This window comes from Orbicella faveolata, unplaced genomic scaffold, assembly GCF_042242905.1.
Source record: "Orbicella faveolata isolate gen_17 unplaced genomic scaffold, um_ofav_v1 contig_24, whole genome shotgun sequence".
Lineage (NCBI taxonomy): Eukaryota > Metazoa > Cnidaria > Anthozoa > Scleractinia > Merulinidae > Orbicella > Orbicella faveolata.
This window is the reverse complement of record NW_028301552.1, coordinates 6738174-6808716: the sequence shown is the minus strand read 5'-3', so window position 1 is coordinate 6808716 and position 70543 is coordinate 6738174. Positions and strand designations below refer to the sequence as shown.

The 70543-nt window shown below is 39.4% G+C and overlaps 8 protein-coding genes across 10 annotated transcripts in view; 3 read left to right on the top strand and 5 right to left on the bottom strand.

Annotated features, from left to right (window-relative positions):
- The window catches only part of LOC110061018 (uncharacterized), a 3612-nt gene extending 2536 nt beyond the window's left edge, over nucleotides 1-1076 (bottom strand). Inside the window, exon 1 of the mRNA XM_089291572.1 lies at nucleotides 1053-1076. Coding sequence (XP_089147698.1) covers nucleotides 1053-1076 — 24 coding nt within the window. The remainder of the gene's footprint in view (nucleotides 1-1052) is intronic.
- A 662-nt stretch (nucleotides 1077-1738) lies between these two features.
- Nucleotides 1739-5580, bottom strand: LOC110061023 (uncharacterized). The gene is made up of 3 exons (XM_020767841.2): nucleotides 5575-5580; nucleotides 5256-5358; nucleotides 1739-4500 (listed from the first exon to the last, which is right to left on the bottom strand). Exons 1-3 carry the CDS (start codon nucleotides 5578-5580, stop codon nucleotides 2903-2905), a joined length of 1707 nt encoding a protein of 568 aa, XP_020623500.2. The 3' UTR covers nucleotides 1739-2902.
- A 14233-nt stretch (nucleotides 5581-19813) lies between these two features.
- Nucleotides 19814-30800, bottom strand: LOC110061109 (uncharacterized). Of its 3 annotated transcripts, XM_020767937.2 has the most exons (4): nucleotides 30535-30800; nucleotides 25637-25698; nucleotides 24592-24739; nucleotides 19814-22146 (listed from the first exon to the last, which is right to left on the bottom strand). In XM_020767937.2, exons 2-4 carry the CDS (start codon nucleotides 25655-25657, stop codon nucleotides 20210-20212), a joined length of 2106 nt encoding a protein of 701 aa, XP_020623596.2. In that variant the 5' UTR covers nucleotides 25658-25698; nucleotides 30535-30800; the 3' UTR covers nucleotides 19814-20209. The 3 variants fall into 3 exon arrangements, with proteins under 3 accessions (XP_020623596.2, XP_020623598.2, XP_020623599.2); XM_020767939.2 differs by lacking the exon at nucleotides 30535-30800 and having other exon boundaries at nucleotides 24668-24739; nucleotides 25637-28855; XM_020767940.2 differs by lacking the exons at nucleotides 25637-25698; nucleotides 30535-30800 and having other exon boundaries at nucleotides 24668-25293.
- Nucleotides 30801-36078: 5278 nt separating this feature from the next.
- LOC110061110 (multiple inositol polyphosphate phosphatase 1-like) lies at nucleotides 36079-38098 on the top strand. The gene has a single exon (XM_020767944.2). The coding sequence runs from the start codon at nucleotides 36221-36223 to the stop codon at nucleotides 37637-37639; it is 1419 nt and encodes a 472-aa protein (XP_020623603.1). The 5' UTR covers nucleotides 36079-36220; the 3' UTR covers nucleotides 37640-38098.
- A 4894-nt stretch (nucleotides 38099-42992) lies between these two features.
- On the top strand, nucleotides 42993-44942 carry LOC110061099 (multiple inositol polyphosphate phosphatase 1-like). Its single transcript, XM_020767927.2, has one exon. The coding sequence runs from the start codon at nucleotides 43079-43081 to the stop codon at nucleotides 44522-44524; it is 1446 nt and encodes a 481-aa protein (XP_020623586.2). The 5' UTR covers nucleotides 42993-43078; the 3' UTR covers nucleotides 44525-44942.
- Nucleotides 44943-45047: 105 nt separating this feature from the next.
- Nucleotides 45048-47788, bottom strand: LOC110061100 (uncharacterized). The gene has a single exon (XM_020767928.2). It carries the CDS (start codon nucleotides 47665-47667, stop codon nucleotides 46303-46305), a length of 1365 nt encoding a protein of 454 aa, XP_020623587.2. The 5' UTR covers nucleotides 47668-47788; the 3' UTR covers nucleotides 45048-46302.
- A 699-nt stretch (nucleotides 47789-48487) lies between these two features.
- LOC110061098 (uncharacterized) lies at nucleotides 48488-59505 on the bottom strand. The gene is made up of 10 exons (XM_020767926.2): nucleotides 59387-59505; nucleotides 58552-58687; nucleotides 57937-58113; nucleotides 56486-56924; nucleotides 53989-55986; nucleotides 53145-53510; nucleotides 52203-52349; nucleotides 51747-51857; nucleotides 50276-50478; nucleotides 48488-49922 (listed from the first exon to the last, which is right to left on the bottom strand). The coding sequence occupies exons 2-10, from the start codon at nucleotides 58603-58605 to the stop codon at nucleotides 49575-49577; spliced, it is 3843 nt and encodes a 1280-aa protein (XP_020623585.2). The 5' UTR covers nucleotides 58606-58687; nucleotides 59387-59505; the 3' UTR covers nucleotides 48488-49574.
- A 525-nt stretch (nucleotides 59506-60030) lies between these two features.
- LOC110061171 (inactive rhomboid protein 1-like) lies at nucleotides 60031-69654 on the top strand. Its single transcript, XM_020768013.2, has 9 exons — nucleotides 60031-60186; nucleotides 61277-61716; nucleotides 62482-62594; nucleotides 63401-63557; nucleotides 64294-64408; nucleotides 65111-65180; nucleotides 66235-66319; nucleotides 67333-67462; nucleotides 67793-69654. Exons 1-9 carry the CDS (start codon nucleotides 60150-60152, stop codon nucleotides 68095-68097), a joined length of 1452 nt encoding a protein of 483 aa, XP_020623672.2. The 5' UTR covers nucleotides 60031-60149; the 3' UTR covers nucleotides 68098-69654.
- Nucleotides 69655-70543: the final 889 nt, after the last annotated feature.

The window sequence follows — 70543 nt, the reverse complement described above, 5'->3', positions numbered from 1 at the left end:
TTAAACATATTTGCATTCAACAGAAAGAAACCAGCAGTAAGGGATAACAACTAAAGCGAACAAATTTAGTTAACGTCAAGATTTTGACGTCATAAAAAGTAATTGAATTCTAATTTCGTTCGTTCAGGATCGTCGCATATCCCTTTTAAAAGATTTTAAAAAATCTTTTTCAAAACAATACAATACTTTGGCGAACGTTGTATATCCGCAAGTAAACTTTTCCTTTGCGAAGAAGCAGTCGAAACATTGTTGATATGATTTAATCAGAAAAATTTGCACGAGCTCACTCGATTACTGAAGATTCGCTGGGTATATTCCTTAGCAACTGCTGACGAAGATAATTGCGGACTCGGGTAAGATTCTCGGCAAATTTTGTCGCCCATTTCCCTGTCAAAAATGCCTGGAATGACCTTAATCGTCGTCCCGTACGTTACCACAAAATTAAAAATGGAATATTGTGACTTTTATAGGAATTAAAGTACAAATATACCCGACCGTGGGTAAGGTATAAAAGCTGCTTGAGTTCTATAGCCATTCTTTTAGCATCCTATCTTATTCGAATGTCTTTTGGTGATTAATTCGTACGGAAATTGTTAAAAAAGGTAAATACATCTATATTTACATCTACCATTTCATCACGTAGGATGCTAGTGCCAAACAACTGGAACCAATTGCTGGATTTTACTGCCGGATGTCAGCAAAATAAAAATCATAACCATTCAAACGCAATAAATAAAGACAAGAATCTGGGATAAGATAAGTGATTGATATAAAAACAGTCTCTCCAAGATTTAAGTCTGTGCGGATTTTCATTCACACGTTGTTGGGAGAAGTGTTTCACCCAGATTTATAGCGCTTTGTATGGAGACGCCATGTTAATGTCCATCCAGATGGGCATCAACATGGCGGCCGTAAAGTAACAAAAACATCTGTCATTGAGTTTTGCTACTGAAACGAAAAGTTATTTATTACTCATTGAAATTTATACTTCTTCTAGGGTAAGAAATTTTCAGTTAGCAAAAACTTCTGCGACAACTCATCTTTTGACCTACTCGAGAGCCTTCTCGGGCCGCCATTTTAATGTCACACAACGCGCGCAAAAGCTTGGAAATTCAAACGTGCTCTATAACAAAACGAACGACCCTGTCGGTCGAGCTAAAACGTTGTAAAACGTCAAGTTCTTTCGGGGTCTTATGGAACTAAAACCTGAGAAGGATAGGTAATTTTTGATTTTGAAAAACGACTACGTCACATGAACAAATCCAGCAACGGTTTGTGCACATCCTCGGCTTAGTTTCCTCTCAGTGATGCTAACAAGAAGGAAGCCAGCAATAAATGATCATGACTATCTTACAAATGACAATAACTGTGCTACAGTAAATCTTTTACAAAAAGGTAAACCAACTTTATTTATACACTGTTTGGCTAAAGGCTTTGGGGCCGTGCATATAGAATACAAAAAATAACCAAAAAATAATAGTATATTTAAGAATATCGACCCAGTGGCAAGAGGCAGTGAGTGACCGGTTAGCTATTTACAATGCAAAGAGTGGAGTAGTTGAAATCGAGAGCACCGAACACACAACCTCTTAATGCCAGGAGGGTAATGGCCAAATCCCTCCTTGAGGTGCGCCTTGTATTCGTTCTCTTGGACTGGGCCGGGTTGTTTGAGAGCCGGTTAACGCTGCCCCAGCATTAAAACGTTAACCGAAGTATTTATTTTTCTTATATAATAATGTTTTTCACTGCTTATTTTTTGTTTACACTTTAAGATTATTTAAGTTCAAAACTGAAGAACGAGCAGTATAAACAAAAAACCTCGCCGCAAAGTTACAAAACTCAAATCAAACTAATTCTCGCTAATCCTGAGCTAGCTTAATCGGGCTTTCAACAACCCTGCCCTGTATTTTACATTGATGAAGACAACTACTATGATTCCCTGCAGGCGCGTCTCGAAGAGGGAATTGGCAATTTTCGACAATTTGAACCCACACTACTTCTGATAACATCTTAAAAGTCCAGGACCCTAACCTCTAGACTATGCCGTCTTGTGCCTTGACAAGATGCGAAGAAAAGCGAAACAAGTGATCAGAGTCCCTGAATGAATATCTGTAAAAGCTATTCGCATTTTCTTTGTTTTTGTCTTACTAAAATACGCGATTGGCTAGAAAAAATCGCCCCACTTTGTCATCCAATCAGAAGTAAAACCAAAACCAATTGTGACTCACTCGCACACGTTTTCCCGCGCTCTGTGTTGGCCACATGTGTTATAATTGGCTCATTAAATAACAATTGCCTGCCTACGTCCTTTTTGATTGGCTAGAGTGATTACTTTGGCTTTGGGCCTACGACACCGGCTCAGTGCGTCGACTGTTATTCGTATTCACATCACTTAAAATGGAAAACCACGTTCTATTCTTTAGCGTGTCTATAAAATCTGCGCCATTTTGATTAAACTATACTTAATACAGGGAGATGGTCAAGAAACCTGGCAAAGTTCTCTGTTGTATGTTTTTGTTGGCTATTTTCGGGTTTGACACTGCACAAAACCTGGCAAAATATAAAAGGTAGTTATGTACGCTCATACAACTAGCCAATAGAAGCATTGCAATTACGCAATTCATACATAGTCAATGACCACGAAACAAAAGATGTGCAGGCTCAGGGACCTTCCAACGTAAATCTTAGGACTGTTTGCTTCTTTGATTTTCATCGGGCCATTCCCTCTATTAACTATGATCAAACATATAAAGAAGTCAAATGCAGCCATACTGTACTGTTGCTGGCGCTGTGGTCATTTTAAAACATGAGAGAGAGAAGTTACACATTCCTTTAAGGGAGTTTCGTCAGGGACAGCTCATTTTGAAAACTTGCTCAACACCGAAAACCCGTTGATTCTCCGCTAAATTATGTCAAAGTCTGTTTCATTGGGTAGCGTATTTGTGGACCATTTGCCCAAATTCTTGTCAGAGTTCTGGCTTTTCATCTCTGGTTCTTCTTCAAATTTACCAGCATTGAACTCTGAACTTTTCCCTCCGGGAGAAAACTCTATTTTTGTTTTCTTGGCCTCGTGAAGGGCTGTAAACATGCTTGATCTTCTAGATGTATGTTTCAGTCTTCTAAATTCAAGCTCTACGTATTCGCTTTGTTCTGCGTCTTCGCTATCAAGTGAATCGTCTAATTCGTTGCCATGGCAATGTAGCTCTGTCGCTCCCGGCAGATGTATAATGGAGCACATTGTCTTGGTCTCTACCCAGCATTCCCCATTGGAAGTTATCCGGGGAACTGGGTTCGTTCCATGCAAATCTCCTCCAGTGGCTTGCACTAAAGCCATTTCACGGAGGGCAGTGAACAAGCTTATCACACTGCCGTTCTCATCTCTGGAGACTCTCTTTCTACGCTTGAAGCACTTGGCAAGTCTTCCCGTCGCGAATTTGGACGAACTGTTTTCCTCTGTGGAAATTGACTCCAAACATTTCTCCCCCGTCACCTGGGCAACGGCGTTCTTAACCCGGGTTCGTTTGGCACTTACTGTGAATATTAAAACGCATGCTAAGATCTCACTGAAACGTGATAGAGTCTGTAAGGCCCACCACGACCAGGCATCAACGTATTGCACGTCTGAATAAACACTAAACACGCCAAACGCCGAGTAAACAATAATTCCACACAGGAAGTAGTTTGCCACGCCCGAAGCGTAAATGAGATAGATGTAAATTTTGTCTGCTTTCTCTTTCGGCTTTTTATGGCTGAAAAGCTGTTTATCCAATTTGTACCCCAGAATGAAGTTTAAAGTTCCAAGAACAGTACCCCACGTGGCAAAGAACACCTGACAGAATAGCAACATCGCTTTGGCTTCAACGTACTCAGAGACGACGCAATCCGTAGTTATAACAAGCGTGAAATGCAAGCATATAACGATTAAATTAACGCTTAATTTCTGGAGCTTAGGTGGCGCAATGGAGATTTTCGCGGTTTCAATCAGAGCTAATATCATCAAGCAGTCAGATGCTGTCAAGCATGGACCAGCAAGGGACCAAATGACGCGCATCGCGGCAGTATTGTGAATTATGCCCCCTTGGTGGTATGGGTCCAGGTACAAGACAAAGGCCCTTGTGAATCCGAAAAGGGCCACTAAGATATTTAGGTTTACACTCAAGTACTTTCCTTTTAGCCCGTCATAAATGTTGGCAATGACGAAATACCCAGCGTAGAAGCCTATGCAGAGACAAACGGAGGCAAAAAGATACACGTGTAGTTCCCAGGCCCATTTCCAAATGCCATATGCCTCTTCCCAACGAGGTCCAGGCTCGGGCCAGTTTTCAGGGGTGGGCTCGGTTTCTCGTATGCCGTTCCATTTGTGCTCGGGTACTGAGTAGGGTTCTGTGGCGGGGTAATGTGTACTCTTTGGTTCTCCCTCGGCTTTCGATTCACTTTCATGTTCCGATTCAGGTTCGGCCCTCGGCTTCCTCTGAGTTCGCTCTCTCAAGGAATGGGTATCTGGAAAAGAAATGAAAGTCTATTTCTCATCACAATTTGTTGTTGTGACGCGAAGCTGAACTGTTATGTCCCACGAGCGCGTCAGGTGTAATCTTACGCAATCTTCACAAGCTTTTTTCGTTGTTTTTTTTTTTTTTTTTTCCTTTTTTTCTTTTTTTCTTTTTTTTAATTTCCATGAACCTACATTCTCTGATGATACTTGCCTTTGTTTATTATAAGCCATCTAACGACATTCTAAAGTTAAATCTTGAATTCTAAGCGTGCTCGCCACGTTGAACCTGAATAAAGGGTTGTTTGACTGACTGACTAACTAACTGACTGACTAACAGACTGACAGACTGACTTATCGATTGGTTAATTGATTGATTGACTGACTGACTGACTGACTGACTGATTGATTGATTGATTGATTGATTGATTGATTGATTGGTTGGTTGGTTGATTGATTGATTGATTGATTGGTCTTGCAAAGATATAAATTAGCTAACTGTAGTCTCATTAACTGGATGTGTATTAGAAGATTTGCCCTCAGCCCTCTTTCAGCTCCCTGCGGCTTTCTGGGCATACACATTTGTCCGATCCTGGGAACTGGAGGTAACTAAGAATATTTCTAGTTGCTACAAAAAAAAAAGGCAACAACTATAATCTTCTCTCCCCTATGCGGAACTAATGCGGCAGCCAAGACACCATACACCTCGGTTTATTCGAACATATAACGGTTGGGTATGAAATATAGTAGTTAATGTGACACAAACCTCTAACCAGTGAAGTTTGAAACCCCTCCTTAAAGCGAATCGCAGATGGAAAATGTGTGACTCCAGTTGGTCTGGGTTCGACGTTCCAGCAAACAAATAAAATCTAAAGCAAGCGACAAACAAAAGCAGTGTAGAAAAAATCTAAACAAGCAAAGTCAAGATATGTTTGAAAACTGTTTTTTTCTTCTGAAAAGTACCAAATCATTTTAGACAGATCATGGTCTCTTGTTTTAGATCAAAAGAAACCTCTGAGGAATTAGTCCTCTTGTCAGGAAGGCTGCAACATTAAAACTTTCAATTCAAATTTGTTCGAACAAACTGTCATGCTCCGTCTAGCAAACCGTCAATCGATATTGGAACATTGCGCCCTTCGGCATTACAGGGTTCCGGTCAAAACAACCATGATCAAGACTGTTAATCTGATATTTATTCTTAAGACAAGTTTTCATTTCCAACGATATTACACGAAGTAACTCCATAGACCAGCTATGTTGTTGCCGGTCTTTGAATTATATTAAAACGATTCGAGTTTCGTAGTCGTTGTTAAAGTCATCAAGAAGTGAAGTCAATAAATGAAGTAAAGTCAACGCATATGAACTCAGTTAAATGATCTTTCTCTCCACGACTTCTCGTAGCTCAGTGGATAGAGCGCCCGCCGGGTTTTCGGGAGGTCATGGGTTCGATTCTTTGTCGGTCCCACGCTCGTGTCATGTTGATCAATTCACCTTTCACATAAAGTCAATAAAGTTGTGAAAAACAGGAAGAGATCAGAGTGCAGTACATTAGCATATGGAACAGAATTTCATTGTTCGCAAAGCTTATTTTATCGTTATCGAAACAAAAGACTCCGTCAAAAATTTCCGTTCAGAAACAAAGTTACACAAGACGATTTTTAGCACAACCAGCTCTGTCCTCTTAAAATCGACTCGTAGTCTGGTGTATTAATACACATCATCTTAAGTCTGAAATAAGGCAAATGATCTTGTAATGTTAGCGATTATTCAACAAATAAAGAAGCCTGAGCCGTGTATTACACTCTGATAAAACATGGGTTTTTGACCAATCAGAGCGCGCGCAGTGTCCTATCTATATTATAAAAAATAATAATTCACGGTCTGTTCAACGGAATCCTATTGCATCTAAGAGTCTGAATTAAGCAAGGGTAAAGTCTAGACTGATTTTCCGTTAGTACGCGTCTGACTTTTTAAATAAGACATATTGCATTTCTATCGGAAGCATCTGCTTTCGAAGTGACGGGAGAAGCGGGTAGCATGGAGGTTTTTCTGTCGAAGTACATTGTCTTTTCCCTCCAGGATCCGAATCGTACGTACGGACTTGCGGTGCCAATCCAACGCATATTTTCAAATATAAAAAGGATGTGTTTAAAATTGATCTCTATAAAATGATTAAATATACATGAGGGAGAAACCTAACTGTGTTAAGTACAGGAAGAGAGGAAAGATGTAAATTTTAGGCGATGTAAACATGAGGGAACATAACAGCTGAAAATCGGTAAAAACACTTTTTAGTAGTTTAATGTACACAGATAGAGTAGAAAACTCACCAGTAATGAAACTAGGGCTAATTTTCTCTTGTCTGACGCCATTTTCTGTTGAACGCGTCTGTTTTCTCGAGGATCTAAACGTAATACGAAAAAGATATTAACAAAAGTGATGTAGTTAAAAGAACAAACGAAATTTAGTTCAAAACAGCCAGGATGTGCTAATAAGCGAACTAAGATGAACTTACGCTAAGCAAGCAACCAAGTGTTTATATATATCATAACATTTCTTCTCCGTTTGAGATTAAGAACAAGCCTTTTGCAGAGCAAATACACTGTTTGAAATACTGCAACTTGACTCCAGAAATGACTTTCCAGTTTAGAAACGATTTGAACAATATACGCCCCCTAGTTTAAATCCTCTTTGAATTGTAAATTGATCTTCATAAGCGGATCGCTTTGAAGTAGAGAACAAAAGCAATATTGAAAGACATCAACCTTAAATAGAAATCTGCCATATTATTGACAAAGAAACCTACCATTCGCGGCGACAATGACTTGGAAAATTCCAGTTTTAAAATTAGAATTTTGATTTTCAATGTACATATAGTAGCTTTAGTTCTTTACCTCTTTTCAGTTCTTTAGAAACCATTCATAAAATAATGAGGAGAAAATTTTATAAAAAGTTTTCACAACGAAGGAAGCTACCTCATTTTAATTAAAGAAAGTCAATAAAGCAGTCGAACTCCAAACGAAAATGCAGTTACCAGTTTTGTGGTCTGCATAACAATATCCAGGAAGTTAAATGATCTTTAATAAATGTGACGAATTTATAAGGAAAATTTTAGTATTGAAATATCCTAGAGTTTTAGGTTTAATGTTTTTTCTTTTTTTCAACTGCGTGGAAGTAACCATTTCAACCTTAAAAATATTTGTCAATTTAGCTCGTGTCTTAATAAAAGCCATTCCGACAGTTTTTGGTGGAAATTGTTCATAACCGTTAGGCGGGATTAACCATTTCCGTTTGGATAGCCACGATTGAAAGATGATTGGAGGATATTAATGGACTCTTTCAGATGGAAATGGCTGTAGAAGTGTTTGTCTCGGCAAACTTTAACCACATCAGCTGTCAGTGGTAAAGTTTGATGGCGGTTGGGAAAAGTAAATAAACTCAAACCGCCAACCGATAACGGGGTTTCTCGATAGGACACGAAAAACCCAAACAGTTACACTAGATACCATACAGTTGGTCGACGGGACTGATTACACTGTGAACCAGGGCAAGTGCAGAAAATTTCGTTTTAGAAATAATATTTAGAACAGCTTTTCCTTTTTTGACACAAAACACGATGTAGTTCACCGTTATCTTTTATTATTTCACACTCTGACTGTAACGACTCTCATGAAGTACGCAGTAAGACAGATCGTCTCGATTATGTTTTTGCTTTTGGTGACGTCAGACAACAGCCAGAAATCTGTCTACATCAATAAACATCGAATGGGTCAACTTCAACTACGGTACCGACAGTTTCGCTAAAATCTGCTACAGTCGTTGGTTAAATTACTGCCATCGAGGCCTCACAGAATCAGACATAATTATGAAATGTAAATATTCAGACTGGGCCGATTCCAATAGCTTTGTTACCAGGTCTTAAAGTGAAGGTCGCCACGACAGAAAGGAGATCTGGCTAACCGTGTTCCCAGGATCCCACCGCGCGCCGAGAAGAGTCTAGGTACGAAAGTTCCAAGGGTATTAAGAGTGATGTAGATGTTGGTTAGGCCATTTCCAAGTTACCGCGTGCCTCTGCTTCAAAACGAGTCTTGGTGTAAAACCTTTCACATGAAAATGAGTTTGAATTACATGAAAATGAACCTGTAGGCGGAACTCATTTTCATATGAATGGCTTCGCACGAAGACTTAAATGGTCCATTGGTTTAGAGTAAGAAATAGCCCAATATCGATATGTTAAAATTCAGCCTAACAGAATAGACCTCGGCACGAGGCTCTGGGGAATGAACGCCACAAACTCTGTAGTTATTTTCCAGAGACTCGTACTGACGTCTATTGTTTTAGGCTGAATTTTGTTATATCGAAGTTGGTCTGTTGCACTTCGCCATACGCAGTTTCGCAAGGTTGAAAAACACTCAAACTCGATCGATCAAACGCTTATCAACCAAGCCGACTATAGCATGGACGCTAACTAAATTTAAAAGGTTCCTGCGGTGAGTAATTCCGGCCTTCGCTAATGAAAAATGTCCTTTCTAATACGATGTAAGAAGTAGCACCAATTTAACAAACTAACTTTAGAGCGATCCCTTGCGTAAATAAATGTTATTTATTTTATAGGGCAGATGACGTCACGGCAGCCGTGTTGGTCCTGTGGGAGTTGAACCTTTTTGTTATCTTAACACTTCCTTTTGATCCCATAAATTTGCTTGAGTGCTTGCCACGGGAGTGAAAACGCTGTATTGAAGAAGTTCATAAAAATAACTTTGTGAGGCAGAAAGAAACAAGATGGATTTTCATCGAACAACGCAACAATAACAAAGTGTAAAGAAATTATATTAATCTTTGTATGGCTAACATTCTGGAATAGGAATTACTAGTCAGTATTTGTGCGTTTCCAGTATACTACAAACGCAGGTAAATGCCTGCCAGTGAAGCAAGTCGGAGTTTTCAACATATGAGTAAATTTCCTACATCGTATTATACAACTTGGGAACATACCTCAACTACTGGCAGTTTGGTACCACGACTTGCAGAAGAACCACATGGTAACGGTACCGGAGCATTTGCGGTTTTTTCCGTGACTGCTTTTTATCGATGTGTTTTGTAACCTTTTTGCAGACAAGTTATCTTCAACGGAATTATTCGCCGATCTTGTTTAATCAGTTATCAAAAAGAAAGAAGTGTTTTAAATGGGACTTTCAGCAAATGACACACCTAAGTCTTTTGTCTAAAATAATTATCGACGGGTCTTCAATGCAGACCGAACTAACAGAAAGAGAGGCATTCATTTTCACCAGGCTAACAGACGTTTTCTGACTCATCTGAAACGCCGCAGCGTCTGGCAAAATGATGAAAGCGGCCCTGATTAGAAACTACCGTGCGAAAAACCAATTAAAATTAATGGAAATAAATTTGTTTTATTGAGCTGCGCGAGGGGATTAGCAAAAACAAAGCGAAGGAGATTTACTAACAAATGTTAACTGGAAGAAATTAAAATCCCTTGTCATCTAGTAGTAAAAGATTGAAATGGTACATATCAGAAGCATTTATATATGATTCGATGTTAAGTAAAGGGTAAACTCTGAACGTTGAAGATAATTTTAAAATTAAACAAAATCAATGTTTTCATGGCAATGCATGAAAGCAGGATTCGTGAATAGCCCTTTTCACGGTTAATTTTTCTCATTTGCATTACAACGTAATCCAACGTGGATGCTAGGCAATTTCGGGCTAAAACTACAAAATAGCCCGAAATTGCCTCACATACATGCTAGATTTTATTCTAATGCAAATGAGCAAAGGTGATATGCTTCTGGTTAAAGATCGAGGTATTATTTTTGTAGGAGATTTTCTCTGTACCGCAAATTCAGTCATTTTTAGCTCACAAATGAGTGACAAGGAAAGTGAAGCGAAACAAATTTGCTAACGGTTTAATTTCTGTTTGTAAAACCTCTCTCTTCGGTTCGAGGTCAGTCTAGGCAACGTTAATGCAAGTAAATGGTTACGAAACCTGCAAAAATCTCTCTTTTCTGTGTGTTTTCTTTTCTGGTTTTGCCTAGTTATGCACAAAACACAATGGGTCTTGAGATCTGTCCCTATAACTGGCCAACAGAAACGTTTGCCATTACGTCATTCAACCAAAATGTTAGAGTGTAAATCAAAGGAATGTGCTGCGGAAATTCGAAATTTTGGCCGGGCTTCACCGCCATTTCTCACTAAAATTATGCCTAAAAGCAAGGCTTGGAAAATCGTCAGATCTCTGACTCAGCGGGGTTGCAAAGTAGCACGTACATCCAATATTTACAGCTTGACTCACTTAAACTCCCTCTATCAGTCAACTTTTATGAACAACAAGCTTTAAGACAGAAACTCGACAAAAAGAAATAATATTCAAAAACGGTCTGCGATGTCTGTACAAAGTTTGTACTTTTGTACAAAGTGCTAAGTTTGGCCGCCGTGTTAATGGTGTACATGCAGAATTTCTGTGCAATATTCGTTTGCTCGATAACCTTTTTATGACGAGCTTTTTCTCCCTCCCCTCGCTTCTCTACTTGTTTTTTGTTATCGTTTCAACCTTCCAAGTAGATTTTCTTTCAACGCAAGCAAAAATTGACTACAAACCAACTAACGGCTTTCCCACGGTTTCTGACGTCATACGTTTTTGTTGTGGTCACACAGTTCAATAATTACTCCAATGTGAATTCAAGTTTTCAGAAGCTGAACAATCCACAATGCCTTGTGTCAAAGATGTTTGCTTCTTTATTAAAAGCACGCACCAGACACAACGTCTGTATACTACAACAAACATGCACATACAAACTCGATGAATAAAAGATGTGTGTTTTCCTTCGGAAGTTCAGCGTGAGCACGCATGTGATTTATGCTAACACATCTTGTGTTAGCACGTGAAGTCTCTCGAGACTCCAGTTGGAATATATATAAGGAGTGAATAGGTTGATATATTCATCAAGTGCGACACTACTCGACGGTGCTTGTAGTTTTCTTGTTTGTTTTGTTTATTTTTTCCACGTTTTTATTTTTTCTTTAGTGAAGGTTTTCTGCTGTGCGTTCTTTGTTTTTTCGTTTTTCGGGCCGTAGAATGCCTTCTCCAGCAGACATCTGCTTCAGATGCGGAAAGAGAGGTCATTGGAGTTCAAGTTGCGGGAGGCTCAGCGACGGTCCTGGATTCGGGAATTACAGAAACACAACCAGACTTGGCTCAGGCAGTACATCTGGAGAGCAATCCCGCAGACCAGACGAGCGACAGTCAACTATTTGAACATGATGATGCGGTCGGATGTTTCGAAGATATCATTAAGATGCAAGTGATGTTGCTTGCGCTGGCCATATTGACGGGAAAGATATTTGTGCTCATAGGATGTTTACTGAGGCTGAACGTCAGGAGAGTTCCACTTACCGTGAATTATTAGCTGTACAGTTCGTCCTTAGTTCATTCAGTTGTTTTCTGCCTAATTCAAGAGTCAAGTGTTTACCGATAACCAGGGGGCCGCAAGAATTGCGCAAGTTGGTAGTATGCACTTTAATCTTCACAAGTTAGCTTTTGATATTTTTTCGCTATGCTTTAAATTGGGAATTGTTTTGGACATTCAGTGGGTGCCCCGATCTCTCAGTGATAAGGCGGATTACCTCAGCAAGATAATTGATTATGACGATTGGGAACTTGCCCCCGAGTTTTTTCAGCAGCTAGACGGTCTTTGGGGGCCATATACTGTGGATTGTTTTGCCTCTCACTACAACAAAAAAGTTCCAAAATATTTTTCAAGATTCTGGAACCCTGCGACGTCAGGTGTGGATGCGTTTTTCCAGGACTGACGAGGCGAAAACTGTCTACTTGTACCACCGATTCCAATTTTGTCTAAAGTTCTCATTTTCATGTTTAGATCTCGTGCCAGTGGAACGTTAATTGCACCGCATTGGCCGTCTGCTCCTTTTTGGCCACTGTTGGTCAATAGGTTTTGGAGTTTTGTTGTTGATTACGCACTCTTCGAAGGTGCGCTAGCGTTGCGTTTAGGGCGCAACATTAACTCGCTGTTAGGCTCGTCAAGTTGGAATGGTTTTATCATCGCTGTCAAACTTAATTTTTCTGACAGTGTCATCACAAACCAACTGGATCGTACTTAAACGTTATACACGTTGTGTTATTGTATTACAGTTTTTCAAGCCTTTTTTGGCAGTCCTTGGAGCCGGTTGGCATCAGGTTCTAGCCGGATGGCAGCGAACTCTTGTAGCCGTTTGGCTTTATGGTCTAGCCGGATGGCAGCGGACTTTGGCCGGTTGGCTATGGATTTTTTCTTAAACTTTTCGCCGGCGCTAAATCGGCATAAGCACATCCCTTCCCTCTATTTTATATTATCTCTTAGTATTTTTGCTTCCTTAGGATTTGACTGAAGCCACTTCTTGGGGACGGACCTGTGTTGCCAAAAGGCGTTTAATGCTGAAGCAAGTTTTATCGTCTCAGGCTAATTCTTCTGTTAAAAAGTATGTCGCTCAATACAGGCTTTTCTGTCTTTATATGAAGTCCAGAGGCCTAAGATTGGTTTTGCCTTGTGATAGTTTACTTATATCTGAATACCTGTCTAATCTTCACGAAACCAAAAAATCATATGCTGTTGTTTTGTCTGCGTTTTGTGCGTTAAAATGGGTCCATGATCTCATTCCATACCGGATACAAGGTAATCCAGTTGATTCTGCAACATTCTGGAGGCTAGTAAACGTGTATTTAGCAGACCGGTCAGAAAAAAGGAGCCTATTACTCCTGATATGATACGTCGAATTTGTATTAAGTTTGCTTATGAAGGCTGTAATCTTAGTGGTTTACGTACAGCATTAATTTTTGTTTTAGGCTTTTATGGCCTCTTCAGGGTTAATGAGCTTTTGGATATACAGGCTTCGGATATTGTAGTTTTTGATGATCATCTAGAGATTAATGTTAAGCATAGCAAAACTGATCAATATAGGCAAGGCAATATTGTGTTTATTTCTAAAAGTGGTGGTCTTGCATGTCCTCATTCATATTTAGCCCGTTATTTTTCAGCAGCAAGTATTGATCTAAGTTCATCTGCTCACATTTTTAGAACCCTTAAATTTGTCAAGAAGGGCAATTTGTATACCCTAGGCCCTAGGAGACTAAGTTATACTAGGTGTAGAGAGCTAATTAAAGAATCGCTTTCAGCTATAGGGATTAACTCCATCCCTTATAGTACTCATAGCCTTAGATCAGGCGGTGCTACCTTTATAGCAGACAATCTTATAAAATCAGGTGCTTCTGATAGGTTATTAATGCTTCACGGGCGATGGAAATCAGAGAAAGCTAAGAATATGTATGTTAAAGATTCTCTGGAAAGTAGGTTACAACTAACTAAATATTTTCCTACTTAGGCTTTTTGAGTCGTAAAGATGTAGCCAGTTTTCCCTCCTCACATTGTTTGTACTTATTTGCCTAGCTTAGTGTGAAATGAATTAAAGCATCGTCGGGCAGGTGCTCTCACTCTGCCTGCCTTACAGTCTAGTGTATTTGTGTTATGCTTCAGCGTTGTGGAGAAGGAAAATGATTTTCCTTCGTACGAACGGAGTGAGGGAGACGGAAATGTAAATAACCTGGATATGTGAAATTTCAAGCAACGCCTACACATATAACTTCAATTCGCAAGATAATTGCATTGAAACCTTTTATGAGAGGACATTTAAATTATGAAAGTCTAACAATTCAATTGCAGCTGAAGAGTGTGTACAATGGCTCTCGCTGAGCTTTCCTTTTAAAAGTTTCAATGTACTTGGCAAGTGTCAATCATCATGAGCTGGGCGAGTTAGCAGTTCTTTATCAGCCCAGAATTATATAACTAAGCGATGATCTTTGATCTTTTTCTTTTTCCAATGCTGATCGTTTGAGCTATAAAATCTCAAGTGTAATTCACTCAAGATCAGATCAGGAAATGATAAGTGTATAATAAAAAAATAACCGCAAAATCCTCTCAGGTGTGAAAATGTTAGATCGTACACATACAGCTAAAAGCAGTTCTGATAAATCAGTGTTTCGCAAGGCCTCTTATCTTTACTCTTTTATCTTCCTTCGCTCGCGAACAATAAGCCATAGGACTGCCTAAATCAACTGCTTCCAACCTACTGCAACAGTTTACATCGTGCTTAAGTACATTTGAGATTGAGGTCTTTTGTCCACTGTACGAATGACTTAGCCATTAACCTGATAACCCAGTAAAGACTGCTTTGCTAAGGTTTTAAGATGACAATCTTATCTCGGCACATCTAGCAAAAGTTTTAATTTTGCGGTAAGAATTTCCGACATACAACTATCAATCAACGTACTGTAGTGGTCCATGTAATCTCCGATTGCACAGTAATAAAAATGGGCTGCTTGTTAATAATAAAAAAAGAAAACATTGATTTGACATGGCCGAGAAAATCTTGAATTCAAATTTCGTAAGTGCACAACGCGCAAATTTGACAGCGGTACCTGCCCCGAAACAAGCCCGCAGTTTTGTGTTTCCTTCGGTTGCCATTACTAATACATTTCAGTTCTTTTCTGAAACTGTGATTGTTTTCATTACCCTAGTAATTTATAGTTGTCTTATGTACTTCAGTTACACTAAATGAAAAAACTACTCCTTCACATAGTTAAAATGAACAAAACTTACCTTTGCTGTTTTTAACCCTTACTTTTCGTTTCAATCCGAGATGTATACGACAGTGATAAGTCAATGTGCTTACACAATTAAGTGAGGTCTTGTTACCGAGACATCTGAACATTTTTCTCATAACAAAGGCCGTTAAAAGCTATGTGCAATTACTTTAATTGCATGGTAGAGCGGTGAGGCTTTCATCATTAGTTTTCTGCCCCTAACAATACCCTGTTTGTTTCAGGCGCGCGTTAACAGATTGCCCTAATTTGTAGTGTAATTTCACCGAGGCTTAGAGCTGAAACAAGACTTTAAACTTTTCTCCGCTGCTAAGTTGTTTCGGTTAGAAATTTGGAACAAGCACAACGTCTTCAGTAGACAGTTTTTTAGTCGAGATACTTAAATAACACTGCTAATTACATCAATTTCATGTTTTATTTTTGTCCAGATCGCAAACAAAGGAAAGGCTTCTAGGGCTGACAATTTTTCTCTTAGTTACATTGAGCTTGATTCAGCAGGGAATTTATAGGAAAAATTATACAATTATATTGCGGCAAATTCTAGATATTCGCGCTAACTGTAATAAACTGACGAAGGTGTTCGCGAAAAAGCAAATCACATTACCGCGAACAAGCAGGAGTAGTTCTGAGTATTTTGACCTGTTAATTAATTGTCGCGCGAGGTCTGACAGATGTAATAACTGTGTAACTATGAAATATAAGAACGAGGTTGCAGTTTTAAGAGAATCGCACTTGATTGTATCTTGATCTGTTTTGTCACCACAAAGCATAGCTTTTATTTCAGTGAGAACAGAATTCAGAAGTAAAGGCCTCACTGAGAGAATCTAAAATCCTGAAAAACCGGAAAACCCGATTGGCCAGGTTAGTTGGTTAATTGATTGACAGGTCGACGACGCTGATTTCTGTTTCGTAAATGGTCGATGCCATCATTGGTAACCAAGCCTTTCAGAATGGACGATGTCATATCTACTTTAGTTTAGGTCTGGACAAGGTAGAAACTGGATCTAATTAAGCTGTTAATGGAGTAAAACGCACTCACCAAATGCTTAATTGTTCATGTTCACACTGGTTTGCTTGCAGTTAGCTTTTGTTTGATGGTTAGGGAAGCTCTATCATTAATATTTAAGAAAATCACATTTTATAATTAAATTTTGCCAGGAGCCATAATCGGGGACAGAGATCGTGAGTCTTGGGATCCGCGCGCACCCATCATATGGGGCAACTTTTCTACTTTTAGAACAAAATGCGCCATCCTGACGTCATATATCCGCGCGGATCCACGCACATGTCGAGGGTTCTCGCGTGGATGTTGTCACGTTGCGTGATCAAATGATGAGAGTTGCGAGATTTTCTTGCAGGTTTTTCACCGCGATGGCAGGGAATATGGCAGGGAATAAGAACCAGGGCTCTTATATGTAGTTTTACGCTCTGAGCTAATGAAAAAGGTGAGTTTTTCAGGGTCGAAAACATGACTTCAATTTCGCGCTGTGAATGAATAATATCTGCTCGCGTTAGTTGTACGCGTAAGCTTTTTGCGTTTGTTCCGTAAAGAAAAGTTATGTAAGAAAACTCTTTACTCTGGTATCGAGTTAATTTGTAAGTTTCCCAAACAATGCTTAATCATAACCAAACCCGGCTTTTTTTGATAGTTTCTTATTGTTTCTGTTTGTTTGGCGAGTTTGCAAAAGTTTTTGAAAGGAAAGTGTCATTTGCATAGTGCAGCGCGTGCACTTTCAAAACCGAGTCGGCGTTTTCAGTTGTCAACAAATCTTGATAAAGATTTCTTTCGTTGTCTTTTGTGCCGAGATGCTGCAACAATTTTCACCAACGCCAAAAGGCTACTAACACCATGTGTGTTTCTTTAACATAGTGAAATTTTACACTGCGAAAATAAAATAGACAAGGAGTTTTGATAACTCAACCAACGAAATCGAAATCGTTGTTCGAGTAGATTAAAGAAAGCGTCATCGTGATTTTGCTGATTATTTCTGCTGTATTCACCTATTTTAAGCTAAGCTCTTAATATTTTCTCAAACATTTTTCAACCTTAAACATATTTAAAAAATAGAGATGTTATATGAGTTTGATGTACGTTTTCACGCGAAAGTGGGGAAGTCCAATTTGTCATGTTTCACTGACTGTACAAAACACACATCGGCAGGCGCTCTTATTCATCGACAACAGACAATTTATTGGATTTTTACACAAACAAAACTGAGCAACATCTACAGACATAAACTTTATTGTCACTTATTGATAAAACATCAAGCGTTGCTTACAATTCAGGCGGATCTCAAACTTGCAATTATTTTTTTTTTTTACTTTTCGGTCGTGACTGCGAAATCCTCGCAAACGTGTGGCAAGAGGAGGGAAACTTTGAAGTCCTGAAACGCTGCTATATCCTAATATATCTAACTAGTTTTTTGCTGTGTTTTGGAAAAGCTGTTAATCTTCAACATATGTGAAACTTACAGTGGAGTAATGTAGAGCTCTTGTAAAAGAAACAGCGGAACACAACTTGGCCAGTGATATAAAGCGGCACATAACTAAATTCGACACTGTCTTACTTCACTCAAACTGCAGCAGCTTACGGCGAAAATACTGACGTCCCAGTAAAATTCCAACAGATATGAACCTATTGAGTTGTGGGCCAAAAGCACTCAAACATTTCGGGAATTTCGGAAATTTCGGACGCCATTTCCCACGCTACATCCGCAAAAATCCTCGCAGCATGTACGCGCGTGTGCCGCACGGGATGGCGCAGTTTGTTCTAAAACTAGAAAAATTGTCCCATATCATAGGGACAACCCCAATATATAGATTTAGGCCAGCCTAAAAGCGTAGCTCCTGGGCCGAGTTGTTCAAAGCCCGATTAAGCTAACCCAGAAAAAGGTAGAATTTTGATTTGACTTTTGTAACTTTGCGGTGAGGCTTTCTGTATATTGTTTGGCCTTCTGTTTTGAGTTTTAAGGACGGTGAATACAAAGGTTTTTGCGCCAGGTTAAGACCAGGCGGAAAAAGTAGATATTTGCAAGGGCTATTGGAAGAAAAATTGGGGTAGCCACGCATTTTTTCGAGATAATTAGCCTTGAATCTCAACAAAAACGCTGACATCTGCATTTTTCTAAAAAAAGAAGGAAAGGATATTTCTTGACAGATTTCCTTAGAATTCGCCTTTACACACAGGAATGCAAACACATCTATAACGATCTTAAAACTGCATGGTAAATGGTAACATAAAAACCATTTTAGGTAACTTTTTATGACAAAATCGCTGCAACAGCGTTTTTAGCATGTCTGACAGTCTTCCTCTGGTTCAGCTAAAATACAGTCTAAATACCTTTTGCTCACCACCAGAAACTAGTCACTCATTGAATAGGCTTGCCACTTCCATTTCATAACATAAAATGTAGGGGTAACCACGCGTTTTTTAAAGTTATTGATCTTTTTTTAAAACTTTTACGGTGCCCGCTACATCTTTTCCTGTTACCTCCCCAGTAAGTAAAAAAAATTGCGTATCTCGCACTTGTTTTGCGCGCGCACTACGCCATCTGCAGGTACATGTTCACGGTTGGATTTCAGTATAATTTTCGACAGATGACAGCTAGTTTTTCAGCTGGAAAACGGTAACAGTAAGTAGTTAGCGATATGCTGCTATTCTGGTGTTCCTGGTTTAAGTATAGGTTCATTAAACTTGATTTGGTCACAGTAGGAAAATTTTGCTTTCATTTAAGTCGTGTACTTGGTAGCGTAGTTGATTGCGTCAATGTCAACCCTAGCGCGCGCGCACGCTTGAACTATGTCTTGCGTGATGCGCAGAACGTGTGCGCACTAACAAAAGTAGGCACCGTCCTTGATAATCACCACATACACAAAAAAAACAGCAAAACACATTTGTATGGAAGAAAAAGTTATAATTCGGTTAACTTTTAATCCTGGGTTAGCGTTAACCGACTTCCTAACAATCCTGCCCTGTTTTCAACTTCAAAAAACACGTGACCTCGAGGAGCTGTAAACCTGAGCCCGCGATGTGGTCACGTGATACTGGTCAGCGGATACCTTGTTTTGACAGGCGTCAATTGATCATAACATGGATGTCCAATATCAAGGAAGTACACGGTAAACCAAGGCTGCATGTCTCTGTCAACCTATTATTTGGAGTATGGCCACCATGTTGGGCAACTCCGCCGCCGTCGTCGTCGTGCGTACGCGCGCACGAGCAATACCACCAGGGTTTCCTTCCATGGGTTTCCTTTTTTTTTCCTATATGAGTATGGGGCTAAGCTTGGTGCTCCGCTAATATACTAGAAATGGCGCGCGCTTACGGCCTCCGACCCCGATTATGGCTCCTGATTTTGCAGAGATTTGGCGGATCAACCTGGTAGTGTATTGGTGATAAGAGGATGTTAGGACACAGAGGTTCCGGGTTCGGTACTGGGTGGTTACTTACAAATTTTCTTTTTTCTTTAATTTAGCAGAGAAAAATTCGTTGATAGTTAAAAAAATTTCTATGTGTCGCGAAAATGGCATCGACCGTTTACGAAACGGAAAACTGCGTCGACGACGTTGGCAGCTAACGAAGCTAAATGGTAGATAAAAATACCCGCGGTTGGAAACCAATTTTAGAGAAAAAATTGTACTTGTAAACAAACTTGTACACAAAATCCTGGCGTTGTTTATTATTGAAGATTAGAAACATGTTATTAAAAATATCTTTATTTACAGTTTTTTTGTGTCTCCGCTGCGTTAAGTTTGGGGGGTTTTACTACGGCAAGGAAGTCGATTGCACCAGTGATTCCTCCCGTAAAGCGGACTCCAGTATAGGAATAATTTATATTTTACGAAACAAATGATGTTTCTCAATCCCATCTGAGAGAATTTCGTTTGCTGGGTTCGTCTAGGAGCTCTACTAAAAACACAGTAGGACATGCAATGCGAGAGATAAACTCGACAATTGAAGCGTTTGCAAGGCCATCAAATGTCAATCTGTTGTATGATTGACAGCCAGACTGCCGGTTTGAGTTGCTTGTGATTGTAACTGATTTACTTCACTGACAGGTTTCTTCTGGCAGAGAGTCAGCGGTAGATTTTTCCTCATTTTCAACAGGTTCGACTTCTTCAACAATGTCCTGTTTTGATTCGATTCTAGAATCTTTAAAGGAAAGCCAGTGAGACAGTATTTGACGTAATCTCTCTGAGCTCCGCCTCTTCATTAGAGGCCATTGAGGTCGAGGGCGGCTCGATTCGCTTTCTGCTTCATAAAATGTGGACTCTTCCCTTATATCCTCCATCATTGTTTGACGTTGGAGAACTTTCTCCGGCTTTATTTCCGGAAGGGTCGAGAATACGTTCGTACGCCGGCCCCTGCGAGGAAGGGCCTTAGGCTCCTCGCTAGGTTCTTCATCTGATTCGACGGACTCGCATTTCATAGGTTCGTCGCTCGCTTGAGTCAACACTTGAGCAAAATTAGAGATTGCGTTGTTGATGCTGGCCTCGTGCATAGCAGAGAATAAACTTTGTCTTCGTCTTCTTCCTTTGGATGCAACAGCAGGAGCTAGTTGGAGCTGTGAAATTTGATTTTCGACGGTCATTGCCTGCATGTGAGAAAACAAGCTTTGTCTTCTCCCCCTGCCCCTCTCTTGAAATGCGTCAAAGACGGGGGGGAGCGTATCATCTTCCTCGTTGGCTGTGTTCGCAGTTTTCTTTTTAAAGCTACTTCTGTTCCTTCCTGTAGTGTTCTCCGTTTCTTCGACACAAACGGCAGTTTCAGAGACTCTGTTTCTGTTCCTTAGTCTGTCAAAGAGTATTTGAAGCTTTCTGAACGCCGAACAACCGCTTGTTGGGTCAAATGTTCGTGACTGTGAATCGAATTCGGAGACTTCATCTAAAGCTCGCTTAATACGTGACCTCTTGGCACTGACAGTGAAGATTAACACACACGTGATAACCTCGCCTGAGCGAAATAGAGTTTGTAAAGTCCACCAATGCCAGGCATCCACGAACTCAATGTCTGCATAAACGCCAAACACCCCCACCATGGTGTACACCATAACACCGCAGATAAAGAAATTCGCCGCAGCAGAAGCATAAATGAGAAATATATATATTTTGTCGCCCTTGTCTTTGATCTGTTTATGACTGAAGAGTTTCTTGTCGAGTTTGTAAGCGAGGTTCGCGTATCCGGCACCCAGCACAGTTCCCCATAAGGAGAAAAATATTTGGCAGAGTAAAATCATGACTTTAGCTTCCATATACAAAGATACGACCGTATCTGCTACAATAACAAGAACAAAATGAACGCCAATTACAATTGAAATCGTTCCAAGCTTCTGGAACTTCGGCGGCGCAATGGAAACTTGTGCGGTCTCTACGAGGGCCAAAATAATAAGCGAGTCCGATGCGGTCAAGCATGGGCCACCTATGGACCATAACAGGCGCATCACAAAAAGAGCATTTATAAAGCCCCCTTGGTGATAAGGATCCAAAAACAACACGAAGGCCCTTGTGAGTCCAAACAGAAGGACCATGCCGTTTAAACAGACGCTTAAATACTTGCCGCCCAAACCGTCGTAAATGTTTAACACGACATAATAACCAGCATAAAAGCCAATGCAGAGAAATGCAGTAGCGAATAGATACACGTGAATGTGCCAGGCGGCCTTCCATTGTCCAAAGGCCCTTTTCCATTGAGGGCCCGGCTCAGGCCAAGTTTCTGGCTCCGCGTAAGGGTCTGATTCTCCTCCTGGGTCATAAGTTGGCTCTGACGTCGACTCGCCTTCTGGGCTAACCTCTCCTTCAGAACGAGGTTCAGCTTGTGCCTTGGTTATAGGCTCTGTTTCAGATCGAGGTTCACTCGCGGAGAGAGGATATGCCTCGTTTTTAGATTGAGATTTGACGGTTGCCTCGCTTTGCAGTGAGGGTTTTCTTGGAACGCTCGAGGCCACTGAGGTTGATACCAAGCTTGCAGTTGTTAAATGTGCGTCCGCTAAAAATAAGAAACATAAATTTAGTTATTACCTCTACTCTGTGTTAGAACTGACTCCTAAGTTGTATGCTTTTAATACACTTCGATTCTGACTCTCAGAAGACTAGGGCATAGTTATATAGTTCGATAATCAAAATTCCGCATGGGTGCTTTTTTTTTCCTTTTGAACCGCAAAGCAAATAAATCTTGTGTCAACAACAATTACAGAACCAAAAACAAGAAGTGACAATTGTCTAATAGTTAACAGCAGGAGCCTGTTAACAAGTAACATTCGCCAGATTCTGTCTTCTTAAGGATAATTTTGGCACGTTTAATTTTCGCAAACCTTCACAAAAATAATAAGTATTAGGGAAGTGCTGGTAAGCCACGTTGATGATTTCGTTAATTCTTATCACTTATTCTCATAACAATGTATCATTTTAAAGAGAAATAGGATTTCGAACTAGATTTAATTCGAAAAGGTGGTTGATTATCATCCCGCGAAGAAGTTCTTCATCCCCTGTTTCCAAATCAAATTGCAATAGGCCCTTTGCAGCTAAGCCATCACGTGACCTACTTTTCATAAAATTATGGGCTATAACTTAACGAATGCCAGAAATGGAAAAAGCATGTCGAAAATATCAAAATGGCCAAGTTTGAGGCCCCCATCATCAGAGAATGAGATTTTATGATGGTCTGAATTTTTGAAAGAATAAGAAGATTTGTATGGGAAAATGTTGCTGGAGAGCAAGACCTTGCTCTCCAGCAACATTTTCCATACGAATCCTCTAAATTTTCCGAAAATTCAAACTATGGTATAAACTTACTCGTTTTTTCCTGGGGCCTCAAACTTGGCCTCTTTGGTATTTTCGATGCGCTCTTTCCATTTCTGGCATTCTTTAAGTTATAGCCCATAATACAAAAAATTTTTAGGAAAAATTTGGTCACGTGACCCCAGCTGCAAAGGGCCTATTAAGAACTGTTGGTTTTTGTGAACGGAGGGAAACCGGAGAACCAGGAGAAAAACCCTCGGAGCAAAGCAGAGAACAATAACAAACTCAAACCTTACATGGCGCGGGTCCGAGATTCGATCTCGTCAAACGAATCAACAGGTTAGATGAAAAAAACACCTTTTTGTGTTTTTTAATTTATCATTTTTTTATTATTCATTCATTCATTCCTTTATTCGTTTGTTTGTTTGTTTTTTGTTTATTTATTTATTTATTTGTTTGTTTGCTTATTTATTTATTTATAGATAGTTTTCATATGACTTCCGCGTAGCCATATTGGTGTCCAAAACAATGAAACGGAGGACATATTGGCAAGCAATCCTGAGGAAGTTGAAGTTTTTTCTTATGTAAACACTTCCTTTTGATCCAATAAATTTGCACGTGTGCTGAACACGTGAGCGAAAACACTCCATAGGTCGCAAAAAAAGCTACGTTTTTGCATGACAGATTCTCCTTATGGCTCTGTATTTATTTATTCGCATATGACATTTGGCGACTCTGACTAGAGGGACGAATGACAAGTTCTACAGATATTTCAAATTTGAAGACGGTGTTTTCACTCTGAAAGCGCATCAAATGTTTTCCGTCCACACTACGCCGGAGAAGTTTGAAAACGCAACAATCACCGTTCATTTTGGATTTGCGTTTGACTGGACAACACTGTGAGGGAAATCACATGATTATTATGACGTCATCATTTTCGAAAAGTATTTATGAATAAAAATCTTAAAGACAGCATTTACACTTAAAGAATTTTTTTGGCTTATAAGAAAATGCTTAGAGCAAGCCCAAATAAGGCCAAAATTCAAGTTACGAAAGACCTTAAATATTTCAGTTTATTATTTAGAAATGGCAAATCGTAGAAAAACAACAAACAGTTATGTGGCCGTGCTACAGAAAAAAATAGCGAATGTTGAACAAGTCGGATGTATATTTATTATTTGGAACGCGTGCTTATTATTTCGTCTTCAAAATAAAGTAAATTAAAAATGGTGATTAGCTGTATCTGGCTATTAACTTGGTTTGGGAAACATTGAAAGTAGTTCTTACTTCTAAAAATACTTTAATTTCTTCAAATAATTCATTCCCTGACAAAAACAATTAGTGTTGGCTAGAAGGCGCGAACAACAAAGTTAAACAAACGCGCTAGGACCCGCGGCCCCTGAGTTTTGCACAGCGGGATTTGCCGAGTAAACGAAACTAAAGCCCTGAAATCGAAGTGAATTGATCAATCATTCGATATCACAAAGTGATTAGAAATCGAAGTTATTCAAAGTCTAAACGAATTTAACTTAAAAATAACCAAATAAGGGTGACTGGTTCATTGAAATCAGCTGCCCACAAAACAAAATATCAAACTAAACCAAATTTTACGATATCTTAACAGAAAAGTAATCGACTATTAGTAACGTAAAGTTTCTACAAAAATTGAAATTTGAAGATGTTTTGTTTTCACCTAGTATCGACGGAGTTGACGATGGCGCGGACGGAGATAATGATGTCCCGGATGAAGTGGAAGGCTGTAGGCTCACCTCGCGCCGTCGGATTTGATGTACAGCGCGCGGGTTTACAGCGTGTAAGTTTCCGTGCCATGTGAAAAATATCTACAGAAACAACAACACGGAAACATAAATGGACTGTCAAGAATATTGAAATGTTAGAAGACTGATATTAAAGTATAAACCTTGCCCAAAAAGCGATAAACCATGTCTGTGAGCCGCGAACGAGCCGAGTTTCGCTAATATCAGTTTTTCAGACGCGAGATTATTTACAATACTTTAAACCTGAGATATACGTAATTCTCTGTCGTTCATAATAATGTGCTGCAGACAGAATTTGCAAGTGTAACATCAGGGCCACAATTAATAGACTGCCAAAAGGTTTTAGCAATTAAAAATGAAACTCCGGGATATAAGTCGGCAAAAATAAAAAGCTGGTGACGATGAGTAATTGCGTCTTTTTCATTATGAACTAACCTACGGTTACCGAAAGATTGCTCATATTAAATATGCCTCAACTAGGGCTTAAATCTAAAAATACCCGATGAATTACATGGCTATAATGAGGTGGCCTATAAAGGAGAAAACAACTTAAGTGTGAAATTAGAATAACAAGATGGGAAAGCAACGCTTGAACCATGTAAATGTTTATTTTTAATTTATTCGATGAAAAACGCAGAATTAATACTGGAAATGAACATTATAAATTACGAGGAGAATTTCTTTCTAAGCAACTGTAACATCAAATTGTTTCTTTTCCGAACGGGTTTTAAATTTGCTGCAGTGTTCAAACGGAAGAATTTCAGGTTAATCGCAAAAACAGCTGTCTTCGTCAAACTGAATGCTCTTAAAGCTTTAATATAGAAAATTTACCATGTCGTAGTACAAAATGAAATAATCAGTTTTCAGTGATACTCAGATGAAGTCTGAACAAGGCAGTACATTGATAATATATATCAGTACTATTTAGACCAGGGAGAATAATATCAACCGGCTACTCACCACGTAAATCCAGATTTGCATATCGTTTAGCTAAATAAACTTCAAGCTTCTGAAAATGTTCCCTTTGGACAGAAAAACAAAGTAATGTTATTGGCAAAAATGTGATTTAACGGGAACGAATCTTGTCTTGCCCATCCGTCTTCAGACTTAACAATATTCAAATTTGTGCTTCACTTTGTGACTGTATGTTAAGTAGAGAAAAGCAAAACGTTTAATCTTGCTTTTGTTTGCAGAGGAAATAAGCAAATGCCAGAATTTTTTTCGTTTGCATAATAGATAACCTGCCAAGACTAAGGCAAGATTGTTTTTGCTTTCGGGGGCCGCCGGTGAAACAGTATTCTGCTAATCACCGGAAAGCCAACTACTGTATATACTTTTTGCTCGAAGGGATTTTTTCTATCTACGACATGGCTACTAAGAAAAACAAACTTTTTTAAAAATTACAGGCGTGAATAGCCATTTTTCTCGATCCCGTTAGTGGAAATAAACTTCTCTTCGAATCAGAGATTTGAATAGAATGCTCTTTTTTCTTACCTCTGATTCGTTTTGATATTCCCTTTCAGCAGGCGGACTGAGGTTGATTTTGGTTCTTGCAAATTAAATTTGAAAATCAGCTCTGCATTCACGAGCGTGCAATTTGCGACACTTCGCTTACGTGAAAATGTCAAGAGCTGGTTTTGGTTGGCAACCAATCAAATGTAAGCGCCTTTGCCGACTCTGTGATCAAGACAGCAATTTAGTCATCCCAAAGGAACAGACGGCTGCGTTTAGTAGAAGGATCTAAAAAAGACGCCAGCAAAATATTGACTACTCGTATTAACACAAAGCAGTTGTACAGCTTTTTGCAGGGTATAAATGAAGGGTGTCCCCAAATAACCAGCTATGCAGGATGACAGCTCGTCGAGGTATGTTTTCTTGTAATGGCAAATAGACGAATGGAGCCTCTTTTCAGCTGCCAATTATCCAGAAGACGAATAAAAGCGAAAAATTTGAACTCGAGACTGGCAGATGCATAAACTGACAGATGTATAATGAAAATTATGCATTACGAAATAAATACCGCACGAGTTGTTTGTTGTTCACAATCGTCTTTTTACACATCGAATCTCTCTATTTTCCAATTATGAAATAAAAACAATAAAAGTGTGATGATAGTGGCCAGTGCACTTAGCTTCGAAATACAATGAGCAAGCTGTTTTCAAGGTATGCCACTCGAACAGACAAAATATATATTAAAAAATAACACGGTTAAACTCCGGAGTGCGAGAAGTTATACTAGGGGCTGTAGGGCATCCGGGTTTCAACACCAGCGCGCTAAACCACTCAACCACACTGCCTCCACCAAACCAAAAGATGCTCTATCTCTCAACAGACACATTCTCTCAATAGACATTTCGAAGAGAACTTCAGAAGTCCGTTTTTGGACCATTCTAGCCGCGGAGGACTAAAGTCTGACCTCCCGGGGGACCTAGACCAATGACATCATTCGCATGTAATCACCGCATGTTTTTTGGCCCATCAGGCCAGCGCTTATTTTCATTTTTTTTTTTAGCATAAAGCGATTAGTAGTGTTTTTACTCCCCCCTGGATGGGATGCTAGTCCATCACAGGGTTACCCCCAGCATTATATTTGCCGGTACCCATTCATAATACACCTGAGTGGAGAGAGCCACTGTGAGAGTAAAGTGTTTTGCACAAGAACACAACACAATGTCCCCGGCCAGGGCTCGAGCCCAGGCCGCTCCATCTGGAGTCTAGCCAACTAGCCAGGTGGTCATCTTGCCTCTCAGACTTCCGTTTTCGAACCACGGGAAATAGAATTAAAAACATTGAACTCGAAAATTTTCATCGAACTGGCTATAATTCTTTTTAACAACGGATGACTTATAATGAACTAGCGGTAGCGTTAGTTTGTGACCAAAATACTAATTGCTATTTATCAACTAGATGACAATAACAAGAAACTGACAACTCCTCAGGGAGAGAAATGAGAAACTAACTTCTCGAGTGTAAGCCCTTCGTCAGAGCAAAGAGAAAACTAAGTTGTGCTGAATTCGTGCAAATGTGACCTCAGTCATCTCAAATAAACGAATTTACGTTTTTCTTTCACGGCAAACGAAGTCCCCGATGGACGTAAGCGAGAAATACTCATTTTACATTTTCTACCAATTCTGTTTAGCCAAAGGTTTTCCTCTGCAAAGCATGTACAGCTGCTTCGAAATTGGTTGTCCCACAAAAGCGTAAAAACGAACGTTACAATACGGAATGGCTTGTTTCCGCAAGAGAGAAGGGGAAGCATTCTGTTGTTTCCTTGCATCGCAGCAACCGTGAACCACCACTGCCAATATCTTTCGACATGACCGGGTATGCTTATACGCTTCAATTTCAGAGCGGAAAAACGTTATGAGCATGCGCAAGTATTGGCCGCGCGCCAGGATCCAAGTTTGAAAAAATGGCGGGAATTCCGACGACCATGTAAACAAAAACAAGTTGCAAACTTTATATGCTTTCCCAATTCTCCCGGTAAGCAGCACTATTTTCTCGTCACTACGGAGAAACTGCTGTATTGATTTCGTGGGGAATCGAGCTTTTTTCGCCGACAAAACTTAACCTAAAGAAGGTTCCGAACCCAGTTTTTTTTCCCGCGGTGTAAAAGAAATTTTGTCGCGAGACGCATTTTTCCACAAGCCCTCTTTACATATTGCATTCATATTAACACACCACTTAATATATAAGCAAGAGAGCCTCTCAGCGGGCAGGGGGAGACTTGTTTTCTTAACAGTGAAATACCGAAAAAAATTCATGCCTGTCCAAGTGTAAATAAATTAACTGAGCTACATCCTCGCGTATTTTATTATTGTCCGCCGTTCTTTCCTCCACTGCAGCTCGTATTACTACTTGGCATGAACCCGCAAGTAGTCAAGTAGGGCCACCAGGGATGCGCAGAAAGCTGCGCAATACGTTTTTGCACTTTGGACGCTTTTATTTGTAGAACAACCTCTCTCAAAACAGCTGGATCTGATCTTTTATGTTACTTCCATCCCACGCAGACAAAAAACGTCCACGATGCGCTTTAGTCAAATTGTGGAACTGGCTATTTCTAAAATCACTCACAATATGTACTTTTTGCGTTGGTTCTATATACGTTTACGACGAATGAAGATTCTGAGATTTTCTTCCAATAGCCATGTCCAATTATGTCTTCACTTTATATTAAAAAGAAATGCCTGAATTGTCCTTTGAATTTTGCAGATCAGTTTGTACGCTCATCGAGTTTTTTTTAACAATTTCAAGTTTTTAAAGTCTAGAAACCGTGCATGTCCTTCTCTGAGTCTTCTCTGAAGTTAAGTATCCATATTTTTTCTAAATGTTGCACTGGAACTTCCAAAAAACGAGAAATCGTCGGTATTTCGTATACGATCTCCAGCCACTGTACAGTTAGTGGCTGATAGTGTGCGACAGCTTAGCCTATAAGATTGCAGTTTTTGTAGTAATATCCTAGCAGGATTCTACTAAATCCACTTAAAGCGAACGATCGAATTCACCTCGCTGTAGCGGAATGTCTCACTCCAGATTTGTCCTACAACGCACGGGCTCTTCCTCCCCTATACCTCTTCCCTCTTGTCTAAAATCTCAAGCACTATAGCTCGTGACCAATGAGAGCGTGAGAATTCTCTTACTTATTGTAAAAAGTTACATTAACACAAGAGCAAGGGTAAAAAGCGTGGAATAACCAAAAGAACGATATATAAGGAACACCAATTTTGTTTTTGGTGTGATGTAAAGAGAACAAAATATTCAGAATTATATCTCAACTTGTGTATGCAGTTGAACAACAAATTTAGCTTAATTAAATGGCATTCAAACTAGTGGGAGGCTGACCAGTTGGCTCTTTTCACAACGTGATCGACGAGTTCGTTATTATTAGTTATTATGTTAGCAAAGAGTCTCAGAACCGTAGCTAGTAAAACGCAAACCGAGGTGCTTTTTTTCAGTCCTTTTTTTTTTTTTTCATTTTGTTCTTGATAGTCATAATAGAGACCCTAAATACCTAGGAAGAAAATTTAACCATGGACTTTGCCCCAGCCATAATTCGTTTTAGCTAAAAAAAGCAGAAGTCAATTTTTTAAATCACTTCCTCAATTGCCTACCCCATGATCGAATGGAAAACAAAGGAAAATGGTTGACAACCCTGTCACTAAGCGGTAATTTAACAGCAAACGAATGGTTTATTTTTGACTAGATACGAACGTAATCAATAAAATAGGGCAATTTTGATTGGAAAAACTCCAAATAACGAAGACATTTATTAAGAGGAAGAAATTAGTTGCAGGCACGTTCAAGATGTTCGATCAGTAATCTTATTCAATCAAAATTTACCTTGCGAGGCCGATTTACGCATTGCTTCATTGTCAAAATTTGATCTTTTAAGACAAAATTAATCCACGAATTCGATTGATGATCGAAGCCCTCATGCAGCCAGCCACAAAACTCCATATCAACGTTTTCATCTTTTCGCCACCCTACTCCTTCTGCCACGGTGTTTGTTTGCTTAGAAAGGGAATATGTACTTGTGATGTAGATTCTAAAAATCCAGCTTTTTGGACTTACACACAGTTTCAACCTACGCGGTAGGATTTCTAACTAATACATTTTTTTCTCAGTGTGATTATGAGTTTCCCATTTCTGATCGATTGTATTTTTTGAAAATGAGGTGCGAATTTTTCTAACAAGGAAAATGTTCCGAAACTCAGTTTTTGAGACCAGTTTTCTGTGATATTTGAAAAGATCTTCAAGAAACTGTACATGTGACGCGTTAATAGGGCAACACAGAAGGAATATCGACTTATGTATATTATTCACGGTGTTTTCACACATGCATGCATTTGCAGGCTTACCATTGAAGCGTCCCTGGACTCTTTGAAGGTCTGAAAACCGGGAAACTTGATCCAAAATGAATAACTCTTGGTTTATCCACAAACACAACTGTTTAAAATCAACGACTAAGCGAGAAAATACGATGGTGCATGCACGAAACTCTGAATAGAACAAATTTTCAAATGTATTCTGCCAGTTGCAGCTGCCTGCTGTCAAAGAATTACGGCAAGACTAGCTGAAACAAAAAGAATCGATATGTCGGCCTCTTTGGTTCGTAAGTTCTCATTTTTCCTCCTAATTGAATGCAAGAATCGCTGGAAATTTCCATAGCGACCTTGTCAGGACGCATTATCCGAAACGTGGTTAATGTGCCTATTAAAATTTTTCATTTCAAAGCCAGAACAATGATTCTGTAGATGTGACATGGTCTCCACCAATAGCATTCAGCAACTTAAAAATTCTGCCATGAATGCTCTCAACTCGTGAAAGGTGGAAAGATTTATCTGAATTTGCAATAACCTTCCAAGAAATTAAGAAACTGAGACTACAATCAAATCAGTTTCAGGGACCTGTAAGTGTCAAAAACCGGACAGCAGTGTTGCATGTCGCAGATGCAATTTGACCTCGTTGACTGCCACTTTTGACTAAGAACTGAGAAACGTTCGCTTTTAGAATGCGTAAAATTCACACTTGCAAGCCAAACAGACCAAAGCTTTAACGCAGATAAAGCCGGCGACTTTCACTTAATTTGAATTTTTTTTTAACAAAGTGGACGTAAAAAACAAAGCGTCCAAAATGTGAATTGGATTTAATGAAAATAACAGTATTTAAAAAACATTGAACTAATGCCGTTTTCAAGGGAAATGAGGATTAAAAAGTGAAATATAGAAGACGTTCTTTTTTGACTTTATTGGGAAACTAAAAAAAGCTCAAACTTCAGTGGCTGAACTAGATTCTCAACACTACCGATTGATCACCTGGCAAACAAAAATAGTAGCTATTATATACCGAGCCTGTTTTATTTACATTTAACTACATGTTCTATTTGTTTTACGTGCTAAAAGTATTGCCTATTGTTTACTGACTCCAAGAACTGATGCATTTTAGTTCTTAAATTTCACTATTATATTCCACCAGCTTGACTAATATTAACATACTGTAACGTCGTTTAACGTCAAAAAGGACATGAACTGGCAACCAGACATAGTCCAACTGTTAAACATGTGTATATACTGCGTAGGCCTGTCTTTACATTACGTGGGTAAATTGAGAAACACTTTTGGTTTATATCAGATCCTGTTTTACAGACGGTAATTTATGCGTATATTAACTTAGTTAAAACCAGGTTTATCCAGAAGATGTTTATGCGCGTTTCAGGGTCTTGAATTAATTGATTTTCGTCTGTAGTATTCCATGAATCCTATTCATAAAATGCTATACTTCATCTCTGGAACCACTCGATTTTTGCAACTTTAGTAGCTAGTTAAATCTAGTGTAGGCCAGTGACTCAGTCTACTGAAATGCTCCTAAATTTAGAAAGCGTTTCTTAAACGTGTTCGCACTGTCAGCTGAGATTACCTAAAACAAAAGACTATGTCTAGAATCAGTTTTTTAACTCAAAGGAGTCGCTTAATCTCGGGAAACTTAATCGTTAAATTCGTTTGTTGCTAAAAAATAGTATTAAATTAACACGCCTGCTCACGTCATAAGGTTGAATTAACGGCTTTCCCGCCAGCCCACTGCAAATTGATGAGATATGAAGCGTTGTTATTATCGGTGTACAATGAAATTACAGCAACGATAACTGAGTAAAAATTCGTCAGTTCACGATTGGACATTCTGGCGATGTATTTTTTTAATGAACTAAACTAGATTCCAATCGGCTCGTTGAATTATTTTCTCTGGATAAGAAAGTTATCTCCTTGTAATTGCTTATAAGCCTGCGCAGTCTGGTTTCCAAGATAGATAATTTATCAAAGATGCATATTTGTATATTTGTGGATCGTGAGGAGTAGATCGTAAGATAAGCAGTTAAAAAATAATAATAATAAAACTAGTAGTAATCAGAGATTATGAGAGTGCGTTCGCTCTCACTTTAATATTTATATACCGTAAATAAATGATTTCACTAGCTGACTTTCAACCTTTGTCTATTGCTAAAAGCAAGTTTTTTCAGCAGCAACCGAGGTTTTACAGTCAGATACATCTATGCATAGTGTAAAAGTGTATGCTAGTGAAGAGGTCACGATTTGTCGATACGTTGCGTGACGCCGCCAGTTTCTGTAGACTCTCAAGTTTCAAAAAATATTTAAATTACGTAAATTATTCTAAGCTAGCATTTGCAATCGCGTGCTCGTTTCGCGTGCTCGTTTATCGTAAACAAACTCCGTGCGACTAATTCGAGTATTTCCCCTGATGAATAAAGTAGTCTTATGGATCTTGCCTTCAGAGTACTTCTCCACCGATTCCAAACAATAAAATTTTGACCGGATAAAGACTGAGCTATCTGTCGTGACTGGAACTAATCAACAAATGCAGTCAAAATGTAGCTGTTCCCACGGTTATCATCCCAAAACCAAGTCACGTAAATAAACAAGGACAATTCCCTCAAATTTCGATGAATGCCATCGTCGAAACGTTAAAAATTTACCAAAATCTAACGCTGAGAGCACATAATAGCGAAGCGTGCGGCGACTGAATGGAAAGAAGTCAAAGAAAGATCCATCGGAAAGACGAGCTCACATGGCCTGCTCACATACTCACATGTTCGCCACATGTCTTATCACATGTCTTAGCATTAAACGGTAGCAGTTTACTGGCCGTGACATGCCCTGCAAAAATCAAGCGGGGTGGCCATTTTGGTGTCCTTACAGGAATATGGTTTTTTCGGCCTATAACTGTGCACAGGTAAACCAACTCTGGAAAGGCACAGGCCAAAATTAAGTTTGCGTTCCACTTCGTCGAACGCAAAAAATAAAAACTGAATAAAAATTGACAGCCGTCCAGTGCAAATTACGAAAACCTTTATTATCGCGAAATGTGTATAGGATTAAAAGTATCGAGAAGCCGTTAACAGGATTGATCATAACAAAACTGAATAAAACGTTCCCTGGAAAAAATTATTCAAAAGATGAGCTTTCAATTACGCGCACTTTATTCCTACTTCTTTACTTTTTGTAAAATTAACGGAAAACATGCACTATACTGAGTTTTCTCAAAAATAGGTTCTCAAGGAATTTGTTATTGATGCATTGAATAAGTACATTTGGCTACATGTCGAGGATACAGAAATTGACATTATTTTCCTGGTTGGGATTGCATTAACCCAGCTTAATCAAAAAACAAAAAACGACAAAATACAAAACAAAAAAATTCGAATCGCAAAAATAAACTCCGGCAAAATTTAATGCCACACGGTAAGATCACCTAATCGAGGAAAACTGGGGCGACCAAAAAGTGAGCCGAGGAGTGTACCTGAACATGAGAGAAGTTGTTGGAGTCGGGGGAAGTCGGGGAAGTCGAAGTCGGGGGAAACTGAGGCGGGGGAAATATTTTCCCTCTCTCCTTACATGTTCTTTCAAAGCGTTAGCAGGAGCTATTTAAGCTGGCCTTGAAGTACCGCGCGAGGAAGTACTAACACAAAGTTGTACAGATTCTGCTTACAATCTATTTTACTTGCAAACAGCCTTCATAGCAGGCAGCATTAAAAAACATAAAAATAAATCGCGAATTCTGATCACGTCTCGGCCACTCCACCCGAAGGGATTCCTTAAAATTAAAAAAAATAAATCATTTTTCTTTTTCTGCTTGTCATTAAACATTGTATAGAAGATCGTTTTTAAATCCTATTAAGTCATTAATTTTACATTTGACCTTTTTCAATTCAAGACACTTCAATTCGTGTTAGCCCGAGGGGCGAACAGGGCATGGAGTCACGTCCTTCAGAAAAGTTCATCTGTTCGTGTGCCTCCGAGGCAAACACGAAAAACAACTTATTTCAGTATAATAGAGGGAAACTCAAAACAAAAAAATTTAACACAAAGGCGTACCCATCCTTGATTAGCTTCCTCAGAACATATTTAGGACAACCGCGTGGTAAAGTTGGCTAAAATCACGATACGTTATTATTGATCAAAACAAAACTGCAATGATTTGATTTGATTTCTTTCTGAGCTGAAGTCGTTTCGTTGGATCAGTTTCAAATGACGCCATAAACATTGACCAAAATTACTCAACACCTTTCCTGTTTTCAATTTTCAATGCCTCTAATTTTTAAGCTAGAGGTTTAAATTAAAAAACGCTTGGCATTTGTTGTGAGGTCAAAGGCTTCCGTGGTAGATTATTATTATTATTGTTCGTAAACTGAGAAAAATTCTAGAACTCAGCTAATGAGGCTCACGTGCACATTTTTTCACGAGACGAGCAACAAGCAATTCTGAAACAATAATATTGCAACCATATGTAAAACTGACTTATATTAATTTTTTTTCCAAATTTCAAATCAGTTTTGTAAGGCTGCGTTCATCTATTTTTTTTAATATTCGATTGTGTTCACAATAATGTGCTGTTATTTAACACACTAGCGGATTGATAACATGGGGGTAATTAATTCATATCGATGAATTTCATGCGCAAACTAAACAACGTTACATTCTGATTCACATGCACAATAAAAATAATTTAAACTGTAAAAAGAACATTACGTATACCTGGTAGTTTTGCTTGTGGTTAGCCTGTTTCTCTTCGTAATTCTCAGTGAAATTGCCCTCAATGTCCTCGCGACGACTGGTTATTGAAAAAAAAAGAACTCGCTGGACTCCACGCTCGCTGTTCTGTGATTAAGGGCACTGTAAGACGTTCAGACTTCCTCAAACTTTAGCGATTTTGTCACGTGATCTTGAGCCGACAAAATAGCAGCCAGCGTAGTATCGTTGCCAGACTCATAGGTAGTCTTTTCTCGGACGAGTTACGCCCTGTACCTTGTGCGACTTGTGATCTGCCCACGGTCATTGCTGTATGCGGCTTTGGTTTTACTGAGAGGGAACTGAGAGGGTTTCCAACAGACGCCGAGACGCACGACGCTTTAAGGACGGAAAATTTTTTTTGGGGGGGGGAGAAGGAGGGGGTGGGGGAGAGGATGGGCAATTTTCTGAGGTATGAAATTTTTTCCCCCTTTTTTTTGGTGGGCAGCAGCTTGTGCAAGATTAATTGTTCACATCAAAAACAGGACCTGGATAGTAGAAAGCACTTGCTCGATTTTTTTTCCCATGGTTCCCTTTCCACGTTTTTGTTGTTGTTGTTTCTTTTGTTTTTGGTTTTGTTTTTGTAGCAGTTTCTGCATGCTTGTTATATGCACGCAGGAAAATTTTTTAAACATCGTCTACCCCTCCCCCCTTCCCCCAGCCCCCTGCATCCAAAAAAACCTGTCCGTCCCTTACTTTGATCCCAACCAGAAACCTATCACTAGTGATGGGCTCCTGTTCCAACGCAGAGAGGAGACTGGGCGCTTGTGGGGTGGTTACCGCAGAGTGACATATTTGTAACAGGAGCTACTGAGCGTGACATTTGTGCTAAGCTTCAGTGCTCTCAGAAAATGACGTAAATCTACATTTCAACACAATTAGCCCTTCGTGCGATATAAGTGTACACGCAAATTTAAGTAGACAGGAGCAACAAGAAAACATTGGCGACAGAGGTATTACAAAAATGGCCGGGAGATTCCTTTTGTTAGCGAATGCTGTACTCGTTGGTTTTTATCTACAAGAATCCAAGCAATCGAACGTCTATCGCTTCGGAACAAAAACAGCTTACCACTTCGACAACACTTCAGTTTCCTCGCTAAAATACCCCGAACATTGTCAACCAGTTCATCTCAACATGGTAATACGCCACGGATCACGGTATCCAAGCGATGGCGACAGAGAAGAAATGGACGATCTTCTGAACAAACTGAACGAAATCTACACCGTAAGCTCGCCATTTCGTTTCAAGAACCTGACACTACCGTGGAACAAACCACGCGAGTGGAATGACGCTGAGCCAAGCGAATTATCATCTGTTGGAGAGAACGAACAATATAACATAGCCAAGAGATTTCGATCTCGTTTTCCTGAAGTGTTTGTGAAGGAGTACTGGAACAAATACTACAAATTTGAGTCAGCGGACAAGCTTCGCACCGCACAAAGTGCCATGTCGTTCGCGTACGGACTCTTTGAAGCTCGAGGACCCGTGACCCCATCAAAATTTCAACCTGTTGCTATTACATTTTCCGGCCGTGAAAATGATAGATTGTTGTCTTCTTACAAATGGTGTCCCCGATATGAGATTGATGTTGAAGAACATGGTGTTGCAGAGGTAGAGAGGTTCGTCCAAGGCCCGGAGATAAAGAACCTAACAAAGCAACTAGAGAAACGACTTCAGATAACCGGAAAGCTGTCACTGACATTTGACCTTGTGGAAAAGATTTTTAGGCTTTGTGCATTTGGTGTAATGAATCGCAGGGACAGCAGCTGGTGTTCTCTGCTAAACGAAGGCGACATTAAGGTATTGGAATATCAAGACGACTTGGAAAACTATTACGAGCATTCCTATGGTAACAGTCTCAACCACAAGATAGAATGCACTCTTCTCTCAGATATCACCCAACATTTGCGTGATTTCTCCATGGGAAAGAGTGCATTTCGTGGCGTATTTCGTTTCACTTCTTCCGGCACGTTAGTTTCTCTGTTGACAATACTAGGGCTCTTCAGAGATCCTGTTCCATTACGGGCTGACAATTACATCCAGCAGAGTAAGCGACAATTCATGATTTCTAACATGGTGCCAATGTCCGCCAACATCGCTTTTGTTCTTTCCGCGTGCAACTCAACAGAAAAGGCGGGAAAATTAGAGCACAAGCTACAGGTGTTGGTGAATGAGAAACCCGTTGCTCTGTCGTGTTGTCATGGAAACACAAACTGCGGTCTTGACGAGTTTCTGACCTGTTTTAAGAAGACTGTGGATGGCTGTGATTTTGACGCGATGTGCTCCTTGCCTCCTACCGGTAATCCCAGGGCCTCGGCCTCGACCTCGAGTCCTCTTCATGTTTTTATGTCATTGTCACTTATTTTAGCGCTGATTTTTTAAGATTTCATGACGGTAGCCGGGAGCCCATAAAATCAACGCGAGGATTTTGCCATACGAGTGAGAAATATTTTGTATTTTTTTTTTTATATATACCTATTAACTCATCCAAGATTCACGGACAGGACATATAGACAGGATAACAAATCTGTAAATGGAAATACAGTCGAATCTCTTTTTAACCGCCACCTCTCTACAACGGCCAATTTTTTATGTTGTTCCAGAGGACGGTCCATACATTCAATTTTATTTTAATCTCTTTACAACAGCCACCTCTCCAAAACGGCAACGGACGGCGTATACAACCCCGTTCTTTTATAGTTAACCTTATCCGTACCGCACGTAATTGGTCTCTGTTTCTGTTTGGTTTCTGTTTTATTGATATATTTTGATAGTGTTACCTATTTATATGTTACAATAAACATTTTTCTACACAATAAAAAATGTTTTCCCCTTTTAAAACAGGTGTCATATTACACCCCTATCTCCCCATAATGGCCACCTCTCTACAACGGCCACTTTCCTCTGTCCCTAAGGCCAAGGTGGCCGTTGTGGAGAAGTTCGACTGCCTATCAAACTACATACATACATGCATACATTACTTTATTTACCCTCGGATTTCAGAGTAGGTTATGCAGCTAATATTTCCGAGCATTTAACCATCAGCTCAGAGATAGACCACCACACCGGGAACTACGTCCGCTACTCTTTTCGATCAGTGTGTGGCTTCTTTTACGTCCCACACAATTAATTATGAAGGGTTGTGAGACGGGGCCTACGGTTTATTGTCCTGGTCCGAGAAGACGAGAAGGTCTAACCATTTGCAGATGTCATTACAAAGGCAGCACTTTCTCCTCAATTATTTAAAGACCCTGAGTGTTGGTCCGGCCGGTTAGTTTAGCAGAGTAAGCATATGAACAGAAACCTGAAAGTGTGCTTAAGTAACACGGTAAACATCTGTCCTATTCGTAGTTTTTTCACGGTGAGACACTTTTTACAGCTTGGTAAACTCTGATCGCGTAGCGCTGTGCAAGATTTTGAACGCCTCTTTGAGTGTACTTCCAAATTTAACAGGCTCGTATATTTCCCAGGGTGTCTGACACAAGGAGACTAGGGCTACTGTTTCCAGTATTCCTCATTTTCCTTGGACGTGAGATGCAGTGGGGCTCATTTGAAATTCGAAACCACCATGGGCATCGCAGCTCTTTCTCATGAAGTACGGGTTATTCCTTTCTCTCAGTCCTTCCTCGTTTTTACCAGTGGTTTGCATATCGCTCACGCGCAGGATATTTAGAATAAATATGCCAGCGTTCAATCGCGAATGCTGTTCTCTGATTGGCTACGCTACTCATTATCTATTTTCTGTTGCAGATAGTGAGTAGCTTAGCAGTGTGCGCTTGTTAACAAAATGACGGCCACTTCTTTGGGTTTTTGAAGTGTCTGTGAGGAGGATTTAGATTAAAGTTTTTACCGAGTAGTAGATTTATGCTAAAACAATTAGATTATTCGCTCTCGATTTCAGCTATCAAGTGATAGAAATTTCGAGCTCATAATCTAATTGTTAAGTAGTCGTTACCACATATTACCCAAGTTTAACTATATTTGTATGGTATTGTAGGGTGAAGAAGCTGTCTTGTACTGTAAGAAGTGTTAATAGCTCTGTTGTATTTTAAGTAGTGTATGTAGCTTTTATTGTACTGTTTTAGTGTAAAGTAACAGCAGAAGTGTTGTAAAGTATAAACAAACATAATAAAATAACTTTATTAAAAAAAAACTATATTTGTATTACAGTCTTGCTATTATTTGTTATTCAACTTACTCTCAACTCCTTAGATTTTCTGAGTGTATTATTATTTTGAGCCTCTGGCTCGGGAGCCAGATTGTGCAAGCTCTGCCCGTGTTATCATATTTATTAAATGTCTTACTTATTGTATACATTTCCATGCAGTGGCCTGGTTACTTTGGTACTTTAGAAGTTCAAGGCCACTCTGCTAGTATTTTAAAGATAAGTGCTTGTCATTTGTCACTGAACTCTTGGAACCCTTATAACAATCGCGACAACAAACCAAGCGTACGTTCATGTTGTTTTACATGGAACCGTAACAACGGGGAGCATGACGTGCAAGCTAATTAGTTCCCATGGGTCGAGTCTTGGTTATCTATCTGAAAATAACCCCAGGGGTACTGTAATGAATCGCCGACCGGGGTGGGCTCGTTATCTCAATTAGGAAATGACTCTACGCCCCTCAAACGAGAGACCAAAAATGTTTTATCTTATCAGCATTTCTGAATTAATCATAAAAATTGCAATTTCATCGATTGTGATTGGTTTAAAAAACTCCTATTTTCCACTAATTCACTTGCCAAGTTGTTATCGGACAGTTTGTTATTTGACAGTTTGTTATCGGACAGTTCAATAAGCCAATCACAGTCAAAATTGTAGTTCAAATCAACCGATCACATTCAAAGTTGTAGTTACGTGCGCTTTTGTGTTGTTGGCGCCTAATTACCGGTAGGAGGCGCGGTGGCCTTAGAATGTTTACATCTCCTTTGTAGGTATTTTAATGCAAATTTTCCCTTTCTTTCATAACTTGCTATTCTTCTTTTCTCGGAAATTGTAATTTTTATGATTAATTGGTGATAAGACTTCGTGTCGTCCAATTCGGACTGTAATCATACTCGTGATAAACAAATCGAACTCCCGCTGCGCGGTCGTCCGATTTTGTTATCACTCTTATGATAACCGACCGAATGAATGAGTTGCCAGTAATCGGATACCCGTGTTTGCGCAAAGAACTCTGGGATCGTCAGGGGGCAAACATTGCAAGTCGCTAGAAGGAAATGTATGGCGAAAAGTTGTTTCGACGCCCAAAAACATGATTTTGGGGAGATATCAACGCTTTTCCGCCATTGTTTTATCGCAAATGGATTTTGGCAATGTTGGTACATGGAAAATGTAAGTTTTTGTTTGAATAACCATGAAATAAGTGATAAAATTTATCGATGAACTACCTTTTGCTTGCGTGAGGTTTATTGTGAAATACATTAAAGAGAATATTGAAAATTTCAATACACGCCTGATCTCGAGAGGCTACCCGGAGCAAATGGAAGTTATATATAAAGACAGAAAAGAAGCTCTAAAACAGAAATCGAAAATTGCAGAAAAGGAACTACTACCCTTTGTGTCGGGCAATTTTACTCAATCGTCAATACCAAACTTTGGAAAGCATAATCACGCACAAATGGAACTTTTAAATACAAATGCTCAGAGATATATTCAAGGAGCCACCCTTGATCTGTTATAGAAAAGGAAAATCACTGAAATACGTGCTTGTAAAAGCGAAACAAAGGCTTTGAGCAACACAGTAGCCACACAGCATGAGTCGCGCGGACTCATTTGTCATTAAATCAACCCCAGACAGTACAATGATCGCCACCGGGCTTATTTCCAGTATTATTTGTATGACTGAGCTTTCAAATAAGCCAAAAGTAGCCTGTACACAACTTAAAAGGCTTTACTGGGTTATTTCCTCTCGATTTATACCTAATTAATTTTGTATATTTTCAGACCATACCGCGATGTAAATTTCACAATAAACCTCACGCAAGCAACAGAGTTTACCGGTAGATTTTGTCACATATTTCACGGTTATTCAAACAAAAACTTACATATTCCACATATCAACATTGCCCAAATCATTTCGCGATAAAAACGACGGCGAAAAAGCGATGATCTCTCTCAAAAATCGTTTTCTTGTACCTCGAAACAACTTTTCGCCATACATTTCCTTCTAGCGACTAGCAATGTTTGCCCCCTGACGATCCCAGAGTTCTTCGCGCAAACACGGGTATCCGATTACTGGCAACTCATTCATTGGACTCCACTCAGTCCTACTACCATTACATATCACAGAGCTTATAACTTCTCTCGATCATAAGCACTTTCCTTTTGATTTTGTCGCTTTGCACATCGTTAACGTATGATTTGAGATGTTTCCAAAGGGTCTTGATAATAGCAGGCAAGTCAAGAATTTAAAGAGAATGATAAACTTTTAAGTTTCAGAGACAAATTTCGACATCTTCAGTTGATTGATGTACAAAGCGTTAGTAGAATTTATAATAAGAAAAAAGCTAGCTTTGACAAGAAATTACAAATTAAACCATGTAGATCTAAAATGATCCTTATAATTCTCACACTTTCACCCTTTGCGTCATTTTGTTGTCACAATTAACATGATTCTTCTTGTTATAAATTCTACTTCCAACGCTTTTTTGCACACCAAGCAACTGAAGATGACAGTACGTTCTGTCGAAACATGTCTTTGAAACTTAAAAGTTTTGGCGTTTTAATTTCTTTAAATTCATCATGAGAGATGTATACCCAAGGCTTCCAGTTGGAATTTTATTTTATCGCAGCCACAGTAAAAAAAACTTCGGAGTTCGCTGTACACGTTGAAACATGTACACGAAAGAATAGTGAATCAAACAACTCGACCGAATAATCACGGAATGTAAAGTACTTATAGTGAAAAGCATAATTTAGTTGATGCTGATATTTATAGATTTAAGACAAACACCTTACAATTGATATTGCTCACCTTTTGTCTTTCGTTCATTATATGCTCAGATTTAAAATGTCAAAGGTGATAGCACATTATCCAAATTCGTGAAGTATTTTACTTGAAAATATTTCCTCAAGAATTATGAATTCAAACCTTGAATTGAGTAAACCTTACCTAATTTTTCGATCACTAGGTTTTTACAAGACTAAATTGTTCATTGAAAATCATGCAAACCTTGAATTGAGTAAACCCTACCTACTAAATAGTTCATCTACTTGTTGCTACTGTTAAAGTTAAAACTTTCCGCTCTAATACCAGAAACACTTTTCCTGCAGACAACATTTATCAAATTAAAATCTTCCACCGTATCCCGGTATTTCGCTCGAAAATATTTTTACCTAGTATTTTTTCACGAGTTTTACAATCGTTGATTGACAACTCTAATCAAGATTGCAAGAGACACTTGAATGAACACATCTAGTGCTCAAAGTGTTCAAAACTTCTTGTGAAAAGCTATTAGTTTTTAAAATAATCTAGACAGAAAGAGGCATTTTAAAGGATTCAGCGATCATGAACTCTGGAAAACCATAGATAGCAGGTAACTTCATTGTGGTCAAAATTGGATAGATCTAATTACTGATCATGGTTAACATGAGTTTCGTATAGCCATATATGGTTGCGCACCTGTTTCAGCACAAGCGGTATCGTTTTAGATCAAACTCACAATAGATTGAGATTCCTGAGATGCTTTACTTCACTTACACAATTGACTTTGATTGACTTGCTTATCTAGACAGCAATAAATAGGAATCTCGGCTTTACTTGCAACTAGTTTTAGCTCACTGAACTGGCCATTAATTACTGAAGTCAGTGCAACATCATGGCAGAAAACCTAACATACAAAGTAATCGTTTGCATCTTGTTTACACTCCCGCTGCTTTTCCGCGTTCAAGAAGCTAGTGAGCAATCGAAATACTATCGCTTTGGAACAAAAACAGCGTACCACTACGACAATGCCACGGCTTCCACCCGGAAATTCCCTGGAGGATGTCGGCCAGTTCACCTCAATATGGTGTTACGACACGGATCTCGATATCCAAGCAAAGGCGACATAAGAGACTCCAGTGATCTTCTGACCAAACTGAAGAAAATCCATTCTTCACCCGTTTTCCGCTACAAAAACGTGAACATATCGTTCAACAAACCACCTGAATGGGAAGACGCTGAGCCAAAGGAGTTATCGTCTGCTGGAGAGAAAGAACAATATGGCATCGCTAAGAGATTTCTATCGCGTTTTCATGACGTCTTCGACAAGAAATACTGGAACAAGTATTACAAGTTCGTTTCCTCAGACAGGCCTCGTACCGCCCGAAGTGCCATGTCATTCGCGTACGGACTCTTTGAAGATAAAGGAAACGTATCCTCATCAAACTTCCAACCAGTTGCTATAACATTTTCCGGTGACAAGGATAACGATAAATTGCTGCTGCCTTACGATGCCTGTCCCCGGTACACAACTGATGTTGTACACCAAGGCCTGGGAGAGGTAGAGAAGTTCAATGAAGGCCCGGAAATAAAGAACCTAACAAAGCGACTTGAGGAGCGACTTCAGATAACCGGAAAGCTTTCACTGACTTTTGACTTTGTCGAAAAGATTTTCAGGCTTTGTGCGTTTGGTTTCATGAATCGTAGGGACACCAGCTGGTGTTCCCTGCTCGAAGAAGAGGATATTAAGGTACTGAAATATCAAGGCGATTTGCAAAACTATTACGAGCATTCCTATGGGAACAAACTCAGCTATGAGATAATCTGCCCTCTTCTCTCCGATATCATCCAAAATCTGCGAGATTTCTCCACGAAGGAGACTGAATTCCACGGTGTATTTCGGTTTACTTCGTCAGGAACGGTAATTTCCTTGTTAACAATGCTTGGACTCTTTCAAGATACCACACGCTTGCGGGCCGACAACTATCAGCAGAATGACAAGCGAAACTTCACGTCAAACCTGGTTCCCATGTCCGCCAACGTCGCTGTTGTCTTGTACGCGTGCAACTCCACAGAAACGGCGGTAAAGTTACAGGTGTTGGTGAATGAGGAACCCGTGGCTCTGCCATGTTGCGATGGAAAGATGACCTGCAGCCTCGACGAGTTTCTGTCTTATTTTAAGGAGACTGTGGATAGCTGTGATTTTGATGAGATGTGCTCCTTGCCTCTCGTTCCTCCTACAGGCAGTCCAACAACAGCCTTGGCCCAAATTACTAGTCCGCGGCTAGGCTCAATTTTTTTATTGTTATTAAGTTTTGCCGCCTTTTTTTTTAAAATCTAAGGAAGACGCAAGTTAGTTTCATTGGTTGTTAATGACCAATACACAATCAATAGTGTTATAATACACTATTGAAATGATCTTCTGCTTTATAGAGCATGATCCAAACAAATCCAATCCACCGACATTTTATACGCAGTTGACCCACTTTTTTCCCTTAGATCCGGAAGAGCAAGATCTGGAAACTAGCTTATTTAATGTAGAAGAGTCTTACAATAATTGCACCGATCAAAACTTTTAAGGGTAGAAGGCAGAAAAAAAAAAGAAAAAGAAACACATAGCTTTCACTTAGATGGATTAAATATTAGAGAGAATCATAAGTGGTTTACTATTAGTTCTCTGTTGTCTTTGGTCAGTAGGTTAGGTTTAACGTGTCATATAATTAAGACATGCAGCATAACATTAAAAGGAGTTCATTCGAGATTGGTTTCATTGTGAGTAATGCTTCACCCAATGTGAATTGGCCACTCTTGCGTGAAAAGACTTTACATATCTCCCTCTGAAAGGTAAACCAAGATCACCAGACTTTTCAAAGTATCTCCTTTATTTTATCTTTCATTTTATTTACTTTTTATTTTATTTTTGATTTGATTTGATTTTTTATTTGATTTGATTGATTTTTTATTTCATTTGATTTTTTATTTTATTTTATGTTGTGTTGTGTTGTTTTGTTTTGTTTTGTTTTGCTTTTTGTTTTGTTTTGTTTTGTTTTGTTTTGTTTTGTTTTGTTTTGTTTTGTTTTGTTTTGTTTTGTTTTGTTTTGTTTTGTTTTGTTTTGTTTTGTTTTGTTTTGTTTTGTTTTGTTTTGTTTTGTTTTGTTTTGTTTTGTTTTGTTTTGTTTTGTTTTGTTTTGTTTTGTTTTGTTTTGTTTTGTTTTGTTTCATTTCATTTTATTTTATTGTAAACCATTCATTCTCATCTTGGCCACAATGTTCTGACAAATTTTTGATGGAAACTCAGAGGCATTACAAGACTAAGGTGCCATAGCCAAGAACACGACAACACAGTGACTCCTGCTGGACCACTTGATCCAGAACATTAACACACCCTGTCTCTCTTAGAGGATTTCAAAAGTGTGTAGTATAGCAGGACGCATGCCCCTTTTTGGACCAAAATGTCACAAACTTTTCCCGGACATCAAACGACCTTTATCCAGATCCTGTATCCTGGTTCCAGGAAATATTCATACCAACCCATTGGGAATTCCAAGGGCAAGGAGGAGGCTTGATTTAAAAAGAAAATGTGAAGCCAGCTTGGAAATCCGGTGCAAATGGGGATTGGGATGGGAGTGGGGAGTCCAATCAAAACATCTTCCATGAGAGGGATATGGACACTGGGGTGATGAATGAACCCTAACCCTAATGTAGCATGCATCTTTCATGGAGTGAGTCACATGAAGGGAAAGTTTAGAGCGCTGAACTGAAGGTGTGAGCCACTAGCTGGGTTTGGGGCATGGCCCTGAGGAAATTTTTTTTCCAATTCTCCAGGGAAAAGTTTCTTGAATCAAAACATGGAAAAATGTTGGGTATTAGCAACTTTTGTAGTTTAAATGTGGGATAAGTGATGGCAGGTTTAATTATTAAATTTTCTCAAAGGACTTTCAAGGTCTGGAATTTTATCCTTCATTTTCAAAAGGATTTTCAAGGTGCATACCAACCTTGTTCCCTATTTTTATTTATGAGAAAAATACAAAAAAATTGATATTGTGTAACATCGGTTAAAACCAGTGAAAACATCCATTAAATTATGTAAAATATCATGACCCATTTCTTTTAAGAGCACTAACTGACCATCTCACTTACAGTAACGTAAGAGTACAATAAGTAAGCCTTTAAGTTCCTAGGCAAAGGAAGACACTCTAGTTGGTTCGGTGGAACCAACCTGTTGATCACCAGTCGGCACATATGCCGCAGTTCAAACTTCAAAGGAAGCTGCAAGATCCGAACAAAACCATCACTTTGTCCAACAGCTAGTTCTTGACAGCTCTTTGTAAAAGCGACAGAACAGACTGCAACTGTGGCACTTGATTCATTAGGAGCCTCTTGTTCACCGGTAACAGTTGCATTTATCTCATAGAGAGTGTGCAAGAATTCTGTGTCAATTATTATAACTTTTCCTTGTGAAGTGCCAAAGGCCAGCAGAGAACCATCTGGGCTGTATGAGAATGCAGTCAAACAAGTTGCACCTGTCACAAGCTGTGCTTCTTTTACACGCTTAACTTCGTCACCTTGAAGATACCAGATTTCAAACAGACCATCTTCAAAGCAGGCTGCAAGCTTCTGGCATGGAAAACTTGGTTCAAATGCACAGCTGCAACTATTACCTGCTGTAGCATCTGTCCTTATGGCAGAGAGCAACTCCAAATTCTCACTCTTCAAAACGTACAGCTGACTCAGCGAACTGGAGAATACAAGAAGAGAGCTATCTGGCGAGAACACGCAGCTCACCAGATGCCCAGCAAATCCAGGCAAAACTACTTCACAGCTTACCCTCCAAAAGCTCTTCAGCCTTGTTTTGGATTTCACTTGCCACAAGCAAATTTCATTCGTTTCAATACCTCTGTGAGATTCCAGAGTAACATTACTCACAGTGACGGCTTTTAGGCCATCAGGAGAAAACACACAACATAAAGCTCTCGACAGAAGGCTTCTGTCCCCATACCCACCAGTGTCACAGTCTATTTTAAAAGGCTCAAGGGTGCAGTCATCTGTTCGCTCCGCCAGAATGATATGGCCGTTCCCCGTGTTTAAAATAAATGATACGATCTCGCCGTTTGGAGAAAAACAGCACACGGGACGTGGTGAATACGTGAACAGGCTGTCATCGTGACTTTCTTCGTTGTTCTCAAAGTCCCAACACTGAACAAATCCTGCTCGAAAATGTCGCAGAGGGAGACCTGCAAAGGTGGTCAACGTTAACAAGCTTGTATCGTCGTTCGGTGGAAAAGCACATGCCGTCACCTTCATGACCTGATCGAGTCCTAAAGGTCCCGAGTGTTTTAGTTCCTTGAGAACAGTAAACGGAGGAGGAATCTCCTCGCCTTCCAGATGAAATGACCGATAAGTTGATGTGCAAAGAGACAGTTCTCGCCCCTGAATTTCTGTTTCGTTTGGTTTTGAAGAGTCCAAACCCATGTCTTCGCTCATTCTTAAATGACACCTTTACCCTCTGTATATCTTGCAGGGAATAGATCCTTCGCAATCAGGATAAAAGACACAGTTTTGCTTCCTACAAGGTCCACAGTCTTCACAAGGAATCCATCTTGGTGTTTTGTTAGTTCCCAGATCTCCTGGTGCATTAGTACCCAGTTTACAGGAAAATATTGAAAAGTAAATAAATAAAGGAAAGACAAATGGAAAGAAAGGAAACGATAGCGAAATACTGCTGTAACAGCAACACACTCTAGCCATGCAGATTGCATGCTATATATTTTGGATGCACAAGTTTTCAGTATTTGAATATACGATCTTAGTAGGCCTTCTAGCAAGCTATGAAGCAAGGCTGATTACTACGTAGAAAGCTTAACGGGACAACGACATAACAGCCCATATAAGCGAGTACCCGTACCTGCCCCTCCTCAGGGATGGATGGCAAGCAACGCCCTAGGTCTTGATCCATAAACATGCAAAGAAGAACTTGGCCAGTATCCAGCTATCTTGACCGAGGAACCTAGCCTTGGTCATAACCCATAGATATATATTTCTCTCCGCGACTTGTGTTTTAGTTGTTCTTTTTTTAATTTAAAAAAAAAAAAAACACTCTTACATAACAATTCACTGCGACTAATCGCCCTCTTTTCCTTTGATCTCATCCTACACGAGGCAGAAAACTCAGTTATTAATTACAAAGGGGAAAATAGAGGACAGGCAAGATTTTGCCTTTTGGAACTAAGCACTGAGCTGAAGAAAACTAATACGATACTGAATTTAGTGTAACATAATACAAAGGTGACCCAACACTCTGGTGTTCAGCAACTCAAGTTTATTTTCGTTACATGCATTTAGCATTTTCTTCACACAAACAAGAAAAATACAAGTGACAGTTCAAAGGTTTTCGAGTCTTTCCGTCAACATTTAAACATAGATATTTGACCTTTGTCACTTAACACAAATTTCAATCTCTCATATTTCTTTCTTCACATTTCTCAATCTGAATTTAATGTTCATCTTGTGGTTTTGAGGATAATTGATAAATAATTTGTAATATTAGAAAACAATTTTTTTAACAAACTTAGTCCAGCATAAACTATCCTGTTTTTATAATGAACTCGATTCATTATTTCACTTACGGACAAATCCTATTAAATATTCTACTCATAACTTAATGTACGACTCGTGTACGTATACTAGAAACTTCGTCATAAATAAACGCTTGTCATCTTACAAGGCAATATTGTTGGGCGACAAGGAAAATGTTACCCGTATAACATATCCTCTAAGGAAGCTTGTTTCTGTTGATAGACGTGTTGAAGACAACCATCTATGTAATAACTGTACATGTAATGAAACCTAATTCCTCTTTTAGAAGTCGATACTCGAGACGGAATGGTAAAGAAGGAAATTGAAACGAGTCAGTACGTAAAAAAAACCAAGGCTATGAATTAAAACGATATTGTCCTGGCAGCTCGGGGCTTTCGAACTCGTATTCTTCTCTTCTTTCTCCAGCATGCAGTTTCAGTCACCATTTCCACTGGGAAAGAAATAAGCCTACCAATTGTAGCTTGGATTACTGTCGCTATTTCGAGTGAACTGTTCATTCGTTCTTCCAGGAGAGAAGCTCACTTTGGTCAGAAATCAAACCTAACGCAAGCAAGAAATTTTGACACCAACACAAAAAAGCTTTGTACCTGTACAATCAGGCAATAACCGAAGAATTCTCGATTTCTCTCTTCCAATAAGAAAACAACGAGAGAACTTGCAGGCCCTACGAAAGTGGTTACGTTAGGTTTGGCTCAAAAGCCCAAGACCTACTGCCTGGCAACCCCTTTCATGAAAACTGAGAGTTTCAAGTTGGCTACGACTGTATCCGAGGTAGTTCCGTTTTTTCTTACGCTTTAAAGGTAAGTATCAAGCCATTCTTTTGAGCGCTTTACGTCCACGGCAACAAAACCATTGGCATTCCCACTGCTACTTGAGCTTGTTCCCAAAAACCGCACTGCTCCCGCGGATCCCTGGGATAGGTCATCCACAGAGCACACGCTGCTACTTTCCATATCCGTGACGGTGACTTGCAAGTTGCGGAGATCTGGGGCCGAAGTGCTTTTCCTGAGTTCTCTTTGCCCCAGACTTTCTCCTTCGCTTAAGAAGGAGAGGTCAAGAAGCTCTTGGTCGATCTGTGTTCTCAGAGCTTTTAGTGCGTCGAGTTCGTCACGGCATTCCACAGCAATTACTTCGTCACAAGGCTAGAGAAACATTTAAAGGAAAAAAGATGTTATTATTTTTGTATCAGTCACTATTACTACTAGTTCCTTTGAGGTTTGTGAAATTGGCAGTGTATGTATGCCTAACTGAAAACTACTAATAGTATAATTAGGCAAACCATAGTTAACAGAGGGGATAGTTTTTTGTTGTATGATTTTGTTTGTCTCCTCTAAGCCTCGCTGTCATGCTGAATTTTGATCTGTTGAAAGTCGTCTAATTGTGTGAGTCTGGGACCGAACTTGGTAACCAGAGATGGACGACTGAGTGGCCCCGCATAGGTGGGGGATAGGGAGGGGTGGCAATGTTGCCCATGCTTAGTGAGGAGTCCGCTTACCTGGTATATGGGGTTCTCAAAGGTTTTTTGCTCGTGGTAGGGTTGGGGTAGCGTGTCAGCATGATGCTCTGTGAGCTTCATCCGCCCATTCCTTTGCCTCTGGAGTCTCGTTTTATAGACAAACACTCCGATTGCAGTAAATACGGCGAACACAGCTATTGCCACCACAACCGGTACAACATACGAACGTTTAGTGGACGAACCTGAATATGTGAGATGAGAAATTAGTGTTCAAACTTAGCACATTCATTGTCTTGATGAATTTTCACCGTGTATAAAGAAAGATTAAAGGTCCGGTAATACGGTCTACATTTTTCTTCAACTTGTCTCGCAACATTGTTGCATTGCAAGTTGAAACACTTTGTTGCGCGTATTACCACGTTTGTGACCAACTTGTCTCGCAGCAACATACAGTGTTGCAAGTTGAGGCAACATGTTGCGCAAAGTAGACTCGAGTTCTACTTTCTGCAACAAATTTTAGTTTTGCTGCTCGTATTACCACTGAAGCTACAACTTGTCTCGCAACAAATTTGAATTCGACGCTCGCGACTGGCTGTCGCGAAGCCCGGCAACGCAAAAAAAAAGAAAAAATAACATGGCCAAGCTTGAATTCGAAGTAGACTAGTAGCTCTCGGAAAGTAATAAATTTGCCCTGTACAAAGACCTCGAGGACTATCATAGTCTTTGGGGACCTCGTTTGTCCCTTCAAAACAAGCGGTAATAAAGGCAAAAAGCTTGGAAGAACTGTTGCAGAAATACAACTTTTCGCCTGGCTATCTTTTACAACAACAACAACAACAAAACTTTATTTTGTTCTGAAATGACACTGAGCTTCATACTGGGAGAACTTCGCGGAAAATTAAGACGAAAGTCACGGCCAGAAATCGAAGTGGAAGCTCGTCGAAACGCTAAATTGTATGAAAGGAGGCGCCATCTTTATTTGCACACGACTGACTCAGTAATGAAACGTGCAGAATTCGCAGACTTGCAACACTGTATTTTGCTACGAGACAGGTTGGTCACAAACGTGGTAATACGCGCAACAGAGTGTTTCAACTTGCAATGCAACAATGTTGCGAGACAAGTTGAAGAAAAACGTTGCCCATATGACCGGACCTTAAAGATTAAAGGGACACTAAAGAACAGTAGTTTTAACTGTACGGTTTACCTAAAAAACGTTTGTTGCTGAATTGTGGATTACATCCACTCGCAAACTCTACAAGGATCACTGAAGAACGGCATCAGTATTGATTTTTTTTCTGCTGGAATCTCACACGTCTTTGAAGTGAGGGCGCATAGAGAGACTCAGATGGGTGTTTACATAAAGCTATGGAGACTATTCATCGGGGCCATAAGACTAACACACTGCTCTAGAAACTACGGCAGAAAACCAACTTGTAAACATACTTCGGTATTAATTAATTGATTAATTGATTAAATAAATGATGATTAATCAATGTTGCGATCTTACCCATGAGCTGCATTTCAGTGTCACCGGAGAGAGGTTCACAAGTGAACGTGTTAATTCCATCAATACAGTTCGTGCCTTCCTCGCAAGGATTCGATAAACACTCGTTAATTTCTACAAACAACAACAAATAAGGTACTGTGGGTGTTTGAAATAAAACTGCTTATAAAGCTGATTGTTTTTATGCAGGTCTGTTTAATGGGGGTCAGCGAGAGTTAACCGAGAGTTTTCTCTCGCTTTTGTTGCGCCGCCAAACCTCATGCATTCTCAATTAATCCGAATCTGTTCAAAGTTTCGAGAAAGAACACAGAGAATTTTTTGTCGATTGAAGAAAAAGCTCGTCCACCTCGCATCCCTCGACTCTATCGGACTCGTATCGTTGTTTAATCCAGTCTAAAATGACATCGAAACCATCTCGTGTGCCCCAGTATAACAGCAAAACTGACATAACGTACTTACCGTACCGACAGAGAAGTCCTGAGTATCCCGGATGACACGCGCACAAGAAACCAGTTTGGCGACTTACGCATGCTCCGTGTGGCCCACAGATATTGGATGGAAATGTTAGGTTGCTATCAGCCACTCGAACTATGCAGTGGTCAAAAGCTACGGACAGATTGAACCAATCATTAACTTGTCTTTACAATGTCAGTGTATGATCAAGCAGAATTGGGATCCACTTTGCTTTCACTGACTGGGAATAATGGGCATAGGTTTGAACCCCGTATAATTTTTCTTTCCTGAGTAATACAACTTGTAACACATCTTAAGTCAAACTTTATACAAAGTTCTTATTCCACTTTGCATATAGTAAGGTCGTAATGTGACTATCAGTTGCCTAAAGAAAATATACAGCAATAAGTAAAACAAATATCGGTGGACCAAACTAGGATATATGGATTGCATGGCGAAATATGCATAGTTCCAAGGTTGTAATTTGAAAATGTAATTGGGCTTAATGTCAGCATGGTAGTCAGCATTTGAACAACAAGTAACATGACCACACCCGTGCTCAGCTGCATTACAGTGCAGATGGATCTTGATGACAATAAGTATCTGGCTTAGACTGGACAGTGTTTTCTAACTAGTTATCTTTTTAATCTAGATGTAATATATCAAACACGTAAGACCGTGTTTGACCACATTTCCAAGCACCGAGAAGAGAGTTGAAAATAGGACGCGCAGCGGAGTATTTTTGACGAACTTCGAGGTGTTTGGAAATGTGGCCAAACACTGTCTTGAGTGTTTGATATATCTTCTCAATCAAAACCAAAACTAAGGAGAAAACGGAGAAATACGATCGTAAAAATCTATGCTACTTAAGATCACCGTCACGGTCATGATTTCTTTTGATGGATTATTAATGATTTTGAGAAAAGCAATGCACCAATTCTCACTCACCTTTTTCACAGTATTTTCCTAAGTGTCCTACAGGGCATTTGCAGAACAGGAGCGCACCATTGTCAACACAAGTGCCTCCATTACGACAAGGAGATGACTGACACCTGTCCTTCTTAATTTCACAGTGGTGACCATGGTAGCCATAAGGACATATACACTCGCTTGTATCTCCAACATGGTGACAGCTCCCACCATTTAAACAAATCATATTATGGCATCCATATGTGTTTGTTGTAACGTTACATGTTTGTCCGGTAAAACCTGTTAAACAGGTGCATTGGATACCCTCTGGGCTGTCAGTACATGTCCCACCATGCTGGCATGGAGACAAGTCACACTTAATTTCCTTTACCTCACAATGGCGACCTAAGCAAAGTTAAAATGTAGAATTATAAGCACATTCAGAGTACATTTGATGCTATTTCTTGCAGGATTATATTCATGTAACGTTTAACTTCCAATAAGAGCCTCCATAAACATCCTTCCCATTGATAATGAGGGGGACATCGAGAGAAATAATATTAAGAGTCAAGACTGTGCAGCAAGGTCTGTACAAAATGACACTTAGAGCCAAATATTTTCTTCCTAGCCTTAATTTTACCCTATTGACATAATTTTCTCATAATTTATTGGTCAACTTTATCCCCAGTTGAGAAAATGCTCTATTGGCGATTATTCTGAAATACAAGGGGTAAACATTCACTGAAGTATTCTATTTGGGGCTTTTCCCAGTCCAACTCACTCACCCCTCTAGCCCAGTACTCATTTCAGCTGGAACAACTGTGTCTGCAGAGGGGTATGGTGGCAATGATGAAGGTAACTCAGTGTGAAGCATGAATCTCACCTGTGAAGCCTGATGGACACCAGCATTTGAAGTCAGATATTTTGTTCATGCAAGTTCCATTATTCTGACAAGGTGAAGGTGCACACTCATTAACTTCAACAGAACAGTTGACACCTGTATAACCTACAGCACACACACAGCTAAACGTATTCACGCCATCCACACATGTGCTGCCATTATGTTGACATGGCTGCATAGAGCAATCATCAATGTTCACTCCACAAGTTCTCCCTTTGAATCCATGAGGACACAAACAGTGAAAGTCATCCACCATATCAAAACAGCTGCCTCCATTTTGACAAGGAACACTGGCACAGTCATCTATATTCATTTCACAGAGACTTCCAGTGAAGCCAGTTTGGCAGACACATTCAAACCTACCATCTTTATCCAAGCATGTCCCATTGACACATGGCTGTGGTTGACACTCATCTATGTCTGTCTCACAATGGACACCTGAGTAGCCTACAGGACAGTTACATATGTAACCATTCACAATGTCAGTGCACGAGCCGTTATGACGGCATGGTTGATCAACACAGTCATCAATATCAATGTCACACTGTCTTCCAGTATAACCAGGTGAGCAGGTACATTTGTAGTTATTCACATAATCAGTACAATTGCCAGAGTTTTTACAAGGCCGCCGCGCACAGTCATCGATGTTGATTTCACAGCGGCTGCCACCAAACCCAGGAGCGCACAGACATTCATACTTGCTGATGCCATCAAGACAATAGCCACCATTTAGACAACTCTTTGACTTGCATTCGTTAATGTTTGTCTCACACTTCTTCCCTGTAAAACCTGGCCTACAAGTGCAGTTGAAACCATTCACCAAGTCATTGCAAATAGCATCATGATAACAAGGAAAAGAATAACACTCATTGATGTCCACAGAACATGTATGTCCTTTGAATCCTGGGGCACATAGGCATTTAAAGTCATTAATCAAATCTATGCAAGTTGCTCCATTGTTGCAAGGATCATCAAGACATTCATTAACATCTGTTTCACAGTTACTACCAGCATATCCCTTCAAGCAAAGACAAGTATAGTTATTAATGCCATCTAAACAAGTGGCATTGTTTTGACAGCTGTGTGATTGGCAATAATCAATATCTACTTCGCAGTCAATACCAGTAATCCCTTCTGGGCAAAGGCATTGATATGAGGAGTTAGTGGAGATGCATGTCCCTCCATTGCGACAAGAGAATGTATTACACACATTTACTGAACCAGTGCAGGTTCTTCCTGTAATGTTCCCAGGACAGTCACATTTGAAGTTGTCAACTAAATCAATACATTTTCCACTATGGCAAGGATTAGGTGAACAGTCATTTACATTAACTAAGCAAGTTGTATTTGTGAATCCATTGCGGCAAAGGCAATCAAACCCTAATCCATCTTCCCTATTAATGCAGGTTCCTCCATTCAGACAAGGCTGATGTGCGCACTCATTGACATTTATATGACAGTCTTTACCGGTATAACCTTTTGGACAACTGCACTTGTAATCATTCACCAGGTCTACACATGTTGCATTATGACGGCAGGAGTCATTTGCACAGTCATCAATGTTAACTGCACAGTCCTTTCCTGTAAACCCTGTGCGGCAAACACATCTGAAGTCGTTAACTGCATCTACACACACTCCTTGGTTCTTGCAAGGCTGAGCAATGCAATCATCAATGTCCACTTCACAGAACTGCCCTGTGAAACCAGGCTTGCAGACACACATGTACGAGCCTACTCTGTCAATACAAGTTGAATTGTGCATGCATTTGTGGTCTTTGCATTCATTGATATCAACATTGCATTTTTGTCCACTAAACCCTGGTAAGCATGTACAGGAAAATCCATTGACTAAGTCAACACATGTTGCATTATTATCACATGGCGTGGACAAGCAGTCATCAATATTTGCTTCACAAGTTGCACCTTCGAAGCCCACTGCACAGTCACAATGGAAATCATTGACAAGGTCATGACAGGTTCCTGATAAAAAACAAAGGAAAAAATTAACATTTGATATTCAACAGATACATGTATAAATGCACTCAAAAAAAAACACAGAGACGGTTAAGTTATCTAGTGGACAGGATACAATAAGTTTATTGGAGTATGATCACAACCAGGCACATTTATTTATCATCAGCAAATTTGCATGGTGGGATAGGTATAATCTTTGGAGACAATTAAACACAAATGACTTTGTTTTCACGAATCCTTCCCCACATTGATCCCTCTGAACAATGTAGGCCCAATTTTCAAACATTGCCTTGGGGATTGTGGAGGTCATAAAATTGACCAATGACTTTTGGCACTTCAGAATAATACTATGTTCTTAGGTGGTATTTTGTGAAGTACCTCTTGCCTGGAAGGTGTTTCTTAAAAGAGAAGGTTTTTATAGTCAAACTGTTTGACTATAAAAGCCTTCTCTTATGTAAGGAATTAATTCCAGTAAAAAATACAGTAAGCTACATGGTAATCCTACCTCCATTTTTGCACGGTGCTTGGATACAGTCATCAATGTTCACTTCACAATCCTTTCCAGAGAAACCAGACTTACAAATGCAAAGGTAAGCATTCACTCCATCAGCACATATTCCTCCATTTTGACATGGACTGCTGCCACATTCATTGTAGTTTACTTCACACAAACTTCCTGTGTAGCCTGGTTTGCAAGTACAGGAGAATCCATCCACTCTGTCAGTACAAGTGCTACCGTGACGACAAAGCAAAACTGCACAGTCATCAACATCAGTCTCACAGAACTTTCCCACAAAGCCTGCCTGGCAATGGCAGTGGAAATCAGAGATAAGATCTTGACAAGTTGCTCCATTCTTGCAAGGGTTACCTTGACAGTCATCAACATTTGTCTCGCAGATGATTCCAGTATATCCTCTGTGACATTCACAGCGAAAGGAGTTTATCTGAAAATTAAAAATCAATACATCAAGTTACATAAAGATCATTCAACTTGCGGTATAAACAACTTACGACATTTAATTACTACAGATTTATGTAAAATGATGACTCTGCAGAGCAAACAGATATCTCACTGTGGGTTCCAATTTTCTCACTACCACGAGATGCCAAAGATCCCAAACTGATGAAGACTGTACCTCTAAACTGAGCAAAGGCTAATCACACAGATCTATAGAGCTACCTAATCACATCATCACTTAAAGAGACTCCTGAAAATGCAGTTGTCTCTCTAGCACTAGAAAATTATGTCAGTGCATAAAGAGTGGTAGCTGTTTACTGAGGATACATGTAAGTAGTGTTACTGACATATGGTAAAGGAGAATACTAGCCAAGATGTAGATACCCTTGTTTTGAAATCTGAGGCTGATAATTTTTTTAACTGATTTTACAAAGCGAGACAGAATAATTCTGTCAAAATCCCAAACTCCTTGTGATGAGTCACAAAGTCTAATTTTGTATATCATGTATTGTATGTTTCTAATTATTAGAAACACACACGTACAAAATTAGACTTTGTGACTCATCACAAGGATTTTGAGATTTGAGATCAGATCAAACGTTTACGAAAACCAAGATTTTCTAGCTGTCAGTCAGTCATTCACCAACCCTCTAATAAGGTTACAATCAAACCAAGTGAAGCATACCCCTCAAAATTACATTAATGAAATGATTAATATTTGAATATTGAACCTGCTAGTCGTTTCAAGAATGCAATTATGAATTGACCATTTGAATATTGAACTAGCTAGTCATTTCAAAAATCAACAGTAAATCGATTTTTTTGAACATTAAACCCATTAGCCATATTCTTGGAACCACTAGTGGATCCAATTTTCTAATAATCAACTCATTATTGCATTCTTGAAACGACTAGTGGATTCAATATTCAAATAATCAATTCATTAATGTAATCTTGAGGGGTACGCTTCACTTGGTTTGACTGTAAAGCTCCAGTACCTGGTCAATGCAGGTTCCATTGTTGCGGCAAGGATGTGCAGCACATTCGTCAATGTTCACTGAACAGTCACTTCCAGTGTATCCTCCTATACAGTGACATAAATGCTGTCCACTTGCTGTAACAACACAGGTTCCACCATTCAAACAGGAGCTTGGTAAACAGGCGTTGTCACCACCCTGCAATACCAAGGATTGGGTATGTTGTTTTCAGGTCCATACAACAGGGTCTGAGGTGGAGTGGCCTAATGGTCAGTGAATCTAACTCAAGATCAAGAAATCTGGGTTTGAACCTGCCCAGACTCTTTGGTTGTGTGGAGTTGTTCTTTTATGTAAAGTAGCCAAGATCAGTCATCTCTTACACACTACAGTTATTTAAATATTTCTGCAAAAATTTTCCCAGAAAACCTCACAGGTCCATTGACAAGCAACAGGAAAAGACTACTGGTCCAACTACAAAATCCACCATCCCCGGCCTTTCGGACACAATATTTTTGGCATTCTGCAGAGTTGTGAACCCAAGTTGGGCATGACTCTCTAAAAGCACCTCCCCAAATTGGGTAGCCTTCTAAATAACTCTTTAGATAATCAGTGTGACAGAAGGAAATTTTGCATTACCTTTGGAAAACCACTCCACACTAAAACAGTAGCTATTACAACCCTTGTAATCATTACTTCCCTTGTGGCAGTTGGGATTACAAGTGATGATGAGACTGTTTGGCTAGTGTTGCTGTGAAACCTCACTAATTTGAACCTGAAATAAAGTAAGAAGTCATATTTCAGTGATTTATAGTGCTTCATGGAATCCAGCATAGAGCACTGAGCCTCAAGGCCTTTGCAAACAAGAACGTATTTGCTGCAGAAGTGCAATACATTGTAAAATAGTTGTTTGGTTCTTGGAAACAAAATTTGGTCCCCCAACGAAAGTTGTATACCTCCGCATGAAGAGGGATTTTTGGGGGGTGACAATGTTTCCTTAGAATATAATATTTTTTCTTCCTTCTGGGTGACTTTTTCATCGACCTTTAAAGCTTTACTATGTTTAAACACAAAATTAAAAAACATCTAGGCGAAAGATTCAGCTTTCTTTACAATAGCTTAATTTATTTCTCTTAATTAGCTAGGTAACTTTATTAAGCTTAAATTAGTCTATATTTTCTGTAGCGGTCAGTAACCGCAAGGTTTAAATTTTAAAAAAAGCGAAATGAGAACTGCTTGGCAGAAACTAACAAAAAAATCAAAAATATTCAGGGTAGAATTATGTATTAGCTTCATGCTGCTCAGAACATTGGGAAAACTCTCAATAGCAGCTAAAATATTTGAAAAAATATACACTGTGAAGCTGTGTATAGAAGTGGCGCAAACTTAGTACGTAACTGGCCGACAGAAGAAAAACCTACAAAAACTCCAGTTTGTTCGACGAAGCTTTCCTGAAAACTGGAAGTTAACTTACCCAATATATTTCTATTCCTGTTTACCGAGCTAAAAGGAGTGAATAGACGAAGCGAGGTTCGTAAAAACAAAGTTCCTCCATAGCCACGCACTCACGTCCGACAAGACAGACGCTGTTATCAAGACAACAGATCACCGGCCCGGAAAGACCGGACCCGAGGGACCATTGTTTATCTTTAGGGAAGGGTAGGGGAGCGTTCGCAACCATCTTTAATATTGTGCAAAGAAACTCAAAGCACTGCTTCGGATCGGTGGCAGAACAAATAAGAGATAATTAGTTGCAAATTTTAAAAATTTTAGCTGATAATCGTATTTTCAACTATATTTGATCTTGTGTAACTAGTCCGAACACCGATTTAATTCTCCCTCTCACCCCTCCCAAGTGGGCAATTGGTCTTCTGAACATATTGGAAGAATTTTATTTCCATGTTGAGTCTTTTTGTGAGCAAAACTACCTTAACACACATTAAGTCTACATAAAAAGTACCATAATTTTTTTAATTCAATAATTCATTGTATTAAGTTCCCCCTTACTCATCGTATTGGTAGTCAGGTTATAAAATTTTCAATATAATGTTTCTCGTTTCTGATTAACTTTCATCTTCTTGGTACATTGGAACACAAACAAGACCCCAGTTCCTTGAAACGCGCTGAAATCGAAATTGAAATTGCTTAGCTTCTCTGTTGGAGAGTTCGTAAATTGTCCAAGGAACTCCTCCAAGGCTAGGATTTGTATGCAGAGTGGAAAAGTATACCTTAGATAAATGGAGAGGGAACCACTTCTTGGAGGAAGAAACTCAGGTAACACATGAAAAGAAGAAAATGTACTGTTTTCGTCGTACTGTTGAACTATAGCATTTTTAGCAAATTTTAGTGGGGTCTGATGTTGTCGTCAAAAATTGGTTAGTAAACATATTATAAAATACAGCTTTTTGTGTTTCAAAGTGATTGTCGCTTTTCACATTTTCAGTGTCTTTTTGTGTGACCTAAGACCAAATGACGTATTTCGTAAAGGTATAATCAAGAAAGATTCGTCCAGTACACTTTGAATAGTGACGAGCGCACCATTCTTCAAATGAAGTTTGAAAAACCTGATCGCATTGTTTTGCAATATAAGGAAAAAGTCATTGTCTAGGACAAAGACGATTTTTAATTATTTTCATTCTATTCCACAAAAGAGAATTGGTCATTAAAATATCCCTGAAGTATAAAAGAAATATTTCGCTTTTTTATTTGTTTGCGTGACGCGCAGTGACTCATAGTCCCGTGATTGTGACTTGCGAGCTGAACGTAAAAATCCCGGAAGTGTAGGAGTTTTAGGAAAACGAGCAAAGATAACATTTATAAAAGTTAAGCCAACAAGTTAAAGAAATTTCATGTAAAAATTTTATGTAAGCTCATGTAATACTGTACTCAATAAAATGCACTGAACCCGTGGCATTTCGTTAATTCTCTGTGCTTTCGTTTTCGAAAGATATAAGCTTAAGTAATTTAATTTTTTTAACATTCCTAAGTAGCTGGAACCTGCGGCTTGTGTTTTCTAACAATTTTTTTCTTGTGTTCTGAAATTACTGTTGTGTTTCACTATATACCTGCTGCCGGTTTTTGGACCCATTTGGGTTTTGTATATTTGAACCAGAAAGGGGAAGGTCTTCTGGGCCTCTCTTCTGCATCCGCTGCTAGCTTAGCCTGATTTGAAATCAGACCTCAATCTTAGTCCATTCAGATAACATACGGCCCAGCATTCATCTGAGGCTGAAAATCAAATCTAGTATTTAGAGCAAGAAAAGGCTTCTCAATATATTTATCAATGAGCAAGTTTGAAATTATTGTTCATAACCCTATTTTTAAGGACTCTTTAATTCTTATGATAATCTTCATTTTCCTATAGGTCATTCATCTGGCCATAGATATGTGCAATATTCTCAACCACCAAGCAGTGATGGTTCTGTAGAAACCTCTGTGTACAGTTACTGTGGGGATAATTATGTCATCCCACCAGACAGACGCAAGTCACGATCCCTCACTGTCGACACCCAAGCTAGCATTGATGAATCACCACCAAGAAGATTTCATTGGCCACTGTTTATATGCCTTGTGACACTTGCCCATGTCGGAGTTCTTCTCTACATTTGTATTGCAGGTGGAGTGGAGAAGATAGGTTACAAATCCACGTTGGAACACATGTTGATTAACAAATTTGGATACATAGGATCACACGAAAGAAATGATTCAGTGCATAAACAAAACATTTCTAGATACACTGGAGTCAATGTATTCATTGGTCCAAATTCATCCTTCCTGGTTCATGTAGGAGCTAAATTTGTACCGGTAGGTTTGAAATGTTCGTTATATAGTCATGTACATGTTATATATAAGTTATTGACCGAGCTGGAGATCAAGATGGCTGGATATTGGTCAATTACGCAAGGTTATAAACAGCCAAAGACAGAACAAGAACAATATCCAGCCTTCTTGATCGAATAAGCGTGGCAATAAAGGATTTATTACATGAAGGTCTCAGGCACAGCAACATTTTGAGTAGGGGGCTTAAACACGAAAGCCTAAGTGTGAGCCAATTAGGGGTCCAGGGAGATGCTCTGCCATTAAAACCCTTGAAGAGAAAAGTAAGTAAGTAGGAACTTTATTTAAGTGTCAATGTATTTAGCCCATGTAGGCTAATTGGGGACACTGGGCAAGGAATTTCGGGCCTGAAAATTTGTTTTGTTTGTCCTCTGTTGAAACTCCCATCCGTCTTGAGATTTCCTATGACATTCCTTTGGATGGACATGATATTTCCTGGATCTACAGTGAACAATCTATCAGCACTTTCAGTATGATTTGTGGTAGGTGGTTGCCCTGGTGCAGCACCTGTCAGGCAGCAAAGAGAGGAACATTAATTAGTACGATTTCGTCTAGACAGCCATTTTTTGAAAATTGCAAACATTGTAGGTGACGATTCACAAATGACCACCTACTGGATCTCTGGTAGGTGCTTAGTGTACACACTTTTTCTCTTATAAATAATAATTGCTAAATAAATGTTCTGAAATTTTTACAAAATTCATCAACAAGAGTGAACTGGTGTTCCCTTAGTGTATGAAGAAACTTACAGTCATGGAAGAAAGAATTGCCAAAATAGCAAAACAGGAGGCTGATTTTGGGTGCTGTTCCTTCAGAGGGGAATGTGGTATGATGCTAAATGCAAGGTGTGAAATGTTTTTACTACTTGTACATGTAAGTGCTCCAGATGGGCACACCATAGGTACAAAATTTGGTCCCCTGAAATACCTCAAATTTGTCATTAGTAAACCTACTGATGACCAACAACAAATGACTGACGGTAGACCATAACTGAGAAACTGTTTTGTAATATGATTGGTTCTTAAATCCATACACCTGACCTGGGTGAAATCTGGAAGGTGGCACAAAATCGTTCACGCTGGAGAGAGACTGTGAAGGCCAAGTTATGTGTCCCATGGCATAATGAGGACAGATGATGATGACAGGCTATGTTCTTTACAGTTTGTTTTCAATTTTTCAGTTCATTGTTTTACCAGCAATAATATTACTGACAGCAGTCACTCTGTTATTGGTCTTTGCTTGCCTTCAATCAGTCAGTATTTTAATGTAAAAGTAAAAAGGTAATAAAAATGTAGTAATGATGCAATTACATATTAACCTCTCAAAGGCTTAAGTTACTCATCAAAGTATTGGTGCTCTGAGTTATTATTTTTCAGTTCTTTTTGGTTAAATTTAATATTTAACTGCTTAATCAGTGGCAGATCCAGACTTTGAGCTAAGGTGGGGGGGCGGGGGGGGGGTTTTGTTTTACTTGCCCCGCCAGCTTTTCCTCCTTCTGTCATTTCTTCTTTTTTTGCCAAAAATAAGGGAAGTGGGGGTGGCCGGGCCCCCCCAGGCCCCTATCCTGGATCCGCCACTGTCAATAGGTTGATGGTTGCATACCGGTAGATGTAGATACCTATACTGACTTACCATGCAATACTTCTGTTAGCTGTCCAGGTGTTATCATTAGGAACTGTAGTTCAGGAAGTCTTAATTGTACTAATGGTATTACCCTGCGGCCTTGCTGTCTGGGACTCCATTCCCAGTGTGAAGTGAAATCTGAGCAAAGCTGCATATTTCGCGGAGGTCATTGGTACAAAGACAAGGTAGATTAATCATTTTTTAATGACATTAATGTTATTAATTGTCCAACAAATTAAGTCCAGTTGATGTTTATAATAAGGATAGTATAAATCAAGTGCAGTAACAAGGACTGGTATTCCTCCAGTAAGGTCACAAGTGAGATTATTGTTGAGAGATTTATTGTAATTTTTGACTTACCGTTGACAAAAGACCAGTGGAAACCTTGCACCACATCCAAATGCTTGGAAAATATTTGACCAACTTTAAAGGATCATGTGTACTAAAGACATCTGTGGTCAAGTGTTGATCGCTACTCTCAATCGACATCTCAATCAACATCTCAACCAACATCTCGAGGAATACTTTGCCAACACTCAATCAACAACTCCATTGACACTCAATCAACAGTCCACCGAGTGTCAACCTATTCATATGTATTGATCGACACTCGATGGCATGTCTGCAAAAATTAATCAACTCTTTGAGCAGCTATTGACCAAAATGTCGATCAAGTTTTGGTCAAGTGTCAACCAAGGTGTCAATCAAGTATTGATCAAGTTTCGATCAAGCGTCAATCAAGGGTATTGATTGAGGTTATCAATCGACACTCGACTGTGGATGGCTTTAGTACACATGATCCAAGAATTGATTGGCTATTGTCTAGTTATTGCATGTAGCCCTCTCAGCTATCTTAGCCAGGTAATAAATTGAAATAACATTGTTATTTCACTTATTTTTGTTGCCGTTTAAATGGCTTAGATGCTCTGTAGTGATGTGAATTGCCTTGATGGCATTTGTGGTATGACTGGAGTCAAAAACAAGACTGGTGGACATCAGGGGTACAGATTGATTACTCCCATTTTCTTGCACCTTGGTAAGTCCAGTAATTTTAGATGAAAAGACAGTGAGCACATGTGAAATGAATTATTGTCTTAGGCTTTTCAATCCTCGAGATTCAAGGAGGGAAAACTCTTGCAACCTTTCTATGGGTGGTACTTCCACACTGCTCTATTACATCCTACTACCGGTAACTGTCAGGCACACCACAGCTACAGTACAGACTAAGCAACAGCTGATTTCCTATGTGGATTTTCTGAAAGTGAGAAGCCTGAAAAGAGCATGGCAAAATGGCCTCCTTTCATTGTGCAAAGCTGTGGTCTAAGAAAAATTATGATGAGCCCAAAGGTTCCTAACCAAGAAATCCTGGGCACTCAGCACTTAAATTTATGTGAAAAAAGTAAGTTTTTCCAGACGTCCAAAGGCAAAAGTTAGTCGTCTGTAGCACCTGGGCACTTCTAGAGCGCAGCCCCGATTCTGCCTTGATACCAAGTTTTGATTGTATTTCTTCCACTCACATTTAATAATAGTAACAATAATAATAATAATAATAATAATAGTAATAATAATAATAATAATAATAACTAATAGTAATAACTTTTTTCTCTTCCTGATGATGAAATCCAGTGGTCAGAAATAGTTTTCTACCAAGATACCAAGAATGCCACTTTATATGAATACATGTGTAGGCCTGTGACAAACTTTGTTTACTCACTTTGCATATTTCATTTTGTTTCAGGTGTCCTTCATCTTATCATGAATCTCTTCTTCCAGGTTCCTGTGGGGATGTTGATTGAGAGGGAAATAGGGTAAGTTTTCATAACACATGCCACGAGGCCAGTTAGAAGAGAGAAAAATGTTAGACACTCTGCTGTTAGTGATGGCTGGAGCAATTGATGGCCATTTCACAGCCTGTTAACCCTGTAATATACCTGAGCTATTCCTGCATAATCATTATCTGCCTATTGAGCAACTGGGTAGCAGCTGGGATGGATCAGTGGGGGTTTGAGAAGTTTAGTCAAACCCCTAAATTAAGAAAAATGAGACATTGTAACACCCTGACTTAGCCTCAGAATGCCAGAAATCCCATTTTAAAAATTATATGGGGGAGGATCCCTTGGACCTCCCTACATGGGACTGCTTTCTGCAATCTGTATCTTGAATCTCTTCTCTAAAATCCTGTATCCACCCCAGAGCAGGGATGGCATAGTGGTGAGAGTGTTTCCCAGCCTAGGTTCGATTTCGGTCTGGTGTCGTATGTGCATTGAGTTTGTTGTTGGTTCTCGCCTTGCTCAGAGGGTCTTTCTCCGGGTACTGTCATATTCCTCTTTCTTATAAAATAGACATTTCCAAATTCTAATTTAACCTGAAGAAAAGATCCGCATGAAAACAAGCTAAGACTGATGTGGCTTCCTGTCTCGATATTACGATTAAAATTCTTTTGGCAGGATCGCCGGAATTCGTGTGAAAGAATTATTTAATCTTTTTTAGTCTAGTATTGTCATAAATAAATCCTATATCTTTAAGGTTCTTTGCAGGTTTTTTTTTTTTTGGCGGGCAAAAACTTGTGCAAGATTTATTTTTAACATCAAAAAACAGGATCTGGATAGTAGAAAGCACGTGCTCGATTTTTTTCCGATAGCTCCCCTTTCACGACTTTTTTTTTCAGCAATTTTTGCTGGGCAGGCATTTTTTTTGTTAACTGCCCAATCCCCGACCACCGTTAAGAAACAAAACGTTCCGTCCCGAAAGGACTCCGCAAGGTCTTCCCTTACGGAATTCATTAACTCACGATGGCGGCTTAAAAAAACTTCTCTGTTTTAGAGGACAGATTTAATCTTTGTTTTGTTGTTTTGGTTTCAGAACTGTGCGGATGGCATTGATATACCTGATTAGTGGAATTGGTGGGAATTTAATTTGTGGACTTTTTTCTCCACTCACTCCACAGGCAAGTGTATAAAGGTGTACTGATAAAGAGGCCCTATTAGTGAGGTCGTACATTCTGCGAACCGCTGTGTTTTGTTCCTTCGAAACCGCAGACCGCTTTCGGTTTCTCGCAAAAACTGAAACCACCCTATTCATCATCACCAATCTTTTAACAGTACGTAAAAAATCCTTTACAAAATTATAGATCAATAATCGTATTTCTCCTCGCAAAAACCACAAGATCTCGAGAACAACAAATTGTTGCTAACTCCATTCAGTAACCAGCGAACAAAACGTTTTGACGTCTAATGAGCTGCTCACAAATACAAAGACTGCTCAAGATGTTTTACTCTATAACGAAACGTTATTAAAAGTACAAGTTTGAGGCCTGGGTGTGTTGCCTGTACTTGTGTGGTCTTTCTAATATGGTTTTACGAACAAAAAAAGCATGTGAAATTTACCTTACGCAAAACCGAAAACCGCGAGTTTATGTTTTCCTGTAACCGTACGATAATTTCTTAACCGTAAACCGCCAGATGAATGTGAATGTACCCGCAAACCGGTACTCAAAATTGGCTTACACCCTCTATAAATGTACAAGGAATAAGAGAGATCATCTTGATGCAGAAACAAATTCTTAGAACTAACAATAGAGAAAAAAGTATCGAAACAAACACGGAGAATTTCCATTTTTATCTTGGGATTGGAAGAGCGACGATGATTACAGTGTTGAAGACTTGGCCATGTTGTTGAAGTCCCAGGGGGGACTCACATATAAAAAGGGCAGGGGGGTGCTCGTCAGAAATTTTTTAAAAAAACCCTAAGAGGTACCGAGATTCTGCTTTGTGGGCGTGGCTTGGAATTTTTTTCGTCCCCTGAGAGTTACCATTTCTAAAACAGCACATTATCTCCTATCACTATTTTACTTTTTTTACTTTTTTTAACCCCCAAAATTACGATGAGCACCCCGGTCCATTTTATATGGGAGTTCCCTGGGGGTTGAAGAGTTTTTCGATCTTTTGTTTCTCTTGACAGGCTGGTGCCTCGGGAGCTCTGTTTGGTCTGATTGGTTTACTGATAGTAAAACTGCTGCAGCTGCGACATGAAGTTAAGCGACCGTGTGTAGAAGCTCTCATTTTGCTGGGCGTGGTGTTGGTCAGTTTTGGTAAGCTGGGCAATTAGAATACGTAGTAAATAAGGTAACGTAACATAACACAACACAGCACTCGATTTCTTTTCAATGTTTAAACCTGTCTCACGATATAATGAAGCATTGAAAATACTACTTGGACACTGAATGCCAGTATCGAAACTCCTTATCAATGCCGTCAAGAGAACATGTATTATCATTCAATTGATTTACTGTAAGTAGGATGAGTTGTCAAGTCCTTTGAGCCAGAGTCCCACGCCAAAGGCGACACAAAGCTTCAGTGTGTCGTCCATAGAGAAAATAGTTCTTCACAGTGAACTAATATTATTCTAATCTTTTTTGCAGCACTGGGGACATTGCCTTACATTGGAAACTTTGTACACATTGGAGGCTTTTTCTTTGGTCTGTTTGCCTCGCTAGTGTTTCTTCCCCGCCTAAACTTTCGTTGCCAGAGCTGGGCAATTTATTTATCGTTTAAAGTTGTAGCTTTTGCCTTCCTCTTCTGCGTGATCGTCGCTACTTCCCTCGCGTTCTTCTTCGTCAAAAGCGCCAACTTCTGTTGGTGGTGCCAATACATCGATTGTGTGCCATACACAGAGCATTTCTGTCCAACCATGAACGAAGATGGATTTCTAAACGGTCGTCAATAATGTGTCGTGATTTGCTGTTAAAGGAGCTCAGTCACGTGCGTTATTTTGAGTTATTTTGGCCACGGGCAAAATTACTTTTAACCCTTTGAATACCAACTACGCATATATGCGTAATTAATGGTCGTGCTTTTTGTACCACTTGTAACGTCATCAATTTAAATGTCATCGGATATTCTTGATAAGCAAATTTTGACTTATGCGCATGCCCGAAATTGAAATTTTGCTCAATTTTGTACCTAATCCTCGAAAAATCTCTCCTTTCAGTAAAAAAAAAGCTTCTTAGCAAAACTTAGGCTTATTTAGCGTCATGGCAGCTAAAAAACCTGACTAAACGGTTAAAAACGGTATTTCTTGGGGAACGTTTGGTATTCAAAGGGTTAAAATGAAGGAAACTGAAAATAAAAGTTTACTAAGAAAGAAAAACACCAAAGAGATAATAATAAATCGTAAAGGAACAAGGATGGTTAAGGGTGGAGAAGATTGGCACGAATTACAAACGACGAACTTGACAATTTAGGCTAAACTTTTCAAGATGTGCAAACTGTGTCGTTGCTCCTTTGAGGTCGGGATTAATCTGGAACCCAGATCCGGCTTCCACCGCGTCAAACAGAGTGAGATCTGGGTACGAAATTAGGTCGCGATATTTTGAGTCAGTGTTTTGAGACCCACAAAAATTACTTTCAAAATGTATTAAACCTGAAAATAATAGTGTACTAAGGTAAACAAGAACCAAAAATGCAATAGTGAACGAAACCTCTACAAGGGTATTTAAAGCTTGGGGAAGATCACGACGGATTGCATTTGACAAACGTGAAACCGAAAATTAGGCTAATGTTTTCAAGATGCACAAACCATGATCTAGCTGTATAATATAGTAATAGTCTTCATCAGGTGGTGAGGTCGAGGTCAACTGTTTTTGCGTCACAATCGAGGCAAACGATTATACTTCATTGTTACTGTATTTCACCAGGAGGAACAACCCCAACTTTTTTTAGGACACGAACTACTATTATATGAAATGAACTGTATGGACTATTCTACTGAAAGCAAAATGGTGTAAAAATAGCGCAGAATAATGCAGGAATGTATAAATGACTGTAATTGGCGGAGAATAACTTAGACATGTTAGATAACGCATATCGATAAATTATCAGGACTTAGGTTTGTAAGAAAACGATATTTTCAGTTTTTGCAAGAAGTCTATTTATGAGCAGGTGATTGGTTAACACAGTGGGGCGACTGTAATTTAATTGCAGATACATGTACTACGCTATGAAATGACCTACACTTTCAAGCCTGTGTATTTTTTTTATACGGCAATACTTTTGAAAAAAAAAAAAAAAAAAACAGGCACATTACAAGTATCCATAAATACTGCTAAGTTGTATTTTTGTTAGTACACGTTACTACATTACGAATTTTCTCTGTTAGAATTCCTAGCTTTAGACACGCATCAAAATGATGTCAATAAGCTTCAATATTCTGGTTAAAAATAGAAAGGTGTGAGAATTGATGCTCTCAAGTTCGGAAATTAAACTAACACTTTCTCTGCTGTTATTGCGTGTTATTATCATCTCTTATGTATACAATGCACGCTTACGTATGAATGCGGTCGTCTTGCAGGAGACTAAGTGGAGGGGGGGGGGTGCGGGAGGTATTAACACATGTTTTCCTAGGTCTCTTTAAAATTTCGGATTTTCTCCCTCGTCCCCCTTTAATAAATTACATTGTTGTATACCTTCCAACTGCTACACCTTATGTTCCCTTATACGTGAGTCTCGTGCCAACTCACACCTCTGCCGGACCAATTGCTCAGGTTGATGAGCTGAAAAGATCATGTAAACTTCAACCAATGAACGAAAATAAAATGTCCTGTAATTACGTTAGGCTACTCCCAATTGTACGATTTTGCAAAGGGAAAAAGGAAAAGTGCTAGCAACGGCGTTATTTTTGGCGAAGGCACATCTTGACAATAGGACTGGAAACGTTTGAACTGTCTTTCGAAAACTCCGGAACGTCTTCGGAAATCCTTGGACGCCTTCGGATATGATCGGTTCGTCTTCGGAAATCCTGGCATTGTCAGGTTAGAAAATTGACGTCAGTTTTTCATGCGTCTGTCTTGTTCTTGATGATCATGATGAATTTCGTCATAGCATTGTCAAAGTAGCTGTGGATCCACGAGGCGATAGCCGAGTGGATCCGCAGACTACTTTGACATGTTATGACGAAATTCATTGTCAATAACAGGACAGACGTATGAAAAACTGACGTCAATTTGTTTTTTACGATAACAGATTGTCAAATTGTTCGCTCTCGCTCGTTGACGCATCGCATAAATCATAAATTCATGTGTCTGTCCGCATATTGACGATGAAAATTAGCCAATGAGCGCGCGAGAATTTCTGCCGTTATCGTAAATATAAAACTCGCGCCTGAATCTCCTTAG

Coding starts and splice junctions, on each gene's coding strand:
- LOC110061023 (XM_020767841.2), bottom strand. Junction 4,501..5,255: donor TCAAACTTCACTGGTTAGAG/GTTTGTGTCACA, acceptor TTTCTTTTCCAG/ATACCCATTCCTTGAGAGAG.
- LOC110061109 (XM_020767937.2), bottom strand. CDS start 25,657: ATGCAAATCTGGATTTACGTG. Junction 24,740..25,636: donor TGCAAATCTGGATTTACGTG/GTGAGTAGCCGG, acceptor TTGTTTCTGTAG/ATATTTTTCACATGGCACGG. Junction 22,147..24,591: donor GTCAACTCCGTCGATACTAG/GTGAAAACAAAA, acceptor TCTTATTTTTAG/CGGACGCACATTTAACAACT.
- LOC110061110 (XM_020767944.2), top strand. CDS start 36,221: ATGGCCGGGAGATTCCTTTTGTTAGCGAATGCTGTACTCGTTGGTTTT.
- LOC110061099 (XM_020767927.2), top strand. CDS start 43,079: ATGGCAGAAAACCTAACATACAAAGTAATCGTTTGCATCTTGTTTACA.
- LOC110061100 (XM_020767928.2), bottom strand. CDS start 47,667: ATGAGCGAAGACATGGGTTTGGACTCTTCAAAACCAAACGAAACAGAA.
- LOC110061098 (XM_020767926.2), bottom strand. CDS start 58,605: ATGATTACAAGGGTTGTAATAGCTACTGTTTTAGTGTGGAGTGGTTTT. Junction 56,925..57,936: donor ATGGAACCTGCATTGACCAG/GTACTGGAGCTT, acceptor TTTAATTTTCAG/ATAAACTCCTTTCGCTGTGA. Junction 53,511..53,988: donor GTGTCCATCAGGCTTCACAG/GTGAGATTCATG, acceptor AACTTTGCTTAG/GTCGCCATTGTGAGGTAAAG.
- LOC110061171 (XM_020768013.2), top strand. CDS start 60,150: ATGGAGAGGGAACCACTTCTTGGAGGAAGAAACTCAG. Junction 65,181..66,234: donor TTGATTGAGAGGGAAATAGG/GTAAGTTTTCAT, acceptor TTTTGGTTTCAG/AACTGTGCGGATGGCATTGA. Junction 66,320..67,332: donor TTTCTCCACTCACTCCACAG/GCAAGTGTATAA, acceptor TTCTCTTGACAG/GCTGGTGCCTCGGGAGCTCT.